General features: G+C 42.4%; 3 protein-coding genes across 3 annotated transcripts; 2 read left to right on the top strand and 1 right to left on the bottom strand.

The window, feature by feature from the left end:
• Nucleotides 1-8,359: 8,359 nt before the first annotated feature.
• Nucleotides 8,360-25,239, top strand: LOC130084910 (mucin-2-like; the record flags this gene model as incomplete). Its single annotated transcript, XM_056250436.1, has 9 exons — nucleotides 8,360-8,819; nucleotides 10,791-10,970; nucleotides 11,763-11,911; nucleotides 13,724-13,832; nucleotides 13,884-14,860; nucleotides 16,677-16,713; nucleotides 18,987-19,283; nucleotides 24,879-25,099; nucleotides 25,198-25,239. Coding segments are annotated over 9 exons (2,472 nt in total), but the record flags the coding sequence as incomplete, so codon positions are not given.
• A 12,025-nt stretch (nucleotides 25,240-37,264) lies between these two features.
• LOC130084951 (mucin-2-like) lies at nucleotides 37,265-40,367 on the top strand. The gene is made up of 7 exons (XM_056250499.1): nucleotides 37,265-38,388; nucleotides 38,486-38,649; nucleotides 38,765-38,886; nucleotides 39,005-39,066; nucleotides 39,187-39,290; nucleotides 39,396-39,559; nucleotides 39,657-40,367. The coding sequence occupies exons 1-7, from the start codon at nucleotides 37,319-37,321 to the stop codon at nucleotides 39,750-39,752; spliced, it is 1,782 nt and encodes a 593-aa protein (XP_056106474.1). The 5' UTR covers nucleotides 37,265-37,318; the 3' UTR covers nucleotides 39,753-40,367.
• Nucleotides 40,368-60,100: 19,733 nt separating this feature from the next.
• On the bottom strand, nucleotides 60,101-62,731 carry LOC130084952 (uncharacterized protein K02A2.6-like). Its single transcript, XM_056250500.1, has 3 exons — nucleotides 62,038-62,731; nucleotides 61,737-61,842; nucleotides 60,101-61,527 (listed from the first exon to the last, which is right to left on the bottom strand). Exons 2-3 carry the CDS (start codon nucleotides 61,747-61,749, stop codon nucleotides 60,191-60,193), a joined length of 1,350 nt encoding a protein of 449 aa, XP_056106475.1. The 5' UTR covers nucleotides 61,750-61,842; nucleotides 62,038-62,731; the 3' UTR covers nucleotides 60,101-60,190.
• Between the last annotated feature and the right edge of the window lie 9,358 nt (nucleotides 62,732-72,089).

The raw sequence follows: 72,089 nt of genomic DNA on the forward strand, positions 1-72,089 counted from the left end.
TGTTGGTGCAACAACAACAACTTTGGCATCCACAAATAACACTCCAACATCCTCAACTGTAGCAGAAACGTTGACAACTGATGCAGGAACAACAACTATGTCTGACACAACAACAACTGTTGGTGCAACAACAACAACAAATTTGGCATTCTCAAGTAACCTTCCAACATCCTCAACTGTAGCACCAACATCATCAACGGATGCAGCAGCTACAAATATGTATGACACAACAACAACTGCTGGTGCAACAACAACAACAACTTTGGCATCCACAAATAACCCTCCAACATCCTCAACTGTAGCACCAACATCGACAAATGATGCAGGAACAACATCTATGTCTGACACAACAACAACTGTTGGTGCAACAGCAACAACAACTTTGGCATCCACAAGTAACCCTACAACATTTTCAACTGTAGCACCAACGTCGAAAACTGATGCAGGAACCACATCTATGTCTGACACCACAACAACTGTTGGTGCAACAACAACTTTGGCATTCACAAGTACCTTTCCAACATCATCAACTGTAGCACCAACATCATCAACTGATGCAGCAACTACAACTATGTATGACACCACAACAACTGTCGGTACAACAACAATAACAACAGCTTTGGCATCCACAAGTAACCCTCCAACATCCTCAACTGTAGCACCAACGTCGACAACTGATGCAGGAACCACATCTATGTCTGACACCAAAACAACTGTTGGTGCAACAATAACAACAACTTTGGCATCCACAAGTACCCTTCCAACATCCTCAACTGTAGCACCAACATCATCAACTGATGCAGCAACTACAACTATGTATGACACCACAACAACTGTTGGTGCTACAACAACAACAACAACAACTTTGTCATCCACAAGTAACCCTCCAACATCCTCAACTGTAGCACCAACGTCCACAACTGATGCAGGAACAACAACTATGTCTGACACAACAACAACTGTTGGTACAACATCAACAACAACTTTGGCATCCACAAGTAACCCTCCAACATCCTCAACTGTAGCACCAACGTCGACAACTGATGCAGGAATCACGTCTATGTCTGACACAACAACTGTTGGTGCAACAACAACAACAACTTTGGCATCCACAAGTACCCTTCCAACATCATCAACTGTAGTACCAAAATCATCAAATGATGCAGCAACTACAACTATGTATGACACCATAACAACTGTCGGTACAACAACAACAACAACAACAACAACTTTGGAATCCACAAGTAACCCTCCAATATCCTCAACTTTCTCACCATCGTCGAAAACTGATGCAGGAACCACATCTATGTCTGACACCACAACAACGGTTGGTGCAACAATAACAACTAGTTTGGCATCCACAAGTAACCCTTCAAAATTCTCAACTGTAGCACCAACGTCGAAAACTGATGCAGGAACCACATCTATGTCTGACACCACAACAACTGTTGGTGCAACAACAACTTTGGCATCCACAAGTACCTTTCCAACATCCTCAACTGTAGCACCAACATCATCAACTGATGCAGGAACCACAACTATGTCTGACACCACAACAACTGTCGGTGAAACAGCAACAACAACAACAACAACAACTTTGGAATCCACAAGTAACCCTCCAACATCCTCAACTGTAGCACCAACAACGACAACTGTTGCAGGAACAACAACTATGTCTGACACAACAACAACTGTTGGTGCAACAACAACAACTTTGGCATCCACAAGTAACCCTTCAACATCCTCAACTTTCTCACCATCGTCGAAAACTGATGCAGGAACCACATCTATGTCTGACACAACAACAACTGTTGGTGCAACAACAACAACAACTTTGGCATCCACAAGTAACCCTTCAACATTCTCAACTGTAGCACCAACGTCGAAAACTGATGCAGGAACCACATCTATGTCTGACACCACAACAACTGTTGGTGCAACAACAACTTTGGCATCCACAAGTACCTTTCCAACATCCTCAACTGTAGCACCAACATCATCAACTGATGCAGGAACCACAACTATGTCTGACACCACAACAACTGTCGGTGAAACAGCAACAACAACAACAACTTTGGAATCCACAAGTAACCCTCCAACATCCTCAACTGTAAACCCAACAACGACAACTGATGCAGGAACAACAACTATGTCTGACACAACAACAACTGTTGGTGCAACAATCACAAAACCTTTGGCATCCACAAGTACCCTTCCAACATCCTCAACTGTAGCACCAACGTCGACAACTGATGCAGGAACCACGTCTATGTCGGACACCACAACAACTGTTGGTGCAACAATAACAAAACCTTTAGCATCCACAAGTACCCTTCCAACATCCTCAACTGTGGCACCAACGTCGACAACTGATGCAGGAACAACAACTATGTCTGACACAACAACAACAACTGTTGGTGCAACAACAACAACAACTTTGGCATCCACAAGTAACCCACCGACATCCTCAACTGTGGCACCGACGTCGACAACTGATGCAGGAACAACAACTATGTCTGACTCAACAACAACTGTTGGTGCAACAACAACAACAACTTTGGCATCCACAAGTAACCCTACAACATCCTCAACTGTAGCACCAACGTCGACAACTGATGCAGTAACCACGTCTATGTCTGACACAACAACAACTGTTGGTGCAACAACAACAACAACAACAACTTTGGAATCCACAAGTAACCCTCAAACATCCTCAACTGTAGCACCAACGATGACAACTGATGCAGGAACCACGTCTATGTCTGGCACCACAACAACTGTTGGTGCAACAACAACAACATTGGCTGTGACAAGAACCCCTCAAATATATTCAACTCTTGCATCAACATTGACAACTGATGCAGCAACTACAATTATGTATGACACCACAACAACTATTGGTGCAACAACAACAACTTTGGCAACCACAAATAACACTCCAACAACCTCAAATGTAGCAGAAACGTTGACAACTGATGCAGGAACAACAACTATGTCTGACACAACAACAACTGTTGGTGCAACAACAACAACAACTTTGGCATTCACAAGTAACCTTCCAACATCCTCAACTGTAGCACCAACATCATCAACGGATGCAGCAGCTACAAATATGTATGACACCACAACAATTGTTGGTGCGACAACAACAACTTTGGCATCCATAAGTAACCCTCCAACATCCTCAACTGTAGCACCAACATCGACAACTGATGAAAGAACTACGTCTAAGTCTGACACAACAACTGTTGGTGCAACAACAACAACAACTTTGGCATCCACAAGTACCCTTCCAACATCCTCAACTGTAGCATCAAAATCATCAACTGATGCAGAAACTACAACTATGTATGACACCGCAACAACTATTGGTGCAACAACAACAACTTTGGTATCCACAAGTAACCCTCCGACATCCTCAACTGTGGCACCAACATCGACAACTGATGCAGGAACAACAACTATGTCTGACACAACAACAACTGTTGGTGCAACAACAACAACTTTGGCATCCACAAGTAACCCTCCAACATCCTCAACTGTAGCACCAACATCGACAACTGATGCAGTAACCACGTCTATGTCTGACACAACAACAACTGTTGGTGCAACAACAACAACATTGGCTACAACAAGCAGCCATCAAACATATTCAACTTTATCACCAACTTTGACAACTGATGCAGTAACCATGTCTATGTCTGACACAACAACAACTGTTGGTGGAACAACAACAACAACTTTGGCATCCACAAGTAACCCTACAACATCCTCAACTGTAGCACCAACGTCGACAACTGATGCAGGAACAACAACTATGTCTGACACAACAACAACTGTTGGTGCTACAACAACAACAACAACGGCATCCACAAGTACCCTTCCAACATCCTCAACTGTAGCACTAACATCATCAACTGATGCAACAACTACAACTATGTATGACACCACAACAACTGTTGGTGCAACAACAACAACTTTGGCATCCACAAGTAACCCTCCAACATCCTCAACTGTAGCACCAACATCATCAACTGATGCAACAACTACAACTATGTATGACACCACAACAACTGTTGGTGCAACAACAACAATTTTGGCATCCACAAGTAACCCTCCGACATCCTCAACTGTGGCACCAACATCGACAACTGATGCAGGAACAACAACTATGTCTGACACAACAACAACTGTTGGTGCAACAACAACAAAAACAACTTTGGCATCCACAAGTAACCCTCCAACATCCTCAACTGTAGCACCAACATCGACAACTGATGCAGTAACCACGTCTATGTCTGACACAACAACAACTGTTGGTGCAACAACAACAACATTGGCTACAACAAGTAGCCCTCAAACATATTCAACTTTATCACCAACTTTGACAACTGATGCAGGAACCACGTCTATGTCTGACACCACAACAACTGTTGGTGCAACAACAACAACTACTTTGGCATCCACAAGTAACCCTCCAACATCCTCAACTGTAGCACCAATGTCGACAACTGATGCAGGAACAACAACTATGTCTGACACAACAACAACTGTTGGTGCAACAACAACAACTTTGGCATCCACAAGTAACCCTCTAACATCCTCAACTGTAGCACCAACGTCGACCACTGATGCAGTAACCACGTCTATGTCTGACACAACAACAACTATTGGTGCAACAATAACAACAACTTTGGAATCCACAAGTACCCTTCCAACATCCTCAACTGTAGCACCAACATCATTAACTGATGCAACAACTACAACTATGTATGACACCACAACAACTGTTGGTGCAACAACAACAACAACTTTGGCATCCACAAGTAACCCTCCGACATCCTCAACTGTGGCACCGACATCGACAACTGATGCAGGAACAACAACTATGTCTGACACAAAAACAACTGTTGGTGCAACAACAATTTTGGCATCCACAAGTAACCCTCCAACATCCTCAACTGTAGCACCAACGTCGACAACTGATGCAGTAACCACGTCTATGTCTGACACAACAACAACAACTGTTGGTGCAACAACATCAACAACTTTGGCATCCACAAGTAACCCTACAACATCCTCAACTGTAGCACCAACATCATCAACTGATGCAACAACTACAACTATGTATGACACCACAACAACTGTTGGTGCAACAACAACAACAACTTTGGCATCCACAAGTAACCCTCCAATATCCTCAACTGTAGCACCAACATCGACAACTGATGCAGTAACTACGTCTATGTCTGACACAACAACAACTGTTGGTGCAACAACAACAACATTGGCTACAACAAGCAGCCCTCAAACATATTCAACTTTATCACCAACTTTGACAACTGATGCAGGAACCACGTCTATGTCTGACACCACAACAACTGTTGGTGCAACAACAACAATAACTTTGGCATCCACAAGTACACTTCCAACATCATCAACTGTAGCACCAACATCATCAACTGATGCAGCAACTACAACTATGTATGACACCACAACAACTGTTGGTGCAACAACAACAATAACTTTGGCATCCACAAGTAACCCTCCGACATCCTCAACTGTGGCACCAACATCCACAACTGATGCAGGAACAACAACTATGTCTGAAGCAACAACAACTTTGGCATCCACAAGTAACCCTCTAACATCCTCAACTGTAGCACCAATGTCGACAACTGATTCAGGAACAACAACTATGTCCGACACAACAACAACTGTTGGTGCAACAACAACAACTTTGGCATCCACAAGTAACCCTCTGACATCCTCAACTGTAGCACCAACGTCGACCACTGATGCAGTAACCACGTCTATGTCTGACACAACAACAACTGTTGGTGCAACAATAACAACAACTTTGGCATCCACAAGTACCCTTCCAACATCCACAACTGTAGCACAAACTTCATCACCTGAAGCAGCAAATACAACTATGTATGACACCACATCAACTGTCGGTGCAACAACAACAACAACTTTGGCATCCACAAGTAACCCTCCAACATCCTCAACTGTAGCACCAACGTCGACAACTGATGCAGGAACAACCTCTATGTCTGACACCACAACAACACTTGGTGCAACAACAACAACAACTTTGGCATCCACTAGTAACCCTCCGACATCCTCATCTGTAGCACCGACATCAACAACTGATGCAGGAACAACAACTATGTCTGACACAAAAACAACTGTTGGTGCAACAACAACAACAACTTTGGCATCCACAAGTAACCCTCCAGCATTCTCAACTGTAGCACCAACGTCGACAACTGATGCAGGAACAACCTCTATGTCTGACACCACATCAACTGTCGGTGCAACAACAACAACAACTTTGGCATCCACAAGTACCCTTCCAACATCCTCAACTTTAGTACCAACATCATCAAATGATGCAGCAACTACAACCATGTATGACACCACAACAACTGTTGGTGAAACAACAGCAACTTTGGCATCCACAAGTAACCCTCCAGCATACTCAACTGTGGCACCGACATCGACAACTGATGCAGAAACAACAACTATGTCTGACACAAAAACAACTGTTGGTGCAACAACAACTTTGGCATCCACAAGTAACCATCCAACATCCTCAACTCTAGCACCAACATCATCAACTGATGCAACAACTACAACTATGTATGACACCAAAACAAATGTTGGTGCAACAACAACAACTTTGGCATCCACAAGTAACCCTCCAACATCCTCAACTGTAGCACCAATGTCGACAACTGATGCAGGAACAACAACTATGTCTGACACAAAAACAACTGTTGGTGCAACAACAACTACAACTGTGGCATCCACAAGTAACCCTACAAAATCATCAAATGTAGTACCAACATCATCAAATAATGTAGCAACTACAACTATGTATGACACCACAACAACTGTTGGTGCAACAACAACAACTTTGGCATCCACAAGTAACCCTCCAACATCCTCAACTGAAGCACCAACGTCGACAACTGATGCAGTAACCACGTCTATGTCTGACACAACAACAACAACTTTTGGTGCAACAACAACAACAACTTTGGCATCCACAAGTAACCCTCCAACATCCTCAACTGTAGCACCAATGTCGACAACTGATGCAGGAACAACCTCTATATCTGACACCACAACAACTATTGGTGCAACAATAACAACAACTTTGGCATCCACAAGTACCCTTCCAACATCCTCAACTTTAGCACCAACATCATCAACTGATGCAACAACTACAACTATGTATGACACCACAACAACTGTTGGTGCAACAACAACTTTGGCATCCACAAGTAACCCTCCAACATCCTCAACTGTAGCACCAACATCATCAACTGATGCAACAACTACAACTATGTCTGACACAAAAACAACTGTTGGTGCAACAACAACTTTGGCATCCACAAGTAACCCTCCAACATCCTCAACTGTAGCACCTAAGTCGACAACTGATGCAGTAACCACGTCTATGTCTGACACAACAACAACAACTGTTGGTGCAACAACAACAACAACTGTGGCATCCACAAGTAACCCTACAAAATCATCAAATGTAGTACCAACATCATCAAATAATGTAGCAACTAAAACTATGTATGACACCACAACAACTGTTGGTGCAACAACAACAACTTTGGCATCCACAAGTAACCCTCCAACATCCTCAACTGAAGCACCAACGTCGGCAACTGATGCAGTAACCACGTCTATGTCTGACACAACAACAACAACTGTTGGTGCAACAACAACAACAACTTTGGCATCCACAAGTATCCTTAAAACATCCTCAACTGTAGCACCAACGTCGACAACTGATGCAGGAACAACAACTATGTCTGACACAACAACAACTGTTGGTGCAACAACAACAACAACAACAACTTTGGCATCCACAAGTACCCTTCCAACATCCTCAACTGTAGTACCAACATCATCAAATGATGCAGCAACTACAACTATGTATGACACCACAACAACTATTGGTGCAACAACAACAACTTTTGCATCCACAAGTAACCCTCCAACATCCTCAACTATGGCACCGACATCGACAACTGATGCAGAAACAACAACTATGTCTGACACAAAAACAACTGTTGGTGCAACAACTTTGGCATCAACAAGTAACCCTCCCACATCCTCAATTGCAGCACCAACATCATCAACTGATGCAACAACTACAACTATGTATGACACCACAACAACTGTTGGTGCAACAACAACAACAACAACTTTGGCATCCACAAGTAACCCTCCAACATCCTCAACTGTAGCACCAACGTCGACCACTGATGCAGTAACCACGTCTATGTCTGACACAACAACAACTGTTGGTGCAACAATAACAACAACTTTGGCATCCACAAGTACCCTTCCAACATCCTCAACTGTAGCACCAACATCATCACCTGAAGCAGCAAATACAACTCTGTATGACACCACAACAACTGTCGGTGCAACAACAACAACAACAACTTTGGCATCCACAAGTAACCCTCCAATATCCTCAACTGTAGCACCAACGTCGACAACTGATGCAGGACCAACCTCTATGTCTGACACCACAACAACTATTGGTGCAACAATAACAACAACTTTGGCATCCACAAGTACCCTTCCAACATCCTCAACTGTAGCACCAACATCATCAACTGATGCAACAACTAAATTTATGTATGACACCACAACAACTCTTGGTGCAACAACAACAACAACTTTGGCATCCACAAGTAACCCTCCGACATCCTCAACTGTGGCACCAACATCATCACCTGAAGCAGCAACTACAACTATGTATGACACCACAACTACTGTCGGTGCAACAACAACAACAACAACAACTTTGGCATCCACAAGTAACCCTCCAACATCCTCAACTGTAGCACCAACGTCGACAACTGATGCAGGAACAACCTCTATTTCTGACACCACAACAACTGTTGGTGCAACAATAACAACAACTTTGGCATCCACAAGTAACCCTCCGACATCCTCAACTGTGGCACCGACATCGACAACTGATGCAGGAACAACAACTATGTCTGACACAACAACAACTGTTGGTGCAACAACAACAACAACAACTTTGGCATCCACAAGTAACCCTCCAGCATCCTCAACTGTAGCACCAACGTCGACAACTGATGAAGTAACCACGTCTATGTCTGAAACAACAACAACAACTGTTGGTGCAACAACAACAACAACTTTGGCATCCACAAGTAACCCTACAACATCCTCAACTGTAGTACCAAAATCATCAAATGATGCAGCAACTACAACTATGTATGACACCACAACAACTGTTGGTGCAACAACAACAACTTTGGCATCCACAAGTAACCCTCCAACATCCTCAACTGTGGCACCGACATCGGCAACTGATGCAGGAACAACAACTATGTCTGACACAAAAACAACTGTTGGTGCAACAACAACTTTGGCATCCACAAGTAACCCTCCAACATCCTCAACTGCAGCACCAACATCCTCAACTGATGCAACAACTACAACTATGTATGACACCACAACAACTGTTGGTGCAACAACAACAACTTTGGCATTCACAAGTAACCCTCTGACATCCTCAACTGTGGCACCAACATCGACAACTGATGCAGGAACAACAACTATGTCTGACACAACAACAACTGTTGGTGCAACAACAACAACAACAACTTTGGCATCCACAAGTAACCCGCCAACATCCTCAACTGTAGCACCAACATCGACAACTGATGCAGTAACCACGTCTATGTCTGACACAACAACAACTGTTGGTGCAACAACAACAACATTGGCTGCAACAAGCAGCCCTCAAACATATTCAACTTTATCACCAACTTTGACAACTGATGCAGGAACCACGTCTATGTCTGACACCACAACAACTGTTGGTGCAACAACAACAACTTTGGCATCCACAAGTACCCTTCCAACATCATCAACTGTAGCACCAACATCATCAACTGATGCAGCAACTACAACTATGTATGACACCACAACAACTGTTGGTGCAACAACAATAACTTTGGCATCCACAAGTAACCCTCCAACATCCTCAACTGTAGGACCAATGTCGACAACTGATGCAGGAACAACAACTATGTCTGACACAACAACAACTGTTGGTGCAACAACAACAACTTTGGCATCCACAAGTAACCCTCTAACATCCTCAACTGTAGCACCAACGTCGACCACTGATGCAGTAACCACGTCTATGTCTGACACAACAACAACTGTTGATGCAACAATAACAACAACTTTGGCATCCACAAGTACCCTTCCAACATCCTCAACTGTAGCACCAACATCATCAAATGATGCAGCAACTACAACTATGTATGACACCACAACAACTGTCGGTGCAACAACAACAACAACTTTGGCATCCACAAGTACCCTTCAAACATCCTCAACTGTACTACCAACATCATCAAATGATGCAGCAACTACAACTATGTATGACACCACTACAACTGTTGGTGCAACAACAACAACAACAACTTGGGCATCCACAAGTAACCCTCCGACATCCTCAACTGTGGCACCGACATCAACAACTGATGCAGGAACAACAACTATGTCTGACACAAAAACAACTGTTGGTGCAACAACAACTTTGGCATCCACAAGTAACCCTCCAACATCCTCAACTGAAGCACCAACATCGACAACTGATGCAGTAACCACGTCTATGTCTGACACAACAACAACAACTTTTGGTGCAACAACAACAACAACTTTGGCATCCACAAGTAACCCTCCAACATCCTCAACTGTAGCACCAACGTCGACAACTGATGCAGGAACAACCTCTATGTCTGACACCACAACAACTGTTGGTGCAACAATAACAACAACTTTGGCATCCACAAGTAACCCTCCGACATCCTCAACTGTGGCACCGACATCGACAACTGATGCAGGAACAACAACTATGTCTGACACAACAACAACTGTTGGTGCAACAACAACAACAACAACTTTGGCATCCACAAGTAACCCTCCAGCATCCTCAACTGTAGCACCAACGTCGACAACTGATGAAGTAACCACGTCTATGTCTGAAACAACAACAACAACTGTTGGTGCAACAACAACAACAACTTTGGCATCCACAAGTAACCCTACAACATCCTCAACTGTAGTACCAAAATCATCAAATGATGCAGCAACTACAACTATGTATGACACCACAACAACTGTTGGTGCAACAACAACAACTTTGGCATCCACAAGTAACCCTCCAACATCCTCAACTGTGGCACCGACATCGGCAACTGATGCAGGAACAACAACTATGTCTGACACAAAAACAACTGTTGGTGCAACAACAACTTTGGCATCCACAAGTAACCCTCCAACATCCTCAACTGCAGCACCAACATCCTCAACTGATGCAACAACTACAACTATGTATGACACCACAACAACTGTTGGTGCAACAACAACAACTTTGGCATTCACAAGTAACCCTCTGACATCCTCAACTGTGGCACCAACATCGACAACTGATGCAGGAACAACAACTATGTCTGACACAACAACAACTGTTGGTGCAACAACAACAACTTTGGCATCCACAAGTAACCCGCCAACATCCTCAACTGTAGCACCAACATCGACAACTGATGCAGTAACCACGTCTATGTCTGACACAACAACAACTGTTGGTGCAACAACAACAACATTGGCTGCAACAAGCAGCCCTCAAACATATTCAACTTTATCACCAACTTTGACAACTGATGCAGGAACCACGTCTATGTCTGACACCACAACAACTGTTGGTGCAACAACAACAACTTTGGCATCCACAAGTACCCTTCCAACATCATCAACTGTAGCACCAACATCATCAACTGATGCAGCAACTACAACTATGTATGACACCACAACAACTGTTGGTGCAACAACAACAACTTTGGCATCCACAAGTAACCCTCCAACATCCTCAACTGTAGGACCAATGTCGACAACTGATGCAGGAACAACAACTATGTCTGACACAACAACAACTGTTGGTGCAACAACAACAACTTTGGCATCCACAAGTAACCCTCTAACATCCTCAACTGTAGCACCAACATCATCAAATGATGCAGCAACTACAACTATGTATGACACCACAACAACTGTCGGTGCAACAACAACAACAACTTTGGCATCCACAAGTACCCTTCAAACATCCTCAACTGTACTACCAACATCATCAAATGATGCAGCAACTACAACTATGTATGACACCACTACAACTGTTGGTGCAACAACAACAACAACTTGGGCATCCACAAGTAACCCTCCGACATCCTCAACTGTGGCACCGACATCAACAACTGATGCAGGAACAACAACTATGTCTGACACAAAAACAACTGTTGGTGCAACAACAACTTTGGCATCCACAAGTAACCCTCCAACATCCTCAACTGAAGCACCAACATCGACAACTGATGCAGTAACCACGTCTATGTCTGACACAACAACAACAACTTTTGGTGCAACAACAACAACAACTTTGGCATCCACAAGTAACCCTCCAACATCCTCAACTGTAGCACCAACGTCGACAACTGATGCAGGAACAACCTCTATGTCTGACACCACAACAACTATTGGTGCAACAACAACAACAACTTTGGCATCCACAAGTACCCTTCCAACATCCTCAACTGTAGCACCAACATCATCAACTAATGCAACAACTACATTTATGTATGACACCACAACAACTGTTGGTGCAACAACAACAACAACTTTGGCATCCACAAGTAACCCTCCGACATCCTCAACTGAGGCACCGACATCGACAACTGATGCAGGAAAAACAACTATGTCTGACACAAAAACAACTGTTGGTGCAACAACAACTTTGGCATCCACAAGTAACCCTCCGACATCCTCAACTGTGGCACCGACATCGACAACTGATGCAGGAACAACAACTATGTCTGACACAAAAACAACTGTTGGTGCAACAACAAATTTGGCACCCACAAGTAACCCTCCAACATCCTCAACTGTAGCACCAACATCGACAACTGATGCAGTAACCACGTCTATGTCTGACACAACAACAACAACTGTTGGTGCAACAACAACAACTTTGGCATCCACAAGTACCCTTCCAACATCCTCAACTGTAGTACCAACATCACAAAATGATGCAGCAACTACAACTATGTATGACACCACAACAAATGTTGGTGAAACAACAACAACTTTGGCATCCACAAGTAACCCTCCAACATACTCAACTGTGGCACCGACATCGACAACTGATGCAGAAACAACAACTCTGTCTGACACAAAAACAACTGTTGGTGCAACAACAACAACTTTGGCATCCACAAGTAACCCTCCGACATCCTCAACTGTAGCACCAACATCATCAACTGATGCAACAACAACAACTATGTATGACACCACAACAACTGTTGGTGCAACAACAACAACTTTGGCATCCACAAGTAACCCTCCGACATCCTCAACTGTGGCACCAACATCGAAAACTGATGCAGGAACAACAACTATGTCTGACACAGCAACAACTGTTGTTGCAACACCAACAACATTGGCTACAACAAGCAGCCCTCAAACATATTCAACTTTATCACCAACTTTGACAACTGATGCAGGAACCACGTCTATGTCTGACACCACAACAACTGTTGGTGCAACAACAACAACTTTGGCATCCACAAGTAACCCTCTAACATCCTCAACTGTAGCACCAACGTCGACCACTGATGCAGTAACCACGTCTATGTCTGACACAACAACAACTGTTGGTGCAACAATAACAACAACTTTGGCATCCACAAGTACCCTTCCAACATCCTCAACTGTAGCACCAACATCATCACCTGAAGCAGCAACTACAACTATGTATGACACCACAACAACTGTCGGTGAAACAACAACAACAACAACAACTTTGGCATCCACAAGTAACCCTCCAACATCCTCAACTGTAGCACCAACGTCGACAACTGATGCAGGAACAACCTCTATGTCTGACACCACAACAACTATTGGTGCAACAATAACAACAACTTTGGCATCCACAAGTACCCTTCCAACATCCTCAACTGTAGCACCAACATCATCAACTGATGCAACAACTACAACTATGTATGACACCACAACAACTGTTGGTGCAACAACAACTTTGGCATCCACAAGTAAACCTCCAACATCCTCAACTGTAGCACCAACGTCATCAACTGATGCAACAACTACAACAATGTCTGACACAAAAACAACTGTTGGTGCAACAACAACTTTGGCATCCACAAGTAACCCTCCAACATCCTCAACTGTAGCACCAACGTCGACAACTGATGCAGTAACCACGTCTATGTCTGACACAACAACAACAACTTTGGCATCCACAAGTAACCCTACAACATCCTCAACTGTAGTACCAACATCATCAAATGATGCAGCAACTACAACTATGTATGACACCACAACAACTGTTGGTGCAACAACAACAACTTTGGCATCCACAAGTAACCCTCCAACATCCTCAACTGTGGCACCGACATCCGCAACTGATACAGGAACAACAACTATGTCTGACACAAAAACAACTGTTGGTGCAACAACAACTTTGGCATCCACAAGTAAACCTCCAACATCCTCAACTGTAGCACCAACATCCTCAACTGATGCAACAACTACAACTATGTATGACACCACAACAACTGTTGGTGCAACAACAACAACAACTTTGGCATCCACAAGTAACCCTCTGACATCCTCAACTGTGGCACCAACATCGACAACTGATGCAGGAACAACAACTATGTCTGACACAACAACAACTGTTGGTGCAACAACAACAACAACAACAACAACTTTGGCATCCACAAGTAACCCTCCAACATCCTCAACTGTAGCACCAACATCGACAACTGATGCAGTAACCACGTCTATGTCTGACACAACAACAACTGTTGGTGCAACAACAACAATATTGGCTACAACAAGCAGCCCTCAAACATATTCAACTTTATCACCAACTTTGACAACTGATGCAGGAACCAAGTCTATGTCTGACACCACAACAACTGTTGGTGCAACAACAACAACTTTGGCATCCACAAGTACCCTTCCAACATCATCAACTGTAGCACCAACATCATCAACTGATGCAGGAACAAAAAAAACTGTTGGTGCAACAACAACTTTGGCATCCACAAGTAACCCTCCAACATCCTCAACTGAAGCACCAACATCATCACCTGAAGCAGCAACTACAACTATGTATGACACCACAACAACTGTCGGTGCAACAACAACAACAACAACAACAACTTTGGCATCCACAAGTACCCTTCAAACATCCTCAACTGTAGTACCAACATCATCAAATGATGCAGCAACTACAACTATGTATGACACCACAACAACTGTTGGTGCAACAACACCAACAACTTTGGCATCCACAAGGAACCCTCCGACATCCTCAACTGAAGCACCAACGTCGACAACTGATGCAGGAACAACAACTATGTCTGACACAAAAACAACTGTTGGTGCAACAACAACTTTGGCATCCACAAGTAACCCTCCAACATCCTCAACTGAAGCACCAACGTCGACAACTGATGCAGTAACCACGTCTATGTCTGACACAACAACAAAAACTGTTGGTGCAACAACAACAACAACTTTGGCATCCACAAGTAACCCTACAACATCCTCAACTGTAGCACCAACGTCGACAACTGATGCAGGAACAACAACTATGTCTGACACAACAACAACTGTTGGTGCAACAACAACAACAACAACAACTTTGGCATCCACAAGTACCCTTCCAACATCCTCAATTGTAGTACCAACATCATCAAATGATGCAGCAAATACAACTATGTATGACACCACAACAACTGTTGGTGCAACAACAACAACTTTGGCATCCACAAGTAACCCTCCAACATCCTTAACTGTGGCACCGACATCGACAACTGATGCAGGAACAACAACTATGTCTGACACAAAAACAACTGTTGGTACAACAACAACTTTGGCATCCACAAGTAACCCTCCAACATCATCAACTGTAGCACCAACATCATCAACTGATGCAACAACTACAACTATGCATGACACCACAAAAACTGTTGGTGCAACAACAACAACTTTGGGATCGACAAGTAACCCTCTGACATCCTCAACTGTGGCACCAACATCGACAACTGATGCAGGAACAACAACTATGTCTGACACAACAACAACTGTTGGTGCAACAACAACAACAACAACTTTGGCATCCACAAGTAACCCTCCAACATCCTCAACTGTAGCACCAACATCGACAACTGATGCAGTAACCACGTCTATGTCTGACACAACAACAACTGTTGGTGCAACAACAACAACATTGGCTACAACAAGCAGCCCTCAAACATATTCAACTTTATCACCAACTTTGACAACTGATGCAGGAACCACGTCTATGTCTGACAACACAACAACTGTTGGTGCAACAACAACAACTTTGGCATCCACAAGTAACCCTCTAACATCCTCAACTGTAGCACCAACGTCGACCACTGATGCAGTAACCACGTCTATGTCTGACACAACAACAACTGTTGGTGCAACAATAACAACTTTGGCATCCACAAGTACCCTTCCAACATCCTCAACTGTAGCACCAACATCATCACCTGAAGCAGCAACTACAACTATGTATGACACCACAACAACTGTCGGTGCAACAACAACAACAACAACAACAACAACAACAACAACAACTTTGGCATCCACAAGTAACCCTCCAACATCCTCAACTGTAGCACCAACGTCGACAACTGATGCAGGAACAACCTCTATGTCTGACACCACAACAACTATTGGTGCAACAATAACAACAACTTTGGCATCCACAAGTACCCTTCCAACATCCTCAACTGTAGCGCCAACATCATCAACTGATGCAACAACTACAACTATGTATGACACCACAACAACTGTTGGTGCAACAACAACAACAACTTTGGCATCCACAAGTAACCCTCCGACATCCTCAACTGTGGCACCGACATCGACAACTGATGCAGGAACAACAACTATGTCTGACACAAAAACAACTGTTGGTGCAACAACAAATTTGGCACCCACAAGTAACCCTCCAACATCCTCAACTGTAGCACCAACGTCGACAACTGATGCAGTAACAACGTCTATGTCTGACACAACAACAACAACTGTTGGTGCAACAACAACAACAACTTTGGCATCCACAAGTACCCTTCCAACATCCTTAACTGTAGTACCAACATCATCAAATGATGCAGCAACTACAACTATGCATGACACCACAACAACTGTTGGTGCAACAACAACAACTTTGGCATCCACAAGTAACCCTCCAACATCCTCAACTGTAGCACCAACGTCGACAACTGATGCAGTAACCACGTCTATGTCTGACACAACAACAACTGTTGGTGCAACAACAACAAAAACTTTGGCATCCACAAGTAACCCTACAACATCCTCAACTGTAGCACCAACGTCGACAACTGATGCAGGAACCACGTCTATGTCTGACACAACAACAACAACTGTTGGTGCAACAACAACAACAACAAATTTGGCACCCACAAGTAACCCTCCAACATCCTCAACTGTAGCACCAACGTCGACAACTGATGCAGTAACCACGTCTATGTCTGACACAACAACAACAACTGTTGGTGCAACAACAACAACAACTTTGGCATCCACAAGTACCCTTCCAACATCCTTAACTGTAGTACCAACATCATCAAATGATGCAGCAACTACAACTATGCATGACACCACAACAACTGTTGGTGCAACAACAACAACTTTGGCATCCACAAGTAACCCTCCAACATCCTCAACTGTAGCACCAACGTCGACAACTGATGCAGTAACCACGTCTATGTCTGACACAACAACAACTGTTGGTGCAACAACAACAACAACTTTGGCATCCACAAGTAACCCTACAACATCCTCAACTGTAGCACCAACGTCGACAACTGATGCAGGAACCACGTCTATGTCTGACACAACAACAACAACTGTTGGTGCAACAACAACAACAACAACTTTGGCATGCACAAGTACCCTTCCAACATCCTCAACTGTAGTACCAACATCATCAAACGATGCAGCAACTACAACTATGTATGACACCACAACAACTGTTGGTGCAACAACAACAACTTTGGCATCCACAAGTAACCCTCTAATATCCTCAACTGTGGCACCGACATCGACAACTGATGCAGGAACAACAACTATGTCTGACACAAAAACAACTGTTGGTGCAACAACAACTTTGGCATCCACAAGTAACCCTCCAACATCCTCAACTGTAGCACCAACGTCGACAACTGATGCAGTAACCACGTCTATGTCTGACACAACAACAACTGTTGGTGCTACAACAACAACAACTTTGGCATCCACAAGTGACCCTACAACATCCTCAACTGTAGCACCAACGTCGACAACTGATGCAGGGACAACAACTATGTCTGACACAACAACAACTGTTGGTGCAACAACAACAACAACAACAACAACAACTTTGGCATCCACAAGTACCCTTCCAACATCCTCAACTGTAGTACCAACATCATCAAATGATGCAGCAACTACAACTATGTATGACACCACAACAACTGTTGGTGTAACAACAACAACTTTGGCATCCACAAGTAGCCCTCCAACATCCTCAACTGTAGCACCAACGTCGAAAACTGATGCAGGAACCACGTCTATGTCTGACACAACAACAACTGTTGGTGCAACAACAACAACAACATTGGCATCCACAAGGAACCCTACAACATCCTCAACTGTAGCACCAACGTCGACAACTGATGCAGTAACCACGTCTATGTCTGACACAACAACAACTGTTGGTGCAACAACAACAACAACTTTGGCATCCACAAGTACCCTTCCAACATCGTCAACTGTAGTACCAACATCATCAAATGATGCAGCAACTACAACTATGTATGACACCACAACAACTGTTGGTGCAACAACAACAACTTTGGAATCCCCAAGTAACCCTACAACATCCTCAACTGTAGCACCAACGTCGACAACTGATGCAGGAACAACAACTATGTCTGACACAACAACAAGTGTTGGTGCAACAACAACAACAACTTTGGCATCCACAAGGAACCCTACAACATCCTCAACTGTAGCACCAACGTCGACAACTGATGCAGTAACCACGTCTATGTCTGACACAACAATAACTGTTGGTACAACAACAACAACAACTTTGGCATCCACAAGTAGCCCTACAACATCCTCAACTGAAGCACCAACGTCGACAACTGATGCAGGAATAACAACTATTTCTGACACAACAACAAATGTTGGTGTAACAACAACAACAACAACTTTGGCATCCACAAGTAACCCTCCAACATCCTCAACTGTAGCACCAACGTCGACAACTGATGCTGGAACAACAACTATGTCTGACACAACAACAACTGTTGGTGCAACAACAACAACAACTTTGGCATCCACAAGTAACCTTCCAACATCCTCAACTGTAGCACCAACGTCGACAACTGATGCAGGAACCACGTCTATGTCTGAAACCACAACAACTGTTGGTGCAAAAATAACAACAACTTTGGCATCCACAAGTACCCTTCCAACATCCTCAACTGTAGCACCAACATCATCAAATGATGCAGCAACTTTAACTATGTATGACACCACAACAACTGTTGGTGCAACAACAACAACTTTGGCATCCACAAGTAACCCTCCAACATCCTCAACTGTAGCACCAACGTCGACAACTGATGCAGGAACCACGTCTATGTCTGACACCACAGCAACTGTTGGTGCAACAACAACAACAACATTGGCATCCACAAGTAACCCTACAACATCCTCAAGTGTAGCACCAACGTCGACAACTGATGCAGCAACTATAACTATGTATGACACCACAACAACTGTTGGTGCAACAACAACAACTTTGGCATCCACAAGTACCCTTCCAACATCATCAACTGTAGCACCAACATCATCAACTGATGCAGCAACTACAACTATGTATGACACCACAACAACTGTCGGTACAACAACAACAACAACAGCTTTGGCATCCACAAGTAACCCTCCAACATCCTCAACTGTAGCACCAACGTCGACAACTGATGCAGGAACCACATCTATGTCTGACACCAAAACAACTGTTGGTGCAACAATAACAACAACTTTGGCATCCACAAGTACCCTTCCAACATCCTCAACTGTAGCACCAACATCATCAACTGATGCAGCAACTACAACTATGTATGACACCACAACAACTGTTGGTGCTACAACAACAACAACAACAACTTTGTCATCCACAAGTAACCCTCCAACATCCTCAACTGTAGCACCAAAGTCCACAACTGATGCAGGAACAACAATTATGTCTGACACAACAACAACTGTTGGTACAACATCAAAAACAACTTTGGCATCCACAAGTAACCCTCCAATATCCTCAACTGTAGCACCAACATCGACAACTGATGCAGGAACCAAGTCTATGTCTGACACAACAACAACTGTTGGTGCAACAACAACAAAAACTTTGGCATCCACAAGTAACCCTACAACATCCACAACTTTAGCACCAACGACGAAAACTGATGCTGGAACCACATCTATGTCTGACACCACAACAACTGTTGGTGCAACAATAACAACAACTTTGGCATCCACAGGTACCCTTCCAACATCATCAACTGTAGTACCAACATCATCAAATGATGCAGCAACTACAACTATATATGACACCACAACAACTGTCGGGATAACAACAACAACAACAACAACTTTGGAATCCACAAGTAACACTCCAACATCCTCAACTGTAGCACCAACAACGACAACTGTTGCAGGAACAACAACTATGTCTGACACAACAACAACTGGTGGTGCAACAACAACAACATTGGTTACAACAAGCAGCCCTCCAACATCCTCAACTGTAGCACCAACGTCGACAACTGATGCAGTAACCACGTCTATGTCGGACACCACAACAACTGTTGGTGCAACAATAACAAAACCTTTAGCATCCACAAGAATCCTTCCAACATCCTCAACTGTGGCACCAACGTCGAAAACTGATGCAGGAACAACAACTATGTCTGACACAACAACAACAACAACTGTTGGTGCAACAACAACAACAACAACTTTGGCATCCAAGGTTAACCCTCCGACATCCTCAACTGTGGCATCGACGTCGACAACTGATGCAGGAACAACAACTATGTCTGACACAACAACAACTGTTGGTGCGACAACAACAACAACTTTGGCATCTACAAGTAACCCTCCAACATCCTCAACTGTAGCACCAACGTCGACAACTGATGCAGTAACCACGTCTATGTCTGACACAACAAGAATTGTTGGTGCAACAACAACAACAACTTTGGCATCCACAAGTAACCCTACAACATCCTTAACTGTAGCACCAACATCATCAACTGATGCAGCACCTACAACTATGTATGACACAACAACAACTGTCGGTGCAACAACAACAACAACAACTTTGGAATCCACAAGTAACCCTCAAACATCCTCAACTGTAGCACCAACATTGACAACTGATGCAGGAACCACAACTATGTCTGACACCACAACGACTGTTGGTGAAACAACAACAACAGTGGCTACAGCAAGCAGCCCTCAAACATCTTCAATTTTATCACCAACTTTGACAACTGATGCAGGAACCACGTCTATGTCTGACAACACAAGAACTGTTAGTGCAACAATAACAACAACTTTGGCATCCACAAGTAACCCTCCAACATCCGCAACTGTAGCACCAACGTCGACAACTGATGCAGGAACAACAACTATGTCTGACACAACAACAACTGTTGGTGCAACAACAACTTTGGCATCCACAAGTTACCCTCCGACTTTCTCAACTGTAGCACCGACGTCGACAACTGATGCAGGAACAACAACTATGTCTGACACAAAAACAACTGTTGGTGCAACAACAACAACAGCAACTTTGGCATCCACAAGTAACCCTACAACATCCTCAACTGTAGCATCAACGTCGACAACTGATGCAGGAACAACAACAACTATATCTGACACAACAACAACTGTTGGTGCAACAACAACAACTTTGGCATCCACAAGTAACCCTCCAACATCCTCAACTGTAGCACCAACGTCGACAACTGATGCAGGAACAATAACTATGTCTGACACAACAACATCTGTTGGTGCAACAACAACAACAACAACAACTTTGGCATCCGCAAGTAACCCTCCAACATCCTCAACTGTAGCACCAACGTCGACAACTGATGCAGGAACAATAACTATGTCTGACACAACAACATCTGTTGGTGCAACAACAACAACAACTTTGGCATCCACTAGTAACCCTCCTACATTCTCAACTGTAGCACCAACGTCGACAACTGATGCAGCAACCACGTCTATGTCTGACACAACAACAACTGCTGGTGCAACAACAACAACAACTTTGGCATCCACTAGTAACCCTCCAACATCCTCAACTATAGCACCAACGTCGACAACTGATGCAGTAACAACGTCTATGTCTGACACAACAACAACAACTGTTGGTGCAACAACAACAACTTTGGCATCCACAAGTAACCATACAACATCCTCAACTGTAGCACCAACGTCGACAACTGATGCAGGAATCACGTCTATGTCTTACACAACAACAACTGTTGGTGCAACAACAACAACAACTTTGGCATCCACAAGTACCCTTCCAACATCCTCAACTGTAGCACCAATGTTGACAACTGATGCAGGAACAACAACTATGTCTGACACAACAACAACTGTTGGTGCGACAACAACAACAACTTTGGCATCCACAATTAACCCTACAACATCCTCAACTGTAGCACCAATGTCGACAACTGATGCAGGAACCACATCTATGTCTGATACCACAACAACTGTTGGTGCAACAATAACAGCAAGTTTAACATCCACAAGTACCCTTCCAACATCCTCAACTGTAGCACCAACATCATCAACTGATGCAGGAACCACAACTATGTCTGACACCACAACAACTGTTGGTGCAACAACAACAACAACTTTGGCATCCACAAGTAACCCTACAAAATCCTCAACTGTAGCACCAACGTTCACAACTGATGCAGGAAACACATCTATGTCTGATACCACAACAACTGTTGGTGCAACAATAAAAGCAAGTTTGGCATCCACAAGTACCCTTCCAACATCCTCAACTGATGCAGGAACCACAACTATGTCTGACACCACAACAACTGTCGGTGCAACAACAACAACAACATCTTTGGAATCCACAAGTAACCCTCCAACATCCTCAACTGTAGCACCAACAACGACAACTGCTGCAGCAACAACAACTTTGTCTGACACAACAACAACTGTTGGTGCAACAACAACAACAACTTTGGCAAACACAAGTAACCCTCCAACATCCTCAACTGAAGCACCAACGTTGACAACTGATGCAGTAACCACATCTATGTCTGACACAACAACAACAAAAACTTTGGCATTCACAAGTAACCCTACAACATCCTCAACTGTAGCACCAAGGTCGACAACTGATGCAGGAACAACAACTATATCTGACACAGCAACAACTGTTGGTGCAACAACAACAACTTTGGCATCCACAAGTAACCCTACAACATCCTCAACTGTAGCACCAACGTCGAAAACTGATGCAGAAACCATATCTTTGTCTGACACAACAACAACTGTTGGTGCAACAACTACAACAACTTTGGCATCCACAAGTAACCCTCTGACATCCTCAACTGTGGCACCGACGTCGACAACTGATGCAGGAACAATAACTATGTCTGACACAAAAACAACTGTTGGTGCAACAACAACAACAACTTTGGCCTCCACAAGTAACCCTCCAACATCCTCAACTGTAGTACCAACGTCGACAACTGATGCAGGAACAACAACTATGTCTGACACAACAACAACTGTTAGTGCAACAACAACAACAACAACAACAACAACAACTTTGGCATCCACCAGTAACCCTACAACATCCTCAACTGTTGCACCAACGTCGAAAACCGATGCAGAAACCACATCTTTGTCTGACACTACAACAACTGTTGGTGCAACAACAACTTTGGAATCCACAAGTAACCCTCCAACATCCTCAACTGTAGCACCAACGTCGACACCTGATGCAGTAATCACGTCTATTTCTGACACAACAACAACTGTTGGTGCAACAATAACAAAAACTTTGGCATCCACAAGTACCCTTCCAACATTCTCAACTGTAGCACCATCATCATCAACTGATGCACCATCATCATCAACTGATGCAACAACTACAACTATGTATGAAACCACAACAACTGTTGGTGCAACAACTACAACAACTTTGGCATCCACAAGTAACCCTCTGACATCCTCAACTGTGGCACCGACGTCGACAACTGATGCAGGAACAATAACTATGTCTGACACAAAAACAACTGTTGGTGCAACAATAACAGCAAGTTTGGCATCCACAAGTACCCTTCCAACATCCTCAACTGATGCAGGAACCACAACTATGTCTGACACCACAACAACTGTCGGTGCAACAACAACAACAACATCTTTGGAATCCACAAGTAACCCTCCAACATCCTCAACTGTAGCACCAACAACGACAACTGCTGCAGCAACAACAACTTTGTCTGACACAACAACAACTGTTGGTGGAACAACAACAACTTTGGAATCCACAAGTAACCCTACAACATCCTCAACTTTCTCACCAACGTCGAAAACTGATGCAGGAACCAAATCTATGTCTGACACCACAACAACGATTGGTGCAACAATAACAACAAGTTTGGCATCCACAAGTACCCTTCCAACATCCTCAACTGTAGCACCAACATCATCAACTGATACAGGAACCACAACTATGTCTGACACCACAACAACTGTTGGTGCAACAACAACCACAACAACAACATCTTTGGAATCCACAAGTAACCCTCCAACATCCTCAACTGTAAACCCAACAATGACAACTGATGCAGGAACAACAACTATGTCTGACACAACAACAACTATTGGTGCAACAACAACAACATTGGTTACAACAAGCAGCCCTCCAACATCCTCAACTGTAGCACCAACGTGGACAACTGATGCAGTAACCAAGTCTATGTCTGACACAACAACAACTGTTGGTGCAACAATAACAAAACATTTGGCATCCACAAGTATCCTTCCAACATCCTCAACTGTAGCACCAAAGTCGACAACTGATGCAGGAACCACGTCTATGTCTGAAACCAAAACAACTGTTGGTGCAACAATAAGAAAACCTTTAGCATCCACAAGTACCCTTCCAACATCCTCAACTGTGGCACCAAGGTCGACAACTGATGCAGGAACAACAACTATGTCTGACACAACAACAACTATTGGTGCAACAACAACAACATTGGTTACAACAAGCAGCCCTCCAACATCCTCAACTGTAGCACCAACGTGGACAACTGATGCAGTAACCAAGTCTATGTCTGACACAACAACAACTGTTGGTGCAACAATAACAAAACATTTGGCATCCACAAGTATCCTTCCAACATCCTCAACTGTAGCACCAAAGTCGACAACTGATGCAGGAACCACGTCTATGTCTGAAACCAAAACAACTGTTGGTGCAACAATAAGAAAACCTTTAGCATCCACAAGTACCCTTCCAACATCCTCAACTGTGGCACCAAGGTCGACAACTGATACAGGAACAACAACTATGTCTGACACAACAACAACTGTTGGTGCAACAACAACAACAACTTTGGCATCCACAAGTAACCCTCCAACACCCTCAACTGTGGCACCGACGTCGACAACTGATGCAGGAACCACGTCTATGTCTGACACAACAACAACTGTTGTTGCAACAACAACAACAACTTTGGCAAACACAAGTAACCCTACAACATCCTCAACTGTAGCACCAACATCATCAACTGATGCAGCAACTACAACTATGTATGACACCACAACAACAACAACAACTTTGGAATCAACAAGTAACCCTCCGACATCCTCAACCGTAGCACCAACAACGACAAGTGATGCAGGAACAACAACTATGTCTGACACAACAACAACTGTTGGTGCAACAACAACAACAACTTTGGCATCCACCAGTAACCCTACAACATCCTCAACTGTAGCACCAACGTCGAAAACTGATGCAGAAACCACATCTTTGTCTGACACTACAACAACTGTTGGTGCAACAACAACAACAACTTTGGAATCCACAAGTAACACTCCAACATCCTCAACTGTAGCACCAACGTCGACACCTGATGCAGTAACCACGTCTATGTCTGACACAACAACAACTGTTGGTGCAACAACAACAACAACTTTGGCAAACACAAGTAACCCTCCAACATCCTCAACTGAAGCACCAACGTTGACAACTGATGCAGTAACCACATCTATGTCTGACACAACAACAACAAAAACTTTGGCATTCACAAGTAACCCTACAACATCCTCAACTGTAGCACCAAGGTCGACAACTGATGCAGGAACAACAACTATATCTGACACAGCAACAACTGTTGGTGCAACAACAACAACTTTGGCATCCACAAGTAACCCTACAACATCCTCAACTGTAGCACCAACGTCGAAAACTGATGCAGAAACCATATCTTTGTCTGACACAACAACAACTGTTGGTGCAACAACTACAACAACTTTGGCATCCACAAGTAACCCTCTGACATCCTCAACTGTGGCACCGACGTCGACAACTGATGCAGGAACAATAACTATGTCTGACACAAAAACAACTGTTGGTGCAACAACAACAACAACTTTGGCCTCCACAAGTAACCCTCCAAAATCCTCAACTGTAGTACCAACGTCGACAACTGATGTAGGAACAACAACTATGTCTGACACAACAACAACTGTTAGTGCAACAACAACAACAACAACAACAACAACTTTGGCATCCACCAGTAACCCTACAACATCCTCAACTGTTGCACCAACGTCGAAAACCGATGCAGAAACCACATCTTTGTCTGACACTACAACAACTGTTGGTGCAACAACAACAACAACTTTGGAATCCACAAGTAACCCTCCAACATCCTCAACTGTAGCACCAACGTCGACACCTGATGCAGTAACCACGTCTATTTCTGACACAACAACAAGTGTTGGTGCAACAATAACAAAAACTTTGGCATCCACAAGTACCCTTCCAACATTCTCAACTGTAGCACCATCATCATCAACTGATGCACCATCATCATCAACTGATGCAACAACTACAACTATGTATGAAACCACAACAACTGTTGGTGCAACAACTACAACAACTTTGGCATCCACAAGTAACCCTCTGACATCCTCAACTGTGGCACCGACGTCGACAACTGATGCAGGAACAATAACTATGTCTGACACAAAAACAACTGTTGGTGCAACAACAACAACAACAACTTTGGCATCCACAAGTAACCCTCCAACATCCTCAACTGAAGCACCAACGTCGACAACTGATTCAGGAACCACGTCTATTTCTGACACAACAACAACTGTTGGTGCAACAACAACAACAACTTTGGCATCCACAAGTAACCCTCCAACATCCTCAACTGAAGCACCAACGTTGACAACCGATGCAGTAACCACATCTATGTCTGACACAACAACAACAAAAACTTTGGCATTCACAAGTAACCCTACAACATCCTCAACTGTAGCACCAAGGTCGACAACTGATGCAGGAACAACAACTATATCTGACACAGCAACAACTGTTGGTGCAACAACAACAACTTTGGCATCCACAAGTAACCCTACAACATCCTCAACTGTAGCACCAACGTCGAAAACTGATGCAGAAACCATATCTTTGTCTGACACAGCAACAACTGTTGGTGCAACAACAACAACTTTGGCATCCACAAGTAACCCTCCAACATCCTCAACTGTAGCACCAACGTCGACAACTGATGCACCATCATCATCAACTGATGCAACAACTACAACTATATATGACACCACAACAACTGTTGGTGCAACAACAACAACAACTTTGGCATCCACAAGTAACCCTACAACATCCTCAACTGTAGCACCAACGTCGACAACTGATGCAGGAACCACGCCTATTTCTGACACAACAACAACTGTTGGTGCAACAAGAACAACAACAACAACTTTGGCATCCACAAGTAACCCTACAACATCCTCAACTGTAGCACCAACGTCGAAAACTGATGCAGAAACCACATCTATGTCTGACAACATAACAACTGTTGGTGCAACATTAACCACAATTTTGGCATCCAAAAGTCCCCTTTCAACATCCTCAACTGTAGCACCAACGTCGACAACTGATGCAGTAACCACATCTATGTCTGACACAACAACTGTTGGTGCAACAACAACAACAACTTTGGAATCCACAAGTAACCCTACAACATCCTCAATTGTAGCACCAACGTCGATAACTGATGCAGGAACCACGTCTATGTCTGACACAACAACAACTGTTGGTGCAACAACAACAACAACAACTTTGGCACCCACAAGTAACCCTACAACATCCTCAACTGTAGCACTAACATCATCAACTGATGCAGCAACTACAACTATTTATGACATCACAATAACTGACGGTGCAACAACAACAACGACAACAACAACTTTGGAATCCACAAGTAACCCTCAAACATCCTCAACTGTAGCACCAACGTTGACAACTGATGCAGGAACAACAACTATGTCTGACACCACAACGACTGTTGGTGAAACAACAACAACATTGGCTAAAACAAGCAGCCCTCAAACATCTTCGACTTTATCACCAACTTTGATAACTGATGCAGGAACCACGTCTATGTCTGACACCACAACAACTGTTGGTGCAACAACAACAACAACAACAACAACAACAACTTTGGCATCAACGAGTAACCCTACAACATCCTCAATTGTAGCACCAACGTCGAAAACTGATGCAGGAACAACATCCATGTCTGACACCATAACAAATGTTCTTGCAACATTAACCACAACTTTGGCATCCACAAGTACCCTTCCAACATCCTCAACTGTAGCACGAACGATGACAACTGATGCAGTAACCACGTCTATGTCTGACACAACAACAACTGTTGGTGCAACAAGAACAACAACAACTTTGGCATCCAAAAGTAACCCTACAACATCCTCAATTGTAGCACCAACATCGAAAACTGATGCAGGAACCACATCTATGTCTGACAACATAACAACTGTTGGTGCAACATTAACCACAACTTTGGCATCCAAAAGTACCCTTCCAACATCCTCAACTGTAGCACCAACATCATCAACTGAAGCAGCAACTACAACCATGTATGACACCAAAACAACTGTTGGTGCAACAATAACAAAACCTTTCGCATCCACAAGTACCCTTCCAACATCCTCAACTGTATCACCAACATCATCAACTGATGCAACAACTACAACTATGTATGACACCACAACAACTGTTGGTGCAACAACAACAACAACTTTGGAATCCACAAGTAACCCTACAACATCCTCAACTGTAGCACCAACGTCGACAACTGATGCAGTAACCACGTCTATGTCTGACACAACAACAACTGTTGGTGCAACAAGAACAACAACAACTTTGGCATCCACAAGTAACCCTACATCATCCTCAATTGTAGCACCAACGTCGAAAACTGATGCAGGAACCACATCTATGTCTGACAACATAACAACTGTTGGTGCAACATTAACCACAACTTTGGCATCCAAAAGTACCGTTCCAACATCCTCAACTGTAGCACCAACATCATCAACTGAAGCAGCAACTACAACTATGTATGACACCAAAACAACTGTTGGTGCAACAATGACAAAACCTTTCGCATCCACAAGTACCCTTCCAACATCCTCAACTGTATCACCAACATCATCAACTGATGCAACAACTACAACTATGTATGACACCACAACAACTGTTGGTGCAACAACAACAACAACTTTGGAATCCACAAGTAACCCTTCAACATTCTCACCTGTAGTACCAACGTCGACAACTGATGCAGGAACCACATCTATGTCTGACACAACAACAACTGTTGGTGCAACAACAACAACAACTTTGGCACCCACAAGTAACCCTACAACATCCTCAACTGTAGCACTAACATCATCAACTGATGCAGCAACTACAACTATTTATGACATCACAATAACTGACGGTGCAACAACAACAACTTTGGAATCCACAAGTAACCCTACAACATCCTCAACTGTAGCACCAACGTCGATAACTGATGCAGGAACCACATCTATGTCTGACACAACAACAACTGTTGGTGCAACAACAACAACATTGGCTACAACAAGCAGCCCTCAAGCATTTTTAACTTTATCGCCAACTTTGACAACTGATGCCGAAACCACGTCTATTTCGGACACCACAACAACTGTTGGTGCAACAATAACAAAACCTTTTCCATCCACAAGTACCCTTCCAATATCCTCAACTGTAGCACCAACGTCGACAACTGATGATGTAACAACTGTGTCGGACACAACAACAACTGTTGGTGCAAAAACAACAACAACTTTGGCATCCACAAGTACCCTTCCAATATCCTCAACTGTAGCACCAACATCATCAACTGATGCAGCAACTACAACTATGCATGACACCACAACAACTGTCGGTACAACAACAACTTTGGAATCCACAAGTAACCCTCAAACATCCTCAACTGTAGCACCAACGTTGACAACTGATGCAGGAACAACAACTATGTCTGACACCACAACGACTGTTGGTGAAACAACAACAACATTGGCTAAAACAAGCAGCCCTCAAACATCTTCGACTTTATCACCAACTTTGATAACTGATGCAGGAACCACGTCTATGTCTGACACGAAAACAACTGTTGGTGCAACAATAACAACAACTTTGGCATCAACGAGTAACCCTACAACATCCTCAATTGTAGCACCAACGTCGAAAACTGATGCAGGAACCACATCTATGTCTGACAACATAACAACTGTTGGTGCAACATTAACCACAACTTTAGCATCCAAAAGTACCCTTCCAACATCCTCAACTGTAGCACCAACATCATCAACTGAAGCAGCAACTACAACTATGTATGACACCAAAACAACTGTTGGTGCAACAATAACAAAACCTTTCACATCCACAAGTACCCTTCCAACATACTCAACTGTAGCACCAACATCCTCAACTGATGCAACAACTACAACTATGTATGACACCACAACAACTGTTGGTGCAACAACAACAACAACAATTTTGGCATCCACTGGTAACCCTCCAACATCCTCAACTGTAGTACCAACGTCGACAACTGATGCAGTAACCAGGTCTATGTCTGACACAACAACAACTGTTGGTGCAACAACAACAACAACTTTGGCATCCACAAGTAACCCTCCGACATCCTCAACTGTGGCACCGACGTCGACAACTGATGCAGGAACAACAATTATGTCTGACACAAAAACAACTGTTGGTGCAACAACAGCAACAACTTTGGCATCCACAAGTAACCCTCCGACATCCTCAACTGTGGCACCGACGTCGACAACTGATGCAGGAACAACAATTATGTCTGACACAAAAACAACTGTTGGTGCAACAACAACAACAAATTTGGCATCCACAAGTAACCCTCCAAAATCCTCAACTGTAGCACCAACGTCGACAACTGATGCAGTAACCACGTCTATGTCTGACACAACAACAACTGTTGGTGCAACAACAACAACAACTTTGGCATCCACAAGTAACCCTCCGACATCCTCAACTGTGGCACCGACGTCGACAACTGATGCAGGAACAACAATTATGTCTGACACAAAAACAACTGTTGGTGCAACAACAACAACAAATTTGGCATCCACAAGTAACCCTCCAAAATCCTCAACTGTAGCACCAACGTCGACAACTGATGCAGTAACCACGTCTATGTCTGACACAACAACTGTTGGTGCAACAACAACAACAACTTTGGCATCCACAAGTAACCCTCCAACATCCTCAACATTAGCACCAACGTCGACAACTGATGCAGTAACCACGTCTATGTCTGACACAACCACAACCACAACTTTGGCACCCACAAGTAACCCTACAACATCCTCAACTGTAGCACCAACATTATCAACTGATGCAGCAACTACAACTATGTATGACACCACAACAACTGTCGGTACAACAACAACAACAACAACAACTTTGGAATCCACAAGTAACCCTCCAATATCCTCAACTGTAGCACCAACGTCGATAACTGATGCAGGAACCACATCTATGTCTGACACAACAACAACTGTTGGTGCAACAACAACAACATTGGCTACAACAAGCAGCCCTCAAGCATTTTTAACTTTATCGCCAACTTTGACAACTGATGCCGAAACCACGTCTATTTCTGACACCACAACAACTGTTGGTGCAAAAATAACAAAACCTTTTGCATCCACAAATACCCTTCCAATATCCTCAACTGTAGCACCAACGTCGACAACTGATGATGTAACAACAACTGTGTCGGACACAACAACAACTGTTGGTGCAAAAACAACAACAACTTTGGCATCCACAAGTACCCTTCCAATATCCTCAACTGTAGCACCAACATCATCAACTGATGCAGCAACTACAACTATGCATGACACCACAACAACTGTCGGTACAACAACAACTTTGGAATCCACAAGTAACCCTCAAACATCCTCAACTGTAGCACCAACGTTGACAACTGATGCAGGAACAACAACTATGTCTGACACAACAACAACTGTTGGTGCAAGAACAACAACATTGGCTACAACAAGCAGCCCTCAAACATCTTCAGCTTTATCACCAACTTTGACAACTGATGCAGAAACCACGTCTATGTCTGACACAACAACAACTGTTGGTGCAACAACAACAACAACTTTGGCATCCACAAGTAACCCTACAACATCCTCAACTGTAGCACCAACGTCGACAACTGATGCAGTAACCAGGTCTATGTCTGACACAACAACAACTGTTGGTGCAACAACAACAACAACATTGGCTACGACAAGCACCCCTCAAACATATTTGACTGTAGCATCAATGTCGACAACTGATGCAGGAACCACAACCAAGTCTGATACAACAGCAACTGTTGGTGCAACAACAACAACTTTAGAAACCACAAGTACCCTTCCAACATCCTCAACTGTAGCACCAACATCATCAACTGATGCAGGAACAACAACTATGTCTGACACAAAAAAAACTGTTGGTGCAACAACAACAACAACTTTGGCATCCACAAGTAACCCTCCAACATCCTCAACTGTAGCACCAACGTCGACAACTGATGCAGGAACCACATCTATGTCTGACACCACAACAACTGTTGGTGCAACAATAACAACAACTTTGGCATCCACAAGTACCCTTCCAACATCCTCAACTGTAGCACCAAAATCATCAACTGATGCAGCAACTACAACTATGTATGACACCACAACAACTGTGGGTACAACAACAACAACAAATTTGGAATCCACAAGTAACCCTCTAACATCCTCAACTGTAGCACCAACAACGACAACTGATGCAGGAACAACAACTATGTCTGACACAACAACAACTGTTGGTGCAACAACAACAACATTGGCTGCAACAAGCAGCCCTCCAACATCTTCAACTTTATCAACAAATTTGACAACTGATGCAGGAACCACGTCTATTTCTGACACCACAACAACTGTTGGTGAAACAACAACAACAACTTTGGCATCCACAAGTAACCCTCCAACATCCTCAACTGTAGCACCAACGTCGACAACTGATGCAGGAGCCACATCTATGTCTGACACCAAAACAACTGTTGGTGCAACAGTAACAAAACCTTTCGCATCCACAAGTACCCTTCCAACAACCTCAACTGTAGCACCAACATCATCAACTGATGCAGCAACTACAACTATGTATGACACCACAAAAACTATCGGTACAACAACAACAACTTTGGAATCCACAAGTAACCCTCAAACATCCTCAACTGTAGCACCAACGTTGACAACTGATGCAGGAACAAAAACTATGTATGACACCAAAACAACTGTTGGTGCAACAATAACTTTGGCATCCACAAGTAACCCTCCGACATCCTCAACTATGGCACCGACGTCAACTGATGCAGGAACAACAACTATGTCTGATACAACAACAACTGTTGGTGCAACAACTTCAACATTGGCTACAACAAGCAGCCCTCAAACATCTTCAACTTTATCACCAACTTTAACAACTGATGCAGAAACCACGTCTATGTCTGACACCACAACAACTGTTGGTGCAACAATAACAACAACTTTGGCATCCACAAGTAACCCTCCAACATCCTCAACTGTAGCACCAACGTCGACAACTGATGCAGTAACCACGTCTATGTCTGACACAACAACAACTGTTGGTGCAACAACAACAACAACTTTGGCATCCACAAGTAACCCTACAACATCGTCAACTGTAGCACCAACATCGACAACAGATGCAGGAACTACGTCTATGTCTGACACAACAACAACTGTTGGTGCAACAACAACAACAACAACTTTGGCATCCACAAGTAACCCTCCAACATCCTCAAATGTAGAACCAACGTCGACAACTGATGCAGGAACCACAACTATGTCTGACACCAGAACAACTGTTGGTGAAACAACAACAACATTGGCTACGACACGCACCCCTCAAACATCTTTGATTGTAGCACCAACATCATCAACTGATAAAGCAACTATGTATGACACCACAACAACTGTTGGTGCAACAACATCAACAACTTTGGCATCCACAAGTAACCCTCCAACATCCTCAATTGTAGCACCAATGTCGATAACTGATGCAGCAACAACAACTATGTCTGACACAACAACAACTGTTGGTTCAACAACAACAACAATTTTGGCTACCACAAGCAACCCTCAAACATTTTCAACTGTAGCATTAATATTGAAAACTGATGCAACAACTACAACTATGTCTGACACCACAACAACTTTTGCTGCAACAACATCAACAACTAGTAACCCTGCAACATCAACAACAAGTAACCCTCCAATATCCTCAACTAGAACAGCAACAACAAAAACTGATGCAACAACCAAAACAATGTCTGACACCGCAAAAACTATTGGCGCAACATCAACTTTGGCAAGCACAAGTAATCCTGCAACATCCTCAACTGTAGCACCAATATCGACAACTGATGATGGAACCACAACTATATCTGATACCACAACAACTATTGGTGCAACAACAACAACTTTAGAAACCACAAGTAACCATGCAACATCCTCAACTGTGGCACCAACTTTGAAAACTGATGCAGGAACTACAACTATGTCTGACACCAGAACAAATGTTGGTGAAACAACAACAACATTGGCTACGACAAGCACCCCTCAAACATCTTTGACTGTAGCATCAATGTCGACAACTGATGCAGGAACCACAACTATGTCTGATACAACAGCAACTGTTGGTGCAACAACAACAACATTGGATACCACAAGCACCCCTCAAACTTCTTCAACTTTAGCATCAACGTCAATAACTGATGCAACAATCACAACTATGTCTGACACCACAACAACTACTGGTGCAACAACAACAAATTTAGCAACCACAAGTAATCAACCAACATCCTCAACTTCAGCACCAACATCGACAACTGATGCAGCAACCACAAATATCTTTGACACCAATAAAACTATTGGTGCAACAACAACAACAACAACTTTGGCATCCACAAGTAACCCTGCAACATCCTCAATTGTAGAACCGACGTCGACAACTGATAAAAGAACCACAACTATGTCTGACACCATAACGACTGTTGGTGAAACAACAACAACATTGGCTACAACAAGCAGACCTCAAACATCTTCAACTTTATCACCAACTTTGACAACTGATGCAGGAACCACGTATATGTCTGACACCACAACAACTGTTGGTGCAACAATAACAACAACTTTGGCATCCACAAGTAACCCTCCAACATCCTCAATTGTAGCACCAAAGTTGACAACTGATGCAGCAACAACAAATATGTCTGACACAACAACTACTGTTGGTGCAACAACAACAACAATTTTGGCTATTACAAACAACCCTCAAACATTCCCAACTGTAGCTTTAATGTTGAAAACTGATGCAACAACTACAACTATGTCTGACACCACAACAACTATTGCTACAACAACATCAACAACTAGTAACCCTGCAACATCAAAAACAAGTAACCTTCCAATATCCTCAACTGTAACAGCAACAACAACAACTGATGCAGCAACCAAAACAATGTCTGACACCGCAAAATCTATTGGTGCAACATCAACTTTTGCAACCACAAGTAACCCTGCAACATCCTCAACTGTAGCACCAATGTCGACAACTGATGCAGGAACCACAACTATGTCTGACACCACAACAGATATTGGTGCAACAACAACAACTTTAGAAACTACAAGTAACCAAGCAACATCCTCAACTGTGGAATCAACTTTGAAAACTGATGTAGGAACCACAAATATGTCTGACACCAGAACAAATGTTGGTGAAACAACAACAACATTGGCTACGACAAGCACCCCTCAAACATCTTTGACTGTAGCATCAACGTCGATAACTAATGCAGGAACCACAACTATGTCTGATAAAACAGCAACTATTGGTGCAACAACAACAAAATTGGATACCACAAGCACCCCTCAAACATCTTCAACTTTAGCATCAACGTCAATAACTGATGCAGCAATCACAACTATGTCTGACACCACAACAACTATTGGTGCAACAACAACAAGTTTAGCAACCACAAGTAATCAACCAACATCCTCAACTTCAGCACCAACATCGACAACTGATGCAGCAACCACAACTATCTCTGACACCACTGAAACTATTGGTGCAACAACATCCACTCTGGATACCACAAGTAACCCTGCAACATCCTCAATTGTAGAACCAATGTTGAAAACTGATGTAGGAACCACAACTATGTCTGACACCACAACAACTGTTGGTGCAACAACAACAACAACTTTGGCATCCACAAGTAACCCTCCAACATCCTCAACTGTAGCACCAACGTCGACAACTGATGCAGGAACCACAACTATGTCTGAAACCACAACAACTGTTGGTGCAACAACAACAACTTTGGCAACCACAGGTAACCAACCAAAATCCTCATCTGTAGCACAAACGTCAACAACTGATGCAGGAACAACAACTATGTCTGACAACACAACAACTGTTGGTGCAACAACAACAACTTTGGCTACCACAAACACCTCTCAAACATCTTCAACTGTAGCACCAACTTCGACAAAGGACACAGCAACCACAACTATGTCTGACACCACAACAACTGTTGGTGCAAAAACAAACACAACTTTGGCTATCACAAGCACCTCTATTTCTTTCTCAACTGAATCATCAATGTCTACATCTGATTCAGCAATCACAACTATTTCTGATATGACAACAACCATTGATGCAACAACATCAAATTTTGTACGCACTACCACCCTTCCAACATCACAAACTATAGCATCGACGAAAGCATCAACCACTACAATTCATACAGCAACCTCAACTATGCCTGAAATCACAACAACTAATATGGGAGAGATAACAACAACCTCAGCTTCCAGAAGCGCAATGGCTTCCACAACCACAACAAACCCTAAAACATTTTCAACTAAAGAAACAACCACTACAACTCATCCAAAAACAACAACTATGTATGAAGGTAAAAGCACAACTATAGCTCCCACAGCTACCACTACAAAATTGGTGAAGGTCTCAACAACAGAACCAAACACTACAATTCATTCAACGACCTCAACTATGGCTGACACAAGAACAACTATTAGTGAGAAAACAACAGCAACATTGGTTCCCACAAACACAATGACCCATCCAACATTCGCGACTAACACAGCAACCACTATAACTGATGCAACAATCTCACCTGTGCCTGAAACAAAACAAATAACAACTAAAACCATGTCTACGTCATCAGCAACTGCCAATGTTACATCAATAAAGCCAATCACTCAAACCGCCATATCAGGAACTATACCATCAAATGTCACTCAGGCAGCAATAACCCGATTCATCACAACTTCAACTCTAACAGTGACAGACAAGACATCTCTGAAACCTGGACAAACACCAAATGTGTAAGGGCAATGAACAAATTTTTTTGTGTGTAAAAGGTAACTATTTGATTAATTCTCTTACTCACCCACCATTGTTCTTATTTACCTTCTTTTTCAGGATTGGGAGGGTGATTATTTACATTCGACTCATATTTATCACACTGGGCCCTATACCAAGTGAGGGTAAAATAATAAAGTTAGCTAACTCTCTCCTGGACTCACGTCTCAGAATCAAACGAGATCTAAGTAACCCTGTGAGCTTTGTGAATGTTACTTATACAAGTGAGTTTTCTTTCTTTTTTCTTCAGTCGCCAGTAAACAAATTTCCATATTACAGTAAAAAGATGTGTGCATACAGTATCAGCTAATTTGTATTATATGATTTTTCTTTTTTAAGAAATTTCTAATACTGCATATGCCCTGAATTTTGGATTTCAAATCAACAATGTTTCCATGTCAGAGAAACTTGAACTCAGGAATAGCACATATCAGTTAATTCAGGACCCTATAAATAAACTGGTGAGTTTGATTTGTATTTAACATACGCTTATTTTTATTCAGCTTTGATTGCAACATCTACCATCAACTTTAACTATTACCACACCAATTAATTTGTTTTCCTTGCTGACCTGTTTAGCTGAACCAGATCCTAACTGACCCCACAGCCTCTCCATTTCTGTTCAATGGCACCAGTTTCACGTAAGATTTAGACTAAGAAATCTGCTTTGAAATTGGTTTGATTGGATGTAAAATTAGAAGCACACTGTGATCTTTTTAAAGTGTTTACTTATGTCAATGTACATTTTAATTTCTCCCCAGGGGTAATTCCACCACTATTGAGGCTAATGTACAGTATGTTTTCTCAGAAAGTGACATCAAGACACCCAGTGCCTTTCTCAATGCACTTCTTGGGGTTAATATGGGTATGTGCTTCTGCATATAAATGTTAATATTAATATTTTCATAATTCTTTGAGCTGGAAGTGTTTTTTGTCTTATTTTAATTATTTTACACATTCTCATCTACAGAGACTATTACCACAACTACACCTGCTGCAACAAGAACCACTTTTTTCCCCACAGTGCTGAGCACTTCAATCATAAACAACAGCACTAGTGTAGCATGGATTGTAGCCATAATCGTCCCGTGTGCTATTGCCATCATACTTGTACCGTGCTGGATTTTCCTTTGTGTAAGTATCATAAAGGTTTAATAATAATTTACCTGAAACCTATAAAAGTTTCTATAAGGTCAATTCTATTTTAACAAGGCTCTCTCTCTGTCTTTAGTGTTTGCTCTGTGGAGGCTGCACAGCATTAAGACGACGTTGGCACAGAAGACAGTCATACAATGTACAATACACCACTCGAAACAGCCTTTTATAAAGAACTAGAGACTCGTTTCAATAAGAGAAATACATCAGGAAATATTACTAGCACGAATTACTTATATTACTAATCCAAATTGTGACAATGGTACTTTAAATTCAGATTTATCTTTCTATAATAAATATATCTTAGAGATTTTATTATCACAACATACTATTTATTATTTTCTTGTGCCTGTATTGCTGGACAGACAGGATCTCAAATTGTGATGAATGTAATTTATTTTCAGAATTTAAAAATATATATATTTAATGTTACAATATTTACATTCTACAATAATAATATTTGTTTTCCAACTTATTTATTTGATATTACACGTTTAATTTTGAGGGACAATATGGATAATGTTAAACCTATTCACTTTTTATGCACTTTATCTTTGTGTAACTCAAATAAAAAAAATCATACGCCATGTACACCAAAAAAAAAAAATGAAAGTGTAGCACTTCATTAAAATTACTTCTGTTCTAATCTGACAAGATTATTTGTATTTCAGTAAAGCATCACACAAATGCTAAATACACAAACAGCTGATTTCACCTGTTAAATCACAACCACTTGATACATTTATGACCAAATGACTACTGATGATCTAACAAGTGTAAACACCATGCATACTATGTCTAAATAAAAACCTTATACAATACACACATCACATTTATTTTGAATGCTTTAACTTTTCCAACAATACTGAACAAAAGTTAAAACTTGTTTTGTGCAGTTTTAAAATACTGGTTTTGGTATAAACCATCACTTCAAAGTTTCTTTAAGATGATGAAATATTACTTACCAGATCATTAGAATCATGTCGAGCCCATATGCATCACGAAGAGCTGAAGAACCCGAAGCGAGTTTGCCTGTTGAAATCACAGGAATTTCATCTATACAAATAAGGCAGAAAATATTTTTCTTCTATATAATGTATACATGCCACCTCACTTTCTTAGCATTGCCCTTTTCCTTTAAATACACAAAACAGTTGAAGACAAAGTGTTTTGTTAAAATCAGTTTATTGGCTACATATTTTATCAAAACATTATGAGCTGTACACTGTTCAGTTATGTGCAGAGACTGAGTGCAGGAGAGCATTTCTCTAGAAGGTCTACCTGGAGAAAACCATCTCAGCATTCCCATTCATCTCAGAGGCAGTTGCTCAGGTGTTCTTATTCTTGATAACTCTTTCTGAGCCAATCCCCTGAGCTGAACATGCCATTTGACTGATTACTCCAGAGGTGCAGGATAATAACATCATGGCAATGCTGACTGGCAGATGGCACCACAATGTTTCAGGATGAGAAGTAAAAAAAATAATCCCCACAATATTTTTTCTTTTCTTTTTTTCTTTTTAACACCTTTACATTCGTATGCATTCATTCAAATTCCATACAACCATAAGAACGCTGCATTAACTCTACACAGATTGAAAAAAAAACAAAAAACAAACAAACAAAAAAAAACAACCACCCAGAAAAAGAATGCTCCTCCTGTTTTAGCAAACGGTAATCTATTCAAAATTTACTATTATAATCGTAATGAATGTAAAATAAAACAAAAATATGCTAAAGACTATATAAATTCTACACAATTCTTCCACAATGATTAGTCATTCACTTTTTCATCTGTTAAATCGAGAAGTTAATTTACTTGCAAAATATCTTGCACAGTCCAACAGCAACTACCCTGAGCTGGAGACAGGGACAAATACATATAAAGGTAAAAAAAACATTTGGTTATCACCCAGGAGAATTTTCTATGAAGGTAAAATTGTGTCATAAAGAATCGCATGCCAGGGTAAGATTTGTGATTAACACAAAGTGGTCAAGCGTATAACTAGACGCGGCAGGCGCGAATTTGACGCGCTATTCGCGTCCGGTGTGAAAGCACAGTTAGAAATTAATTTCACACAAAATTTTTAGTTAGTTGGCTGTGGCGAGCAGGACGAGGGCGAGGGCGAGGGCGAGGGACGTGAGAGGACGGCGCGAGGCCGGTGGCGTGAGCATAGACAGTAAAAGAAATGGACACAGCGACCCCATAGACTTCAACGGACAAAAGTGAAGTCAAATATAAGCACTCACTTCCTGATTGCCAAGCGCACTGCACATGCTCAAACTGAGCTTGAAGACGTAGTTGTGACGTGAGCAACCTGACTGACAGTTGTACGTCTTCTAGTAGCTGTGCCAAGAGGAATCTGAATCATTCCCTTCTGAATCTTGCAGAGCCGGAGATCGTGACTATTAGCTGTACATGAGCTCGCAGCAGGATCAACTTTACAACTCTCTATGGGCTTCTCCCTTGACTTTATGCCTCCACGTCCCCCGATTGCGCGTGAGCTTCTACATCTGTCTTTACGGTAATTTCTCTTCTACGCAACAGAGAGTCGCGTGTTATGACGCAATCGTTAGCCTATTTTTACAAAAACTGCTTCTACGGGGCCACAACGTAAGATACAAGGTAATGGAGCATTTTATACATTGTCGTGTTTCTTTAGGAATAAATAATGGACAAATGGAGTCTTTAAACGTCTCAGATGTAAAGTTATTCGCTGTCAAAGTGACGCAAAAATGAATGGGAGTCAATGGAATGCTAACAGCAGGTGAAGGCTTGTTAGCCAATGGCGGCGCCCGGGGAGACTTCAGTTTCCGGCTGGTGGATTACCCCCTTGGGCGTGAGTGATAATGAACGTGAGACGCACCGGTCTTGCATCTAGGAGGAGCGGAAGCATAAAAGGAGGAGCGGCGAAAGGGCAGATCGAGAGAGGAACAGGCCTGATTTTATGTTGTGTTTTGTTTCTGTTGTGTGTGGCTGCTGGCTTATAACGTTACTTTTGTTTTGTATTTGTTTATTTTACTATTAAAATGTTTAAATGTTCACCGGTTCCCGCCTCCTTCTTCCCACAACAACGAACCCCGTTACATTGGCAAACTCATTACTCCTCGTTTGTATTTCTTTCTATATGGTGAATTATTGCATGATACCTGGATGATCAGTCATGCGGTGCGAAACTAGGATGGTTCACATCACAACACAAACGTCCGTGTGCTCGTCTGATTCAGAGATTTCGTCCAGGAGAAATTGCCATCGTTGAAATTCTCTGCAGCAGACGGACTCTATCAGTATCAAAGGCGGATATCGCGGGATTAACGCTCGTGCATGGTGTTGCTAATAAACTGTTAATAAAAAGTAATGTTGCTTTTATATGAAAATAAATATAATGAACAAGACACCCAAATTACTTATTTAACTCCATTTTAAATAAGCCTAAGTGTTTATCAATATTTTTTTCTTTAATACAGACATGTGTTTTTATAAAAAAATAAAACATAAAAATTGCATCACATAACCCATAGAGATCGCACTGTCAGAGAGTTTGGGCATATCCACACATAATTTATTAAATTCTGTGTGGATATTCCCAAAATTTTTATACACATAAAACTTGATATCAGAGTTTTAAAATCAAACATTTTAAAAGAGAACAATACATCAATGCTGTTTAAACTATAGACTGTAAAAACCAATGAGCATTAAGCTGTGTCATCAGCAAAGTTGTTTCCCATCATGCTTTTGATCAGCGCAGTCGGTGGAGAGCAACTGCGCGCGACTGCAGAATCCGACACGTGCGCCTTGCGGTCGCGAGAGTTTTTTGACATGCGGTCTGCCTTGCTCTGATGTCATGCCGACGTACTCGGACACATTTCTAACCGGCATAATTCTCGCGGTGATCGGTTCTGCGCAGATTTTGCTCATCTCAAACAAGCCCAACGCTTTCTGTATCTGCAAGTGAAGTCCCACCCACTGATCTGTAGGTTTGTAGCGTGAGTGGGCCCCACCCTGGATAAATGATGAGCTAGTGTTTGTAGTCTCAACCCTTACAAAGAAATGGGACTTCCTGCTTTTTATGACGCAAAATGGCGATTTTTACGTCATAAAAAGCAGGAAGTGGAACACTTAAATCCTTATTTCTCCCATCTCAGGGGAAAATAAGGGAATAAACCATGACCATTCAAAAATATGACTGGGTTTCTAAAGATACAAAGCTTAATGCAAATGGGTGAAGTGTCCCTTTAACATACATGTTAAAGGGACAATGTGTAGGAATTTCTCCCATCTAGCTGTGAAAATGTATTTTGCATTCAAACGAATTGTGCTCTCCAGCGCCTAGTTTTTTCAAATGCGCGTTGCATCTACGGTAGCCATTATGTACCAAAAAGCTATGACAGGGGCTGTGTCCCAATGTGAAGGCTGCGTCCTCCGAAGGCCGCATTTGAAGGCCGATTGCGTCATAGCGGCGCGACGAAGGCTGTCCCAATTCAAAGGCTGCATCCTCGAAGGCCGCATTTGAAGGCCGATTGCGTCACCGCGACGCGATAAAGGCTGTCCTAATTCAAAGGCTGCATCCTCGAAGGCCGTATTCGAAGGCTACCCTGATTCAAAAGCGACGCCAAATGCACCCTTCGTTTCCCCGTGAAAGGAAGGATACATAAATGGACACTCAGCGGCCTATCTACCCCATAAGTCATTGTGCGCCGGCGACGAAAGCATTTTTAGTGCAGCATTTGCTGTGTAGCCTAGCCTACAGTTCAAATTCAAATGTTGGTGTTCAACTTAGTGTTTTAAAAATACAACAACCGTTCATTTTTCGTTTTTAAATTATGGCTTATAAAAAGAAAAAACGAATGGACGCAAATTTACACAGACCGAAGACTATCAAACTTTTCTACAAAATCATTTGAAATATTTAATAATATAAGGTCCCTAGCCTACTTGAGAAACGAAAAATGAACGGTTGTTGTATTTTTAAAACGCGAAGTTGAACACCAAAATTTGAATTTGAACTGTAGGCTACACAAATAGGCTACTGTGCAAAAAAATTGTTTATGACTTTTTTCCCCTTTATTACACATTTAAAATATTCACAAATTAATATGGAAAAAAATGTTGATTTTACTGGTTTTCTAAGGCCAAATAAGAACCTGGAAATTACATTTCCCCCGCAGTGCTGAATGAGAAGAGTCTCAGGAACCATACAGAGAGATGATTCATTGGCTAATGATAATGAATGTGTCTGAAAAAATAACGAGCCATTTTAATTGTTCGTTTAAAAGTGAACATTTCAAACTTTATAGGCTATATTTTGTTTCAGTTCATTTATGAGACGCGCTCCAGTTCACGGAGATGATGAAAGCGCGCCTGATTATTTTATTTTACAAAAGCACAACGTTTTCTTGTTATGTGAGTTTGGACAAATAAAAGTAGTTGCGAATGATTTATTATTCTTTTCTGTATGAGCAGAAATGATTTTTAGGTTAGAGTATTTTAAGTTGTTTCCACTGTTGATAGTAAAATGTATGTGTTCGCGCTGGCGCCTCCGTGCCATGCAGTGCACGCTCCACACTCCCACACACACTTGGATATGCGTCAAAATCTTGTGTTTATTTGGGATTGTGTTTATTTGGGATAATATTAGCCCTGTATTATTATTGTCTAACCTGACTGACATTTCACGAATTGCTTTGTTCCTTTTTTGGATAAAAGCGCCTTCTAAATATGTAGCGTATGTAATAATAATAATACTTATTTGCGTTTATAACTATAAAAGAGTTCACTGGACACAGTAATATTCACTGGACACAGTAAAGAGTTCACTGGACACATGAGCACACTTATACTTGATTTGGCCGCTTCACTGACTGAGGCAGACGCTTACTCCGTTGCTCCGGCGAATTACTTCATTAATCCTTGTTTTATTGCTTTACCAGGCATTTATAAGCAAGCACTTTTTATTTTTATATCATGTGAACTTATCCACGAAACTATTCCTTATAAAAAACAATTAGATTGCTTTGATATCGCTACTTATATCCAACCTTTCGATTCTCGGCTACTAGCCTTTAGCCCGCTAACATTTCACGCGTGGCCTCGGCCGTCTAATATTACACCCTTTCACTGAAAGGACACGAGTTATATTTGACATTGCAGTCCTAAATTAGTACTGATAGTTGTAGTATCACTGCTAATTTACAGCTCATTTGTTATAATGGCGAACATATCGGATGCGTGTCTAACTTTACCTCTGAGTGCAGGTGAGGACACTTTCGAGCTATTCTCGGTGAATCTGGAGCTGGAATCCGTGGAGAAACAGATCCGTGGTCTGCTGGAAAAGCAAGCCGAGCTGTTGGATCGGCGATCAGCACTTGAAGCAGCACGCGCCGATGCTCACAAGTTAGTGGTTAGTAACTCTTTAACTCCGAGTTCGTCTACTCCGTGTGTTTCTCTGTCCAGAAGGACGCGATCATCTCGGGCTTCATTTACTCCGGCACCGACACAACACAATGGACCATGGATCACGCAGCGGAAGACGCGAGCCAGGACCAGAGCTACTCCTCCGCCCCTCCCGGTCTTCGAGATCTCCACTCGGAACCGCTTCTCCCCTCTTCGCGAGTCGAAACGCGACGACGCCGTGATCATCGGCACGTCCATGGTCCGCCATGTCCATGCTACCTCAGGTAAAGGTAAGGTGCTCTCTCACTGCTTTCCTGGTGCTCGTGTTCTTGATATCGCTGCACAGGTTCCCGAAATCCTGACCGGGGACGAGCGCGTCCCCGTGGTGCTGCATGCGGGAGGGAGCGACGTCAGGCTGCGGCAGACGGAGGTTCTGAAGAAGGACTACATGAGCCTGATCGAGGCGGTACGCAACACAGCGCCTGAGGCAACGATCATCGTGTCTGGACCGCTTCCCACGTACCGACTAGGACAAGAAAGGTTCAGTAGACTATTTGCACTAAATGAATGGTTAATGTCACTGTGTAATGAACAGAAACTGCTCTTTGTAAATAATTGGAATCTGTTTTGGGAGCGACCCAGGCTGTACCGTGCTGATGGCCTGCACCCCAGCAGAGCCGGAGCGGCTGTTCTGTCGGATAATATCTCCAAGACGTTACGCACCAGATGACTAATAAGTCAAAATCCAAATCACAGTCTTTGCTGTCCAAACTTAATTGATATACGTAGTGAAGAACATTATATAGAAACTGTGTCTATTCCTCGTTTAGTGAAGCCAAACAATAAATCTAGTGCAGGATCTAGCAAAAATCTTATTGTAATTAAACCAGAAAATCTAAATATCAGTGAACAAAAAGAATTTCTAAAGCTAGGTCTTCTAAACATTAGATCGCTCACACCTAAAGCGGTTAATGTAAATGAAATGGTCACAGATAATAATTTCGATATACTTTGCCTTACTGAAACCTGGCTTAAACCAAATGAGTATTTCGGTCTAAATGAGTCTACTCCGCCAAGATACTGTTATAAGCATGAGCCCCGTCTGACTGGTCGTGGCGGCGGTGTTGCAACAATCTATAAAGATATTCTTAATATTTCTCAGAAAACAGGTCACAGATTTAATTCGTTTGAAGTACTTATGCTAAATGTTACGCTCTTAGATGTAAGAAAGAAATCCATATTATCTCTAGCCTTGGCTACTGTATATAGACCTCCAGGGCCATATGCTGAATTTCTAAAAGAGTTTGCAGACTTTCTCTCGGATCTATTGGTCAATGTCGATAAAGCAATAATTGTTGGAGATTTTAACATACACGTAGACAACAAAAATGATGCGTTAGGGGCTGCGTTTACAGATTTATTAAACTCCTTTGGGGTCAAGCAAAACGTCCGTGGTCCCACTCATCGTCTAAATCATACACTAGATTTAATTATATCATATGGAACCAATCCAACTGATATAGATATTATACCGCAAAGTGATGATGTCACTGATCATTACATGGTAACGTGCATAATACGTACTGCTGAAATATGTCATGTTGCGCCACGTTATAGACCAGGCAGAACAATCCTTCCGACCACTATAGATAGATTCTCAAATAGCTTACCTGATCTATCTCAGCTGCTCAGTGAACCCAAACAAACAGATGAACTAGAGGAAATGACTAGCAGTTTGAGCACCATTTTCACTAGTACATTAGATATTGTTGCACCAATTAGATTAAAAAAGGTTAAAGAGAAAACTAAAGCACCATGGTACAACAGTGTTACGCATGATATCAAGAGAGAAACTCGTAACCTAGAGCGTAAATGGAAACAAACTAATTTAGAGGTCTTTAGAATCGCGTGGAAAGACAGTATGTCACGTTATAAAAAGGCTCTAAAAACAGCCAGGGCTGAGCACCTCCGCAAACTAATAGAAAATAACCAAAATAATCCAAGGTTCTTATTTAACACCGTGGCTAGACTAACAAATAAACAGACATCACCAGAGCAAAATATACCGTTACAGTTTAGTAGTAATGATTTTATGAATTATTTCAATGAGAAAATAGAAAGCATTCGAAACACAATTATAAATGTACAATCCTCTATGGTCTCTTTTGATTCAGCCTCAATTATCGTCCCTCAAGAACAACTACACCGCTTTGCAACGATAGGACAGGAAGAGCTAAATAAACTTATTATTGCATCTAAACCAACAACATGCTCATTAGATCCAATACCCACTAAACTACTGAAAGAAGTGTTACCTGTAGTGGAAGAGCCTCTTCTCAATATTATTAACTCGTCTTTATTCTTAGGTCATGTTCCAAGAATATTCAAGTTGGCAGTAATAAAACCTCTCATTAAGAAACCGCAACTAGATCCAAATAACCTAGCAAATTACAGACCCATTTCAAATCTTCCATTTATGTCCAAAATACTAGAAAAAGTTGTATCCGCTCAACTGTGCTCTTTTTTGCAAGAAAATGATATCTATGAAAAATTCCAGTCAGGATTCAGACCGCATCATAGTACAGAAACTGCGCTAGTTAAAATTACAAATGATCTACTCTTAGCTTCTGACCAAGGCTGTATCTCAATACTAGTCCTACTTGATCTTAGCGCCGCGTTCGACACTATAGATCATAAAATACTCTTGGATCGACTACAAAACTACACTGGTGTTCAGGGACAGGCATTAAGCTGGTTTAGATCGTACTTATCTGACCGTTATCATTTTGTCTCTTTACACGGGGGAAAATCAAAGTTAACGTCAGTAGACTACGGAGTACCGCAAGGATCGGTGCTAGGCCCTCTGCTATTCTCAATATATATGCTGCCACTTGGTAATATTATAAGAAAACATGGAATTAATTTCCACTGTTATGCTGACGACACTCAATTATATATTTCATCACGACCAGATGAAAACATTACCTCATCTAAATTGACAGAATGTCTCAAAGATATAAAATGCTGGATGACGCGTAATTTCCTGCTATTAAATTCAGATAAAACGGAGGTATTACTTATTGGTCCAAAAAACTACACACAAAACCCCTTACAATACGACTTTAATATAGAAGGATGCCCTGTTACTTTTTCCACTACAGTAAAAGACCTGGGTGTTATACTAGACCGCAACTTGTCTTTCGAAAATCATATTTCATCTGTTACAAGAACAGCCTTTTTCCACCTTAGAAACATTGCTAAATTACGTAACATGCTATCTGTTTCTGATGCAGAAAAGTTAGTTCATGCATTCATGACCTCGAGACTAGATTACTGTAATGCTTTATTAGCTGGTTGTCCTGCATCCTCAATAAACAAGCTACAGTTAGTGCAAAATGCAGCCGCTACAGTTCTTACTAGATCAAGAAAATATGATCATATAACACCGATTTTATCATCTCTGCACTGGTTACCTATTAAGTTCCGTATCAATTACAAAGTACTACTACTGACCTATAAAGCCCTTAATGGTTTAGCTCCTATGTACTTAACGGACCTTCTTTCGCCCTACAATCCACCGCGTTCTCTAAGATCACTAAATTCAAGGCTTCTGGTCATTCCTAGGATATCGAAGTCCACGAAAGGAGGGAGGGCATTCTCGCATTTAGCTCCAAAACTCTGGAATAGCCTTCCCGATACGGTCCGATGCTCTGACTCGCTGACACAGTTTAAAACTAGACTAAAGACGTGTTTCTTTAGTCAAGCATTCACATAATGCTTACCTTTTAGTCCTCTGCTATGCCATACGGAACCGTTTGCCACTGAAACTGCTTAACGCACCAGTGGGGCTCGACAGCCTTATAGACAAACGGGTCGGTCCGTATGGTTGCGGTTGGGTTGCGGAGAGTTTGGGTTGCGGAGAGTTGTGAGATTATGGTTTTCTAACACCTACTCCCGTGTAATGGAAATCATTATGAACATCAGCTATGCTAATTATTTCCCATCTGCCTTTCTGCTGTTATCTCGGGACGCTTGTCCCGAGAAAAATGGCGTTCGTAGGCTCCAGTTTGGTATCCTGCCTCTCACGGGGATTTCGGATGCCTCAACGCCTGTGATGAGAAGACCAACGCCTGTGAAGAGACGACTCAACGCCTGCGAAGAGACGACTCAACGCCGGCGATATGTTATCCCCTAAATATTACATGATTAACTAAATGTATTTTCCAGGTACTCTCTGATATGCACTTACTGTAAAGCTTCTTTAAAACCCTATGATTGTTAGCCAGAGGAGAACTGGCCCCTGACTAGCCTGGGTTCTCCCAAGGTTTTTTTCTCCATCCAATCTGATGGAGTTTTGGTTCCTTGCCACTGTCGCCTTGCTTTTGGCTTGCTTAGTTGGGGATATTTAATATTCAACAATATTATTGAACTGTGTTGTACTACTTTCATGTTATCACTGTGAAGCTGCTTTGATGCAATCTGTATTGTGAAAAGCGCTATATAAATAAATGTGACTTGACTTGACTTGACTTAATCATAAAATAATTTATGAATGTTTTATTTTGTGTTTGTGTTATATTTCTTTTCTTATATGTGAAGTGCTGTTTTGCTTATTCGATTTGAGGTTTTTCATTCCAAAAAATGGACTTCAAAGATACAAGTAGGCTAGCCTAAATGTCGTTTTTGTTTTTGTTTTTTTTAATTCAAGAAATTTTTAAAAAGTTAAGTTTAAACATAATGAAATGCATCCCGCATAAACAGGTGGTCTGGTTGCCACAGACTGGGGGAGAGGACACAAATCCATGAGTAGACTTTACAAACCCGTGGGAACGGATTGCAAAAGCGTGGGCACGGTTTATTTATTTGTGGGTACAGATTGCAAAATCTCAGAGCGCAGATTAGGAACTCGTGGGTACAGTTTACTTAATCCGTGTGCACGATTTGTTAAACCGAGGGAACAGTTTAATAATTCGAGAGTACAGTTTATAAACTACTGGTAACGGATTACAAATTGTCGCCAACGGATTACAAATTGTCGCCACGGATTGTTTTGTTTTTTCCCCACGTGACTTCCCGGGCTCCGTATTATGGGGTTGAAAACCTGTGTAAATATATTCACCATGGTCCATTTATCTAGGGCTACATAATAATAATAAAAATAATAATAATAATAATAATATATATAATATATATAATATATATGTATATGTATATATGTATATATATATTTATATATAAATAATATATGTATGCATGTATGTGTTACGGCATCTAGTGAGATCCCCAGTACTCAGTCTCGAGCGCCTTCCCCTGAATACTAATGATGCACACTCCTCGTATGCATCATTGGCGCTCTGATCACCCTCCACCTGTCAGCAATTTACTCTGAGCTCAAGCATATATCTAGCTTGTTATCTCTGCGTCCGTTGCGAAGTATTGTCTCACTCCCATTTCACAAGTCTGAGCGTCTTTCGGAAAAACCCCTGTTACTCTGATATATTGAACCTTTGGTTAATCTACCTCTCTGATTGTGTGCAGCCTGCCTTGTGAACTCCGCCTGTGACCTGACTCTGATACTCGCCGCCAGCCCTGAACTTCTGCCTGTCTCTGACCTGCATGCTTGCTGGCAGCCCCGAACTCACGCCTGGTTTACTTCGATTCAGCCTGCTGCCTTTATTACTGTTTTGAGTTCCTTTAACCCTACTTTTACGTTATTAATAAATTGTTGCGCATGGATCTGTCTCCGCCTCCTGAGTCTCAACAGAATACTTCGCCAAATGAAGATCCAGCAACGATGTCTGCCTGGTCAGCCGCTTTCTCCGCACAAGCCTCACAACTTACTACTCACCATCATCAGTTGTCTCGTCTAACTGCAGTGACGGAGGAATTAGTGAAAGCGGTTCAGAACCTGCAAAAGCCCACGGTGGAATACTCAGCGCGCGCCGCGCCTACCCAAGCACCTGTTCTCCCGTCCGAATCCTCGAGCTTCAGCACTGAAAAGTATGAAGGAGACCCAGGTAAATGCAAAGGGTTTTTACTTCAATGTTCTTTGTATCTCGCCCGGCAGACCACTCAGCACACTACTGACATGGACAAGATCACATTCATCTGTTCATTACTCACCGGACATACGCTTGAATGGATGGATCAGAGTTTAACTCTTGATAGTCTGAATCCTCTCTCTTGTGTCTTCGTTCCTCTGGAATTTATTAAAAATGATCATTCTTTCTCCACGTCTGCATTAATTGATTCTGGGGCGGCTGGAAATTTTATGTCACAAGATTTTGCTAAGCGGCACAAAATAGCTCTAATCCCCTGCACTTCTCTTCTCACAGTCGAAGTGGTTGACGGACGGCCCCTTGGCACGGGGCGAATTACTCACATGACGCAAGAGCTACAGATGCGCACAGGTCTGTTACACCGTGAGAATATTCATTTCTACATTCTGTCTGCTCCTCACACTCCTGTCATACTGGGTCTACCCTGGCTAAGAAGTCATAATCCTCATCTGCAATGGACTACGGGTCAAATTATCCGCTGGGGTGAAGATTGCTTTTCCAAGTGCCTAAGTTCCATTAAACCGTTGCCAGTCCGAAGCATCTCAGAGTCCAGTGAAAATCCCGCTCTCTCCAGTCTGCCTGCTGAATATCGCGACCTGGCTGAGGCCTCCAGTAAAGCCAAAGCTACCCAGTTACCTCTTCATCGGGAATACGACTGTGCCATCGATCTCATCCCAGGTTCCATACCGTCCAGGGGACGTATTTTCCCCCTTTCTCAGCCCGAGACAGAAGTTATGGAGAAATACGTAGAAGAAGAACTGGCCAAAGGATTCATTCGTCCTTCCACCTCTCCTATGTCAGCTGGCTTCTTCTTTGTCAAGAAAAAGGATGGTGGGTTACGTCCATGTATCGATTACAGAGCCCTCAATGACTGCACAGTGAAGTTTCGTTATCCACTACCACTGGTTCCTGCCGCTCTTGAGCTTCTCCGTACAGCGAAAGTCTACACCAAACTGGACCTACGCTCAGCTTATAACCTGGTTCGTATTCGAGAGGGAGATGAGTGGAAGACGCCTTTCTCTACAAGCACTGGCCACTATGAATATCTGGTTATCCCCTTCGGGCTTTCTAACAGTCCAGCTGTTTTCCAGTCCTTCTTCAACGACGCATTCCGAGACATACTCCAGCGCTGTGTGATCGTCTACATCGATGATATTCTGGTTTACTCGGATACCGTCGAGGACCATGTACAGCATGTACGAGCCGTGCTTCAAAGACTCATTCAATTCCAGCTTGTAGCGAATATGAGAATGAACCGAACACAATTGAAGCTTTCATACATAATCAAACACAAGAGGCTGCATATTCCAGATTACCCCAGGCTCTGAAGCCAAAAGACCTTTTGTTGTTTAACTAAAGGAAGAACGTTGTCAATGTTTTATAATTTGGCAAGAACAGATCTGGGGCCGTATTCACAAAGAATTTTATCTTACCATTAGGAGTACTTCTAAATCGCACTAAAATATTTTAGCTAGGAGTTTTCTCTTAAAAGTTATTCACAACGCCTTTCAGACCTACTCTTAGTAAGGAAAAATGACAACTCCTAAACTAAGAGTGAGTCATCGTTGCTATGGATGACGTCAATTCTCATGCACGAGCTTCCTCGCAATGATCACGGTGATTGGTTGTTAGATGACAGGGCCATCATGGGGAACATAACACAGACGCAACAAATCATAGAATTACGACATCTAAATATGTCTGTGTCCTACACAAAATAATAATAGTAATGTGACGTCATCAAAATGCATATATAATGACATGTTTGTGCAGGCTCCAGTGAAGTGTAATTCTAAAAAGGAAGAGAGAGAGAAAAGTCGTGAATTAAATTAAAATAAATCAAGGTAGCCTAATACCCCAATGAAAACCGCCACTTGCCTAATAATAAAAAACGACACTTGCATTAACACTTGCTTGGTTAATTGACATCCTATTAGCCTAAATAGACTACTTCAATAGGAGCAACATTTCCTTGCTTTAAGTAATGTAGTAGTTGAATGACGGTGGATTATGAAGTCGCCAAAACGGAAAAGAAAGCCCAACTGGACGCAGGATCAGTTACTGCTGCTGGCCCAGTTGGTGCTGAAAAAAAAAAAAAACCCATAATAAAAGTGAAATTCGGCACTGGGATATCAAGCAAAACTAAACGTGAGACATGGGAGAGGATTTGTTTGCAGATCAATGCAGCATTCCCGCTTGTGTCGCGGACCCCGGGCGACTGCGAGAGGCGGTGGTATGCGCTACAATCCTTTGTGAATAGGTCTTAGTGAGTTAGGAGTCCTCTCGACTTCTTTTAGGCTGTCCCAGACTTAGGTGCTACTTTTAAAGCTAAAATGCTTCGTGAATTACTCTTAGTGAAAAAAATTAGGAGTCCTAAAGTTAGGAGTGACACGCCCATTATTTTTAGGAGTTGCTCCTAAATTCGCCAGTTAGGAGCTACTTTTAGCCTTAAAATTCTTTGTGAATACGGCCCCTGTACAGAAATGGTGAAACAAGAGGCCCTAACAAGAAGTCACCTGACCGCTGCGACTAAACAGACTAGCCTTTCTTTAACCCTCTGGGGTCCGCGGTATCGCCGGCGATACCAGCTCACTTTTTTCCTTATCAGTGCAAAAGAGACTCAAATTACTCTGTTGATTTTGATCTTACATATAAGTGTTATACATCATTCGATCCTGTTAAGTTTGTATTTTTTTTGTGGAACCTCACAATAAAAACAAAGTGTTGTGCTTTTCACCAAATAAAGAAAAATAAACATGATGCGCGTTCTGCATTCTCTCTGTCAGTGAAGTCCATTCTGAAACGCGTCCGAAAAATGAATTGTAACTAAGTCAATACTTGCTACAGAGACACAAGAGATATGTCTTTTTAAAGCTTGTATTCTCTTCTTTTAAATGAAGAAATTTATTAAATAAATAAATATTTCCAGTTTATGTAATCCGTTTGAAACCAAGGAGAGGTACAGTTTTTTCGTTCTCCCTTCATTATTTTTAATGAGCCGAGGCCGCCACGCCCCTAGCGCTTTTCACATGGTAAATAGGTGATCTAACGTTATGCATAGCACACGCCCAGCGATCAATGGCATAAAAACACGAAGTTTTTTCACTGATAGATTCATTGCGTTTTGAGGATGGCACGGTACTCCGACAAAGAGGCCCTTCAGATGATTCTGGACAGCGAGGAAGAATTCACTTTTCCTCAGCGGAAGATTAGCCTATAACTCGGACGAGGAACGGCTGCATTTTGAAGAACGAATTGATCCCGCGCCGAGGATAGGCCTACAAGTTCAGAGTAAGTTGTTTAGAGTTTAAAAATTTATTTTCTGATCGTATAGAGCTCAAATGAATTTTCAGACTATGTTTTGCCTAGCTTTTGACATCTTACAGAAAAGATTGCCTCACAATATCCCTAACATTCGATCGTGTAAACTTTTTAAATGTGATATTACTCTCTAAACATATTTGTATATTAAATATATAGTTTTGATTAGCTTATGACACTGATTATCATGCTAAAATACTGCCTTATGCGTTATGTATTTTTTTTGCGAATAACTGCATGTTTAGGTTTTTTTTATTTAACCCTTATTTAACCAGGGAAATCCTTTGAGAACAAGTCTCTTTTACGAAGGAGCCCTGGCCAAGAAGGCCGCAATAAAAGTTCCACATAAAATACAAAATATAATAATACAATAAACTAGGGGTGTCCCCGACTAAGGATTTTCATAGTCGAATCAGATTCGTCAAGTCCTGCCTATAGTCGACTAATAGTCGAATCATGTGTGTGGTGTTGGGGAGGGGGCGGGGCTTTAACATTTTAAAGCCGCGATGTACAGAACATCACACAAAGATATAGAAGAAAATGTATAAAAACATTTTGGATCAATAAAACTAAGAAATAACATAAATAACTGCAGAAAGGCCACACTACAGATAGATCTGTTTGCCTCTCCGGACTCGTCCCATTTCCAGTTATTTTACTCCCTGACTGTAACGGTTACCAGCTGGAGTGCCCTTGAGAGCCACCAGAGGGGACTCCACATCAGACTCTCACGTTCACTCACAGACTACATTTCCCATAACTCACTGCCCGGACTCATCACTGATCACAATCACCTGTACCTCATTCTCTGATTGCATTCACCTGTGTGTCATCCTGTTAGTCTCAGTCCATATATACCATGCTCATTCATTCACTCACCGCGAAGTCTTGTTTTGCTGCTGCGAACATTTCCAAGCGTTTTCCCATGTATATTCCTGCCTGTTTTGACCTTGTCTGTTCCTGATCTTCTGCCTGGTTCCTGTATCCTTCCTGTTTGCTGCCTGCCCTGATATCCTGCCTGTTTACTGACCACGATTTTGCCTGATCTTCTCTGCTGTGTTTGCTGGTGTTTGACCCTTGCCTGGTGACTACTCTGTTAAATAAAGGACAAGCTGCACTTGGATCTGAACGTCTCCTATGCTTCGTAACAGAAGACTTCGCCACACCGAGATCCAGCAGCGATGCCAACTATGAGTCCAGACGTCCAAATCATGCGTCTCCGTCAGGAGAATCGGTCCATTGAAGACTATGTCGCGGAGTTTATTGAACTGGCACATCTCACCTCAATGAACACAGAGTGCCAGATGATCTTTTTCCGAGGAGGACTATCTGAACCGCTCAGTTCATTCATGCCCTTGCATGACCCTCACGGGACATTAGAGAGCTATATTGAACTGGCCCTTCTGTTAAGCGGTTCAGTGTATACGGTGGGTGTGGTAGATGAGGAACTCCGTGAACCCACAGTATCCCCTCAGCCTGAGTTTCACGTCAGCCACGACGAGCCTGAGTTTCTCCACGTCACACCAACCATAAAGCCTGCCACCAGATCGGTCTATGGCCGCCCAGGACTGGTTTCCAGCGTGGCAGATTCCCCGCTGATGTCTGCACGTGGTGCCAAGAGGGCCATTGTTTCAGGGTCTCGTCCTGCCGAGACCGTCCAGCCAGAGACCGTCCAGCCAGAGACCGTCCAGCCAGAGACCGTCCAGCCAGAGACCGTCCAGCCAGAGACCGTCCAGCCAGAGACCGTCCAGCCAGAGACCGTCCAGCCAGAGACCGTCCAGCCAGAGACCGTCCAGCCAGAGACCGTCCAGCCAGAGACCGTCCAGCCAGAGACCGTCCAGCCAGAGACCGTCCACGTCACGTCTGCCCAGCCAGAGACCGTTCACGTCACATCTGCCCAGCCAGAGACTGTTCACGTCACGCCTGCCCAGCCAGAGACTGTTCACGTCACGTCTGCCCAGCCAGAGACTGTTCACGTCACATCTGCCCAGCCAGAGACTGTTCACGTCACGCCTGCCCAGCCAGAGACTGTTCACGTCACATCTGCCCAGCCAGAGACTGTTCACGTCACGTCTGCCCAGCCAGAGACTGTTCACGTCACGTCTGCCCAGCCAGAGACTGTTCACGTCACGTCTGCGCAGCCAAAGACTGTTCACGTCACGTCTGCCCAGCCAGAGACTGTTCACGTTACGTCTGCCCAGCCAGAGACTGTTCACGTCACGTCTGCCCAGCCAAAGACTGTTCTCGTCACGTCAGCTCAGCCAGAGACTGTTCTCGTCACGTCAGCTCAGCCAGAGACTGTTCATGCCACATGTGCGCCGCTTGAGCCCTCAGCAGATATGGCCACTGCTATGCCTGAGCCCTCAGTGACCGCAACACTGGCCATTATGGCCACAGCCATGTGGTGTGAGTGGGCTGCGCACACACTCGAACCAGTGTGTGTGATGTCTGTTCCCGAGCCAGTGAGTGTGTTGTCTGTTCCGGTTCCCGAGCCAGAGTCTGTGTTGTCGGTTCCCGAGCCAGAGTCTGTGTTGTCTGTTCCCGAGCCAGTGTGTGTGTTGTCTGTCCCCGAACCAGTGTGTGTGATGTCTGTTCCCGAGCAAGTGTGTGTGTTATCTGTTCCCGAGTTGCCGTGGTCACCCGAGGGGTCTTCACCGCCGTGGCCGCCTGAGAGGTCTTCACCGCCGTGGCCGTCCGAAGGGTCTTCACCGCCGTGGCCGCCCGAAGGGTCTTCACCGCCGTGGCCGCCCGAGGGGTCTTCTCCGCCGTGGCCGCCCGAGGGGTCTTCTCCGCCGTGGCCGCCCGAGGGGTCTTCTCCGCCGTGGCCGCCCGAGGGGTCTTCTCCGCCGTGGCCGCCCAAGGGGTCTTCACCGCCGTGGCCGCCCGAGGGGTCTTCACCGCCCTGGCCGCCCGAGGGGTCTTCACCGCCCTGGCCGCCCGAGGAGTCGTCTCCGCCCTGGCCGCCCGATGGACTGTCTGCTCCGCCCTGGTCGCCTGCACAGCCTGCTCTGCCCTGGTCGCCTGCACAGCCTGCTCCGCCCTGGTCGCCTGCACAGCCTGCTCCGCCCTGGTCGCCTGCACAGCCTGCTCCGCCCTGGTCGCCTGCACAGCCTGCTCCGCCCTGGTCGCCTGCACAGCCTGCTCCGCCCTGGTCGCCTGCACAGCCTGCTCCGCCCTGGTCGCCTGCACTGCCTGCTCCGCCCTGGTCTCCAGTCTTGCCGCAGTCTCCAGGTCCTCTTCCGCTCCATGGGCCTGGCCCTCCATCCCGCCCCCAGGTCCGCCTCCGCTCCACCTCCCTCCTGGACAATTTGAGGAGCGTCTGGAATCCGCTCCTTAAAGGGGGGGCTATGTAACGGTTACCAGCTGGAGTGCCCTTGAGAGCCACCAGAGGGGACTCCACATCAGACTCTCACGTTCACTCACAGACTACATTTCCCATAACTCACTGCCCGGACTCATCACTGATCACAATCACCTGTACCTCATTCTCTGATTGCATTCACCTGTGTGTCATCCTGTTAGTCTCAGTCCATATATACCATGCTCATTCATTCACTCACCGCGAAGTCTTGTTTTGCTGCTGCGAACATTTCCAAGCGTTTTCCCATGTATATTCCTGCCTGTTTTGACCTTGTCTGTTCCTGATCTTCTGCCTGGTTCCTGTATCCTTCCTGTTTGCTGCCTGCCCTGATATCCTGCCTGTTTACTGACCACGATTTTGCCTGATCTTCTCTGCTGTGTTTGCTGGTGTTTGACCCTTGCCTGGTGACTACTCTGTTAAATAAAGGACAAGCTGCACTTGGATCTGAACGTCTCCTATGCTTCGTAACACTGACCGAGGGGACCCTCGGCACGAATGCACTGCCACACAGCCGGCACCAGGGCCTCCGCATTTCACATGCAAATCAAATTAAATCGGCTGAATTGCCTGTACGAGCGAGCATGCTCTAAGTAGGCCTACAGCGCAACATCGATGCGCTGAAAAATAATCAACAATTAAGAACACAATATACATTTATAATAAATAAAAATACAAAACGAAATAAGTCAGAATCAAGTCACAAGAATCAGAACAAATGTGTGCAAAATGCCTAAAGTGCAGGGGAACAAATATTCAAAACACAAGTCACAAATAGTTAAATTAGATCACCCTGACTAATCAATTAATAAAATAAAAATAAAGAAATTATTAAAATAACGAAAGTATGGCCAGGATATTCAACTTTGTCTTTTTAACTGAAGAAACAACAATAAACGCTACTGGAGCGGCAGTCTTTTTAGCTAAACGCGTTCACAGTATCCAAAAATCAAATTAGAACCAGCTGAAATGTTTTGAAATCACTTGTGAAATCCAGTCTTTCACTCGGCCTGTGTCCGTTTGAGTCTTTTTAAATTGTTTGTGCGAATAAAATACATTCTAAAACGCTCGTTAAAAAAACGCTTAACGGCTTTGTTCTAAAACGGTTATATTAAAAGATCAAATTCTGTACACACTGTTTTGTGCGGGATGATCAATCACCAGACTTCTAGTCCATTGATAATGTTTAGATTTATTTAGGCTCTTGCATAGTGGCGTGCTGCCACCACGCCCTATGCCAATCCACTCTCCCTCCACATGCACAGGTGCAAACATATATTAGACAGGGTTGCCACTACTCCATAAAACCCACTATCATTACATCTTCCCCCTTTTTTTTTTTTTTAAAACATGCAACCCTCCATTACATATAGCCTAAACATTTAAATCCCATAGCAAAATACAAACATGATTTCACACAATTTAAAATATCAATTCAGTCTCTTGCAACAAGTCTGTCAGTACTATTTCAACTTTCAGCATGTTTCAATAAGTCTTTCAGGGCATCTCCGTTCACGAACAGACCTTCTCAACGGTATCTCAGTTTGTTCCGGTTGTTCTGATTCAGCTGATAAATCTTTCAACAGATGTTGACGATTCCTCCTAAACACAACACCACTTGTGGTTTCAACATTATAAGACCTTGGTTGAATTTGTTCAAGTACAATGCCTTTCTGATTCCAAGTATTAGTTTTATCTTTAAATCTGACCTCCTCACCCACACGAAGTTCAGGTAAATGATGAGTTCCTTTATCATAATAGACCTTTTGCTTAGCCTTTTGTTGTTCTTTAAATTCTCTGAATTTCTTACTGCCTTCTGTCACAAGAAGATCCTCGGACATAGGTAAATTAGAACGAAGACGTCGTCCCATCAAAAGATATGCTGGCGAGTTTCCACACTCAAGAGGGGTACTACGATAAGCAAGCAGTCCCATATAAAAACTACTTTCATAATCGTTTGCTTTTTGCATCAACCTTTTCACAACTCCAACTGATTTTTCCACAAGACCATTAGACTGGGGAAAATATGGACTTGATGTTGTATGTCTGAAGTCCCAGTCTTTTGAAAAACTCTGGAAACTATCATTAACAAATTGAGGACCATTATCTGTGAAAACTTCAGTAGGTACTCCATGTCGAGCAAAGACGGATTTCAGGCATGAAATAACATTTTCTGCCGTAGTTGTGCTTAATGCACACACCTCTGGATAAAATGAATAATAATCCGTAACCAAGAGGTAATTTTTTCCATGACATGTAAATATGTCTGCACCTACTTTTTGGTATGGTCTTTCAGGTACAGGATGCGACTTTAGTGGTTCTCTTGGATTATTGAATTGATATCTGGCACATGTCTGACATTTGGAAACTTCTATTGTGATGTCCTGATTAATTCCAGGCCAGTACATAACTTCACGAGCTCTTTTTTTACACTTCTCAATTCCCAAATGGCCTTCATGGATTTTGTTCAACATCTCACGTCTCATATTTTTCGGAATCACTATTTTATTTCCTTTATATAGAATTCCATTACAAACAGACAAGTCAGATTTGCAGTTCCAAAATTCATGAACTTCTACAACACAATCTTGCTTCACATCTGGCCAACCATTCATCACATAGAATTTCACCTGAGTGAGCGTTTGGTCTTGTTCTGTCTCTTGATAAATCAGTTTCATTTTGGAATCAGCAACAGGTAAAGCTTCTACGATCATGTTCACATAAGCTTGAATGTCCTCAATCAATTTTCCACTCGAGGGTGCAGTTGGGTCTACGGCTCTGGACAAGGTGTCTGCCACAAACATCAATTTACCTGGTATATAGGATACAGTTAATGCATAACGTTGCAATCTGATCATCATTCTTTGTATTCTCAATGGACAATCATTAAGAGGTTTTTTGAACAATGCAATCAATGGTTTATGGTCAGTTTCAACATCAACACTCTGTCCTGCCACAAATTGATGAAACCTCTCACAAGCAAAAGTAATACTAAGCAACTCTTTTTCAATTTGAGCATACCTACACTCCGCATCAGTCATCGAACGTGAGGCATATGCAACCGGTTGCCACGTTCCATCATAATCCTGGAGAAGTACTGCTCCCAATCCTGTCTGTGAAGCATCAGCTGAAATTTTAATAGAATGATTGGGCTCATAGAATTTCAGGATTGGCTCTTTAGTTAAAATTGCTTTCAAATGTTGCCATGCAGACTCCTGTTCATGGTTCCAACTCCATTCATTCCTTTTCTCAGTTAGCCATCTTAATGGAGCTATTTTCTCAGACAGATTAGGTATGAATTTACTCATATAATTCAACATACCCATGAATCTCTGGACATCTTTTACACATTGCGGTCTTGGCATATGTTCGATAGCAGAGATCTTCAGGGGATCTGGTCGCACTCCAGCACTACTAATGATGTCACCCAAGAAGGTTAACTCAGTCACCCCCAATTGACACTTTTCTCTGTTCAACTTCAAATTTGCTCGCCTGGTTGCTTCAAAAACCCTTCTTAACCTCGCATCATGTTCTTCTTTCGAAGTTCCCCAGACAATTATATCATCCATCGATGTATCAACTCCTTCCATGTGTTCATAAATCATGTGCACTGTTTTATGATACACCTCAGGAGCCGAAGCAATTCCAAAAGGAAGCCTTAAAAAACAATATCTTCCATATGGTGTATTAAATGTGCAAAGTTTTGAGCTGGCACCATCCAATTTCAACTGCCAAAATCCTGACGACGCATCTAGCTTGCTAAAATATTTGGCATCTGCAAACTGGGCCATGATCTCTTCACGTGTAGGAAGCTTGAAATGTTCTCTCTTAATTGCTCTGTTCAAATCTCTAGGATCAAGACAAACTCAAAGTTTTCCATTCTTCTTGTCCACAATCACCAATGAACTAACCCATTCTGTGGGCTGATCAATTTTTTGTATCACTCCTAAACTCTCCATTTTATCCAGTTCTTCTTTTAATTGTCTTTGAAGTGCACATGGTACTTTTCGACAGGGATGTATAACTGGAGATACAGTATCGTCAATTTGAATGGTGTGCTCCTCTGACAGACAGCCTAAGCCTTTGAACACATCCCCAAACTCTGTTATGATTGAGTCATACTCAGATTCAGACTCTTTTGATTCTTCTACAACCAGCACTCTTTTCACCAACTGCAGCCTCTCACAAGCAGACAAACCCAGAATAGCTTGAAAATCCTTTGGCACCGCTACAAATGACAGACTGTGTACTTTATCCTTATATTGCACTTTTGCAACACATTTTCCTTTCACTGGTATGTCCGCTCCAGAGTATCCGGTTACTTTCAACTTAGCAGCATGCAACTTTGGTCTAGGCTTTAGTTTGTTGAATTCAGTCTCAGAAATGATATTAACTTGGGCTCCAGTGTCAAGCTTAAACGCAACTGTACTATTGTTTATCTGCAGTTGTACAGTCCACTCTTTCTGTTCACCTCCATCGTCTACTATTACATCCACAAAGAATTCTTCCAATTCACATTCAGTAACAGCATTTACTTGGCTTGATGTTCGTTTACTTTGACAACAACGTGCATAATGATTAATTTTACCACAACTATTGCAGTTTTTCCCATACGCTGGACATTTTCTGGGTGGATGTTGCATCCCACAACGATCACACGCTCTTTGAGGCTTGTCAGTTACCATCCTGCTTCGTTCCTGTTGCGTTACTTGTTTTGCAGTTGCACAAGGTGTCGGATACTTCTTTACAAAATCCACAGCACAAGTCTCATTCAACAATTCTTTCGCTTGCGTTCTTACAGTCTCTGCCGCTCTACAAAGTGAAAGAGCCTTTTCCAAGTCCAAATTTTGTTCTCGAAGTAATCGTTCCCTCAATCCATTGTCAGGTATTCCACACACAATTCTATCTTTGATCAACGAATCTGTTAATTCTCCAAACTCACAAGTTTTACTCCTATGTTTGAGCTCCGTCACATACTGATCAATTGTTTCTCCAATTTTCTGCATGCACTTGACAAATCAATGTCTTTCATAAGTCACATTTCTTTTAGGTATGCAAAACGCTTCAAACTGGTCTACTGTCGGCTGCAACTTCAAACTCTCTCCTTCTTCAAAAGTGAAATTATTATATACTTCCAAAGCTTCGTCGCCAACCACATGAAGAAATAATGACGCTTTCATTTTTTTCTGACTTACGATCTCCATCAATCGCAGACAAATATAGAAGAAATCGTTGCTTAAATCGTCTCCAATTTTCAGCAACATTACCAGACAATTGAAGCTTTGGAGGTGGCTGCAATCCTTCCATCTCCACTATTTTCTCGTCACACGTGTGTCGGTAATCCACAAACTTTTCATGAAAAATTTTCATTATACAGCAATTTTTTTTGTTCAGTTACGATGTTCAAAGCATAGAATGTAAAAAAAAAAAAATATATATATATGCAAAAAAAATCAGTATACTGTTTATTTTCCAATTTTGTCAAAACAAAACTGTTTTAAAAAATGTTTTAAAAACATTTTCATTGATCATATTTTCAGATATAATGTTTTTGTAATGTTTGACAAATGTTGATATTAAAAGTTTACAGTTTGTATCTAAATCTTTGTTGTTTTTCATAGTGTGATTTTTGAGGAATTGCATTGAATCCAATTAGGGTCAATTTGACCCGGTCCATAAGGGGTGTACACAGAAATCGAACAGAACACAAGGGTTAAAGCCTACAGAAAAGCAGATGAGCCCAGAATATGAACGCAACGCGTTTTATTATAGGCTACGTTAAGCATTTTCCTCCCTTAGAAAACCGTTAAAGAAAAAGCTTTACGTGACTTTCTATAGGAGAAACGCGTTGCGTTCATATTCTGGGTTCATCTGCTTATCTGCACATAGAATGGTTTTTTTAAGGTGTATAGCCTACTGTGTACATACATTAAGCACGTAAAAGTCCCATTTAAGCGTTTTAAAAGCTTTTTTCACGTTAAGCGTTTTAGAATGTCCCGAGGAAAACCGTTAACGTTGGCCGGCAGAAGTGCGATCATGGTTTTCCTGATGCTAAATCCAGCCTTGGAGAATATCCTTTCTGATGGTGTGCATCTTTAGATTTTCTTATCCCAGACATTTTTAAAGATTTAAATCCCTGTCGACAAGACACTCCTCTGTCGGTCACGGATCGAAAGTGAAACTTAAATCTGTCACGGGGTGTTTGGATTTATTCACGCTGCACGCACGTAAAAAAAAAAATTTATTAAAAGCTTCCCGATACTTTACTAGCCTCTTAAAGTGACCAAAGGAGACCAAGCTATCAAGTTTTAAGTCATTCTGTAACAGGTTCCACGCTGATGGGGCAGAATTCTAAATGCTTGCTTCCCTAACTCTGTTCGGGCCCTAGGCACAATCATGTGGAGATTATCATTAGACCGCAGAGAGCGAATGCTGGCCTTGAAGGACATAAGCCTACATAAATAAGGGGGCAATGTCCCAATAATAGATTTGTATATAAACAATCGCCACCGGGTTAGCCTGCGCTGAGCAAGGGAGGGCCACTGGACCAGATCATACAGAGTGCAACAATGTGTAAAGGGTTTGCACCCTGTAATGAATCTCAGTGCACCATGATAAACTGAATCCAGTTGGTGCAAATATTTATTCGGGGCGTGCATATATTAAAAATCACCATAATCAATAAGAGACAGAAAAGTAGCCTCGACCAATTTCTTCCTTGTTACAAGAGAAAAGCAGGCCCTATTCCTAAAATAGAACCCAAGCTTTAACCTAAGTTTCCGGGCTAAATTTTGGATATGAGCCTTAAAAGTCAAATGTTCATCAAGTAAAAGCCCTAAGTACTTATACTCAGCCACATGCTCTATTAGATTTCCCTGCAGGGTTACAACGTTCGGAGGGATAGCTGTGGAGTTCCTATCATTTGAGAACAAGACCGTCTTTGTTTTATTTGCATTCAACACAAGCTTTGAGTCAAAAAGCCAAGATCGTACAACGTCAAAGGCATCCTGCAGGTACTGAAAAGTCTGGTGAAGGGTTTCTCCACAACTGTAAATAATTGTGTCATCAGCATAAAAATGAAACAGAGCATTATGGACATTTGAACCAAGATCATTTACATAAATGGTGAATAAAAGTGGGCCCAGCACCGATCCCTGAGGAACCCCTGATACAACTTGTAAGAAACCTGAAGAAATACCGTCAAAGTTGACACACTGAGTCCTATCTGAGAGATAATTTTCAAACCAACCAACTGCCTTCTCAGAAAGACCAATGTTGAGCAGTCTCTGTTTTAAAATACAATGGTTCACCGTATCAAATGCTGTAGAAAGATCAATGAAAAGAGCTGCACACATCTTTTTGCTTTCCAGTGCCTCAATGATGTCATTCACCACCTTCAATGAAGCAGAGATGGTACTATGTTCCTTTCGGAAACCCGACTGAAACTCTGATAGGATATTATTAACACTCAGGAATTCTTTAAGTTGTTCACTTACTAGTCGTTCTAAGACCTTTGACAGCACAGACAAGTTGGAAATAGGCCTATAATTGTTTAACAAAGTAGGATCTCCTCCCTTTAAAGGGTCATGAAACCCCCCTCTATCAGCTCAAGTCTAGCTCATAATCTTTTTGAAAAATGCAACTTAAATGGGCGTGGATGGCTGTGAGAAGAAGGGAGGGAGTGGGTGTGGCACGGCAGGGGAGAGGGGGAACTGTCATCAGCCAGCAGTGTTGCCAGATGTACGATAATTATCGTATTTGTACAATAATTTTGACCTCTGTACAATGTACGATCAATAATGAACAATAATCTCAGAGTTTTCAGTCGTTCGTCCAAACACACACATCCTACCACTTCTCTCTCTAACCCCGAATCATTACGCAGGCTCGCCTGCCTGCACGTACACACACACACACACACACACACACACACACACACACACACACACACACACACAACACGGTGTCGCCCGGCCCGCACGTCAACACTACACATTCACAAGTCTCCCGCATTAAGCATACAATTAATATATTATCGAAATGTCTAAAATGTTCATAACGACCGCTTACTTAAGAAAAGGCAAGTAAAATGACCAGGGTTACATTTTAGACACACACTCTGAAGGGATAGAAAAGTCCTCAGGACTTGGTACCGCATTACTCGCAAGACGTAACTTGCATTGGTCATCGACAAGGCCGAAGTCCACCATTCTCCAATTCTCGAAGCTCTCTCGGGTAAAATGTTTGCGGCACTTGCGTCCCATGATGGTCTCTCTCCTTTACTACGCGATATCACAGTTTGACATGTCTGTGGAAAGATCCACGTTGTGTCATGAATAATTAAGAGACCGTGTCTTCTCATAGGATATAAAAACTCAGTCTCATTAATAATTATGAGAGACCGATGAGTCATCAACGCACTACACTGTGCACTGCCACGTCACAGCCTGCGATGAAGATTTTAAACCCGGAAGACGAAAATAGCTGGGAAAAACTAAAATGTAACCATTTTCGCTCTACTATTAAATCTAACAGATGCTAACATTGTCTTCAATGTTGTTCAACACACATACCTCTGTAAAAATCTCAGAAAATTTGGTTCAGGGTTTCATGACCCTTTAACAAGGGGAGGACATAAGCAGATTTCCAGATTGATGGCATAACATTCTGAACCAAAGACAAATTAAAAATATACATGAGCGGTTTAGCAATAAAATCTGCAGCAATTTTTAAAAAATATGGCTCTAAACAATCTGAGCCGGCAGGCTTTTTGATGTCCAATGACATTAGAGCTTTATGCACATCATCAATTGAAAACGGGGCAAAGGTAAAAGAAGAAGGCTGGCCAGCACAACATCTTCCCACAGCATTACCATCAGAAGAGGATGTTTTTGGAGATAAAGACTGGTCAAACAAAGAACCAGATGCAACAAAATGTTCATTAAAACATTCTAGCATTGCCGATCTTTCCGAGATAATAATATCGTCCCTAATGATATGGGGAGGCAGTTCGTTATGAGATTTAGTTAACGAAATTGACTAGATAGACTTCCAAAAAGTCCTAGGGTTATTTAGATTGTCTGTAGTGGCCGCTAGATAGTATTCAGATTTAGCATGTCGGACAGCTGCTGTAAACTGGTTTCGTAGTCGTCTAAAATTAATTCTATTGGCCTCCACCCCAGAATTTCTAGCCTTTACCCAAGCCACATCCCTCTCATGAAGAAGTTTGCTAAGCTCCGTCGAAAACTAAGGGTTGTCTCGTCCCTTGACTCTAAACTTACGCATAGGAGCATGTTTATTAATAAGTTGCAAAAATCCATCATGAAAGTATTTCCAGGCTAATTCAACATCATCAATAAGCCTAATGCGGTCCCAATTAAAATAGAATAAATCATGTGAAAAACCTTGTAAGGAGAAATGTTTCATATCACGTTTTTCAATGCATCGAGGCCTGGATTTAGGAATTTTTGCATTTCTAACTGCAGCAATCGTACAGTGATCACTAATGTCATTAGCAAACACGCCAATTTCAGAAAATTTATGAGGTGCATTTGTCAATAGCAAATCAATTAGAGTGGATTTCTCTGGGTGTTTTGAATTTGGGCGAGTAGGAGACGAAATTAATTGTATGAGATTTAATTCACTGCAAAGGCCCTTCATTCCGTCTGAAGCAGGTTTGAACCAGTCCCAGTTCATATCGCCTGCCAGGATAATCTCGCTGTACTGCAGCTGTGATAAAAGCTGTGACAGCGTCAGAAGGGTATCAGCTGCAGCAGAAGGTGGTCTGTAGCATCCAACAACAGTGACAGTCATGACTTTGTACACCTCAACATTTAGGGCCAGAAATTCAAGTTGTTTACTCACAGATATAGACAGAACTACATTGGCAGTGAACTTGCTCTTTACATATATAGCCACGCCCCAAGCCTTACGAGGCCGGTCGGTTCTAAAGACACTGGCCCTCATTTATCATTCTTGCGTAGAAACGGGCGTATATGTTGGCGTAAGATTATGCGTACACTCCTCTCACCGCCTGATTTATGAAGCTGTGCGTACCTTTGAAATCCAGGTGTACGCAATACCTGCCCTTGATAAATCCCGCGGCTGAAAACGATCGTCATTAGAATAGCACGCCCCTATATATTCAAGACTCCGCTTCCCCCACGCCCTCATTTTACGCCATGGACACACGGAAGACGGCACAGAAGAGAAACTTGGAGCCGAAATGACCTATCACAATGCATTATTTTACAGCACATCTTTTGAATTAGCATTCAATTTCGAATCACGTCACATGTTTTGGGGTGTACAATAGTGATGATGATGATGATGATGATGATGATGATGATGATGTGATGTGATGTGGAGTACCATTCATTCACATTAATAATTGCATGACAATTTGTAATATTCTTCTTATTATTATGATTTTTATTATTAATGACGCTTATTGTTATTTAGAAGAAGAACGTCGTTATTATTATTTGTACTATTATTATTATTTAAAAGAAGAAGAATGTATTTTTTATTATTTTGTCAGTCTGAATTATTTTTTGGTCATTGAAAGCCTTTCGTTACCGAACCCAGTCCGTGCGCACCTGCCGGCCTAACCATGAAACGTCAGGGTAAAGCGCACAGGCTCACAACTGAAAGAATACATATGGCTACAAATCAAATGCTTTGGTAAAGTCACACAAATTAAACGTTGAAGTCCATGTTGCACAAAAATAAACACTGAAGTTTATAATTACTATGTTGTTGTTGTTGGTCATATTATCATATCTTGTAGTTTGTCAGTGCATTTTGTGGTGTTAGGAATTGTTTTTCTGCGCATTTCCGCACTAACTCAAAACGTGCGTACACCACCTCCTGAGCTGGCGTAGGATTTGTGCGTGCCGTACGCCAACATCCATATTGATAAATCTCAAAGTCACCGTGGTTTTGGGTGTACGCTGGAAATTTGGTGTACGCACTTTTGATAAATGAGGGCCATTGTATCCACTGATAACAATGTCTTTATCTGTGACTGATTTAGAGAGCCATGTTTCTGAAAGAATTATAATATCTGCATCGGTGGATTTTGCCCAAATACGTAAAGAATCAATTTTAGGAAGCATACTTCGCATATTCAAGTGAATAATACCCAACCCAGACCTGTTTTTAAAATCAGCCGGAGTATTGCAGATTTTAGAGTCAATATCAACTGGGCCAGGATTTGGCTGCACATCACCACAAATAATTAACAACATAATGATCAAGCATCTCTGTTTCATAGTTGCACCAAAGCTCACAGCATTTTTAGTATGTAATGAATTAAAAAACAAATATAAGATCGTTGTCAGATAAAACAGTGAAGCTTTTCAAAACAGCAAGGCGCAGAGAACGGAGAAGAGATTCAGAAGGAACACTACAAAGGGGCTGTAGTTTTTGTAATTTTTGCACAAGTAGCTCTGGCCTGGAGCAAGTCATACTGGGAACAAATGAGGGACCCCACGCCTTCACTAGAGAGGTTTCATCAGAGACATTCATATGCCCATGTCCCCAGAGCAAGACAAGGCTCAGTAGAAGAAGTGTCATTTTCGGCACTGTAGAGTTGCAGCTTAAATAGAAGAGCAATTTGCTTGGCAGATGACTGCGTGTGCAGGCAGAGAGAAGACTGGAGAGTTTGGTAGTTCAACGATCAAGCACAGGTGCAGGCAAAAAGGAAGTCTTACCAGTCGAAGCCAGGTGAAGCAACAATAAACATTCCATAGTTTACCAGTAAGGCCATGCAGAAAGCCTGTGGAAGACATGGGCAGTAGCGACAGCAAGAAGATGCAAGCCAAACAGCAAAAGCAGCATGCAGTGAGAGTTAATTGATTTGCCAGATCAGCGCAAGCAGGCAGCAGCAGCAAACAATTCCAGCAAAAACTTAGCAGCTGAGATGGTCGGGCTCAGCAAACGTTAGACGTTAGACAAACATTCGACAAACAAACACTGCTACACATGTGCAGCCATCTTGGATCATATATGAAATTGATCCAAGATGGCCTTATGATCAATAGGTATAGCCTATTGATTTAGTGAAATATATTTCAGCCTCCGGTAAAATATGTGATACTGTCTAAATACAATATATGTTTTATATAAAAATGTTGAGTTGTGGTTAGCCTATGACATTACTTATGCTAAAATAGTGCCTTATGCGTAATGTAGCCTATTTTGTTTGCGAATAACTGCTTAGGTTATATAACGAGAAATATATTTCAGGCTCCGGTAAAAGAGGTCTAAATACAATATATTTTTAATATAATTAAATGTTCAGTTTTGGTTATGACACTATATCATGCGTAAATAACTGAATACAGGTGTAAATGTTTGAAATGTAGTGATGTGTCGTTCGCGAACGATCCGTTCATTGCGTGTAGTCCTATCACTAAATGCGTGCGGTCTATATGGGCCATCAACAGATATTTCTCCGTCCCATGGCCCATCAACAGATATATACATACATTGTGCATCCATACCCATTAATTGTCCATCAGTTTACTTTGGATAATGTATGCTAACAGTTTTTTTTTTTAGGAATGTGTCTGCATCATGCTCTCCTTCGCCAGCACCTCGCAGAGGGACACGCAGGTGTCGTTCAGTTCTCAGTGTGATCGAGAATCATACTGAGTAAGTGCACAGATGTAATATTTTACAGATATACATCGTCACAGATATACAATATTTTACAGATATACATCGTCATAATCAGTGTTGGGGAAGTTACTTTTAAAAAGTAGTGTAACACGTTACTCGTTACTAATTTAAAAAAGTAATCCGTTACTTTACTTAGTTACCCCATATAGAAAGTAACTTTTTACGTTACTCGTTACTTTTACGTTACTTTTATGTTGCTTGACTTTGGGCAGAACCCAATATCTGTTCCTAAATGTGTAGGCCTACATAAAGTTTTACTATGCATAATGCCATATATAATGCCATAAATGCATAATGCATTTATCAAACATTTTAATATTTATGAATAAATGCCGGTTAATGGATAGGCATATGCATGGGCGGCGCTAGGGAGGGGCTAGAAAGAAAGCCCCCAAGAAAGACCAAAGCACCCCGTTAGCACCCCCAAAAATCATTTCTGGAAGCAATTATATTCATGCTGTATTCTATGGAAGTCCTGAACTGCATGGTGAAGAAAAAAAAAGAACATTTATCTTGTTATTTAGACATAATAAGGGGACATTCTAATCTGCATTAAGCCAAATTAAGCGTTCTTATAATGGTTTTCTATGGGAGGAAAATGCTTAACGTGTAAGTAAACACGTTGCGTTCATATTCTGAGCTCATCTGATTTTTTGCACATAGTATAGCCTACTTTATTATGATTTTAGT

The sequence above is a fragment of the Rhinichthys klamathensis genome, unplaced genomic scaffold (genome assembly GCF_029890125.1).
Source record: "Rhinichthys klamathensis goyatoka isolate OS25496 unplaced genomic scaffold, OSU_Roscu_1.1 h1tg000069l_1, whole genome shotgun sequence".
Lineage (NCBI taxonomy): Eukaryota > Metazoa > Chordata > Actinopteri > Cypriniformes > Leuciscidae > Rhinichthys > Rhinichthys klamathensis.

Excerpts from the sequence above, each read along its gene's own strand:
- LOC130084951 (XM_056250499.1), top strand. The coding sequence starts at position 37,319 with ATGTCTGAAACCACAACAACTGTTGGTGCAACAACAACAACTTTGGCA. Across the intron at positions 38,389-38,485 it reads CCTGGACAAACACCAAATGT|GATTGGGAGGGTGATTATTT; the intron begins GTAAGGGCAATG and ends CTTCTTTTTCAG. Across the intron at positions 39,067-39,186 it reads TTCAATGGCACCAGTTTCAC|GGGTAATTCCACCACTATTG; the intron begins GTAAGATTTAGA and ends ATTTCTCCCCAG.